At 34.3% G+C, this 64,540-nt stretch overlaps 4 protein-coding genes, 1 long non-coding RNA gene and 1 pseudogene across 8 annotated transcripts in view; 3 read left to right on the top strand and 3 right to left on the bottom strand.

Annotated features, from left to right (window-relative positions):
• The first annotated feature begins 11,824 nt into the window (after positions 1–11,824).
• Positions 11,825–12,799, top strand: LOC142643455 (uncharacterized). Its single transcript, XR_012845859.1, has 2 exons — positions 11,825–12,472; positions 12,561–12,799. It is a non-coding gene; the product is annotated as an uncharacterized LOC142643455 (long non-coding RNA).
• Positions 12,800–13,910: 1,111 nt separating this feature from the next.
• LOC142643454 (uncharacterized) lies at positions 13,911–16,448 on the top strand. Its single transcript, XM_075818091.1, has 3 exons — positions 13,911–15,003; positions 15,558–15,765; positions 16,067–16,448. Exon 1 carries the CDS (start codon positions 14,253–14,255, stop codon positions 14,784–14,786), a length of 534 nt encoding a protein of 177 aa, XP_075674206.1. The 5' UTR covers positions 13,911–14,252; the 3' UTR covers positions 14,787–15,003; positions 15,558–15,765; positions 16,067–16,448.
• Positions 16,449–27,507: 11,059 nt separating this feature from the next.
• Positions 27,508–28,472, bottom strand: LOC142643453 (antimicrobial ginkbilobin-2-like protein). The gene has a single exon (XM_075818090.1). The coding sequence runs from the start codon at positions 28,440–28,442 to the stop codon at positions 27,714–27,716; it is 729 nt and encodes a 242-aa protein (XP_075674205.1). The 5' UTR covers positions 28,443–28,472; the 3' UTR covers positions 27,508–27,713.
• Positions 28,473–36,443: 7,971 nt separating this feature from the next.
• LOC142643452 (antimicrobial ginkbilobin-2-like protein) lies at positions 36,444–37,170 on the bottom strand (annotated as a pseudogene).
• A 2,015-nt stretch (positions 37,171–39,185) lies between these two features.
• Positions 39,186–40,078, bottom strand: LOC142644684 (antimicrobial ginkbilobin-2-like protein). The gene has a single exon (XM_075819259.1). The coding sequence runs from the start codon at positions 40,061–40,063 to the stop codon at positions 39,326–39,328; it is 738 nt and encodes a 245-aa protein (XP_075675374.1). The 5' UTR covers positions 40,064–40,078; the 3' UTR covers positions 39,186–39,325.
• A 21,546-nt stretch (positions 40,079–61,624) lies between these two features.
• Positions 61,625–64,540, top strand: part of LOC142642855 (uncharacterized) — a 6,422-nt gene continuing 3,506 nt past the window's right edge. The window contains exons 1-5 of one of the 4 annotated variants that reach the window (XM_075817287.1): positions 61,625–61,828; positions 62,323–62,449; positions 62,538–63,128; positions 63,283–63,334; positions 64,012–64,540. The exon at positions 64,012–64,540 is cut by the window's right edge and continues 434 nt beyond it. In XM_075817287.1, coding sequence (XP_075673402.1) covers positions 64,224–64,540 — 317 coding nt within the window. In that variant the 5' untranslated portion in view covers positions 61,625–61,828; positions 62,323–62,449; positions 62,538–63,128; positions 63,283–63,334; positions 64,012–64,223. The other 3 variants (XM_075817289.1, XM_075817286.1, XM_075817288.1) reach the window with 3 other exon arrangements.

Raw genomic sequence — 64,540 nt, 5'->3', positions numbered from 1 at the left:
CATTAAAAAGAAATGGTAAATGAATCCACAAATTATGTAAAAAATTATTACTAGTTTTAATTTGAATCAACAAAAAAAAAAAAAAAAAAAAAAATTTTTTACTCACCAATATTTGCTAATAATAATTTACTACTTAAAATTTAGGCATAAATGCACTTTTGGTCCCTACATTTTTGGGTCATTTCTATTTTGGTCCTTACATTACTATTTTACCACTTTTAGACCCTTATTATTATATTTTTTAAAATGTTCTATTTTAGTCCTTACCGTTAGTTCATTAACAGAAATTGCTGATGTGGCTAATTGAGGGCACTGCTAGCACTTTTAACGCTGACATGGCCATTAATAGACTAACGGTAAGGACCAAAATAGCCACATTAGCAATTTCCGTTTGTAGACTAACGGTAAGGACCAAAATAAGACGCATTTTTTAGTTTAGGGACTAAAAATGGTAAAATAGAACTGTAAGGACCAAAATAAAAATGACTACAAAATATAGGGACTAAAAATGCATTTACAACTAAAATTTATTGTGAAAATATTATGGTAGCATTTCTCAATTGTGATTTCTTATTCTTTATATTAATTTTCCTTTCTTTCATCCGTACGTTTTTTTTTCTTGTTTTTTCTCCTCCACATATGTATACCTGTATACTGTTTCAAAATTACCGCTATTTTTAAATAAAAAAATTATATAATTATAATATTAATGAATCTAATAGTATATATATTATTTGAATTTTATAAATTTAATTTTTTGTAAAAATCCATATAAAATGTTATGCATTTTTATAAATGATAATAGTAACTAGTTAGTTTATATTCAGCAAAAAAGTAACTAGTTAGTTTATATCTAACCCAATGAGCTTATAAGTTATATATATAATTAAAAAAAAAGAAGTGAAAGAAAAGACCTTGAGACAAGACAAGACCACATTAAAAAAGAAATGGTACAAAATGATTAAAAATTAGAAATTTGTGGATGGAAATCTTTTATAAGTTATAAAAATAAAAAAATAAAGTAAAGAATTTATCATTGTATCCACTGGTTAGTGGGAGTGTGGGATCGGTGGTGTCTTCTAGAGTCTAGTTCTATTCTATTCTCTTTTATTGATTTCAAATTTCAAATTTTCAGACCCCATCACGTGAGTAATTTTAGAAATGACAAAGAAAGTTTAAAAAAATCCAAAAGCAAATGTCAGAGGTATTATTTTTATTTTCCTCATTGTGTACAATAGTTTATAACTTTATATTAATATTAATTTAAAAAAATTATTATTAGAAAAATGTTATATAGATAACATTTTCACAATACTTACACAATAAATTGTAAATAATAAGTTGATATAAGCTGTTATTGGTAAACTAAAAAGTAATTTTAATTCTAGATTTAAATTAAAATTAATAACAACTAAACACTTATGATTTGTTGTGAAAATATTGTGAACGTAACACTTCTTTTATTATTATAGTTTTAAGATTCATATACTAATTAAAATGTTAAGAACTTTTGTGCTTTGACTTTCACGTTTTTTTTTTCCTCTTTTTTTCTCCTCCACACCTTTCTCTTATCTCTCTTCACTTTTCTTTTTTCTTTTGTTGTCTGAACTCTCTTTTCACTTTACTTTGTTTCTTTTCTTCTCTTCGTCTACTCCACTGAAGGTCTTGTAGACGACTAAATTTCTTAGTTCGAAATAAATCAAACAAGTAAAATAGTTTCGCAAATACGAATTTGTATTGATAAATGTGTGGTACAATTCTCTGTAATTACAAAAGAGTGATCCTCTGATTCGATCTCCTTGAAAGATTTTTGATTGGAGTTGTGGTAATGTGATTTTGATTTGAACATAAGATATTCTTCAATTTGGCTGAGGAATGGATCGAAGATCTTTGAAACGGAATTACAATGAATCTCTGGCTATGAGCTTGTTAGAAATTCTTTGTTCTTCGTGTTCTTCGTGTTCTTCGTGTGTTCTTCGTGTTCTTCGTGTGTTCTTCGTGTTTGAAGGTTTGTGGTGGAAGTTCTTCGGTGCTTTTAGAGGCTTGATTCCATAGAGCTTCGTTGATTTATGGTTTGTTGAGGTTTCTGGAGGCTTTTGAGCTTGATTCCAGTGAACTTTGAGATTTAGGAATATGATTTGGATGATTCCTCTTTGATTGTTCTTCGTATTTGAAGGTTTGTGGTGGAAGTTCTTCGGGGCTTTGGAGGCTTGAATCCGTAGAGCTTCACCAATTTGTGGTTTGTTGAGGTTTCTGGAGGGCTTTTAGCTTTGATTCAGTGAACTTTGAGATCTGGACGAGTAGTTTGGATGATTTTGCTTCGAATGTTGTCTGTATTCGAGGTTGAAGTTCTTGAAGTTCTTGGAGGCTTCGGGGTTTGATTCCGGCAGAGCTTCTGGATTTTTGAACTCAAGATCTCCTCTTCCTTCTCTCTGTCTTGTCTGTCTCCGTCTGTGTGTCCTTCGTCTGTGTGTCCTCCTAAATGTCTTAGGAAGGCTTCTATTTATAGGAGTTTAGGGGTAGGTGAGCGACCCGTGGCGGAGTCTGATTGGTGACACTTGTCACAGCTTGATTGGTCCGCTTATGTCATCGCTTACACGTGCTGAGTGCTTGTGTCACTGCTTACACGTGCGAGGCTGCCTGTGTCATCGCTTACATGTGCTGAGTGCTTGTGTCACTGCTTACACGTGCGAGGCTGCCTGTGTCATCGCTTACACCTGCTGATGCAGTTTCATGCCTTTATTTCAATGACACTTGGCAAATTTCTATTGGTTTCTGAATAGTGATGGCAAAACCTAACAGCAGTACGTGGCGCCTTGTAATTGGTTGTATTTTGTGGACTTGGTAGTATGATGTGTCAGCTTGTGATAGGTCGAGAATTTTCCCTCTCTACAAATGCCCCCTCGAGACTCGTTCATGCACACAGTTTTGGAGTGTGGTGAATGAATGAGTCTTGAAAGAAAATGGATCTTTTTATACTTGACTCTTCTAGTGAAATAGTTGAAGGTGGTGGAGCTTTTAACAGGATGAAGTAATTGCAGAAGAGTAGACCCACTTATATGAAAGGCTTTGATGAGATCGAGAAGGGGTCTGCCAGTATTTGAATGTGCTCGTATGACCGAGCTTTCTGAGCAAAGGTTAAGTCAAAGTAATTTCAGAAGAGTATTTTGGATCGTTGGTGGCGATCACAGAGTGTTGAAGATGGAGAAGATGTGAGGATGTTGGCGGGGTACAGCATGCAGAGCTCTGGAGCTAGCCTCTTATTTTTAAGGGCTTCTGGTGAAGTTATATCTGAAGGGTACACTTCGGATCACAGAGAGAACATGTGGGAGTGTGGTTGAATGTGCTTGTGCTATCGCATCACTCAGGTTAAGTTGAGGTAATTTCAAAAAAGTGTTTTGGGTTTGTTGATGTTGATGGTGAAGAAGATAGTGATGAAGCAAAGTGGATGGGTGAGACATACGACACCATGGCCCTGACCCTGCATGTTAGGGACTCTCTGGCGTAGATGTCTCTGGGAAGTACACCTTCAGATGTGGGACTGGCTGCATGCTGAATGAAGTCCGACGGCAAGTCATTGAATGTGCCTGTGTGACTGGACCATACTGACGGACATTAAGTTGAAGTAATTTCAGAAGTATATTTTCTGAAATTCTTCAAGCTGATCTTAAGTTGGAGTAATTCCAGAAAGTGTGTTTTGTGGTACCGGCAATGATGACCTTTGGACCCCATGATGGCGGAAACATGGGATGAGGCTTTGGTAACCCTTCACCGACACCAAAGGCTAATTTTTGATGAGCTGGTACCTTGGAGGTCATTACAAGTGTTGGATGGGAGACAATTTGTAGGATACCCCAACACGTTTTACCACCTTCACCTAATGTAACTTTGTTGGGAAAGCACAAAAGATGAAAGATGGAGCTAACTTGTGATCCTGGTTTTAGAAACCAACCAAGTTGCTGTTTGTTCCGAACCGCTGCTTCTAATGGGAGACCAAACAGTTGGAGAGAGACTCCGGAAGCCCTGGTCTTAGGAACGGGTGTCTCTGCTGGACTTGGATTTCCTGGTGAACCAAATCCAAGAAAGCATGGAACAACGATGCCGACCTTGTTATGAGTAACTTTATGAACAAATGTGGTCGTTAAGTAGGGAAACAAAATTTGTTTGAATCCTAAAACAGTGATGATGTTGTGAGAAGGATTATTATTGAACCATGAAGGGGTTGATTTCAAACTGATCATGAAGCGATTTTGGTTGCTAGGTATTGAGCATGACGAGGCCATAATGAAAACTGGCTGTGAGAAGGAGGATTTGAAAATTTGAAAGAAGCAAATCTTCATTTCATGACTCAGTGTATGTGTTTTTTTTTTTTCTTGATGGACTTAGCGGATCCGGCCCTTCTATTTATAGCGAAAAGATGAAGAATGGTAGCTGGGTAGTTAAGAATGGCGGATGAGACTTCTCGGTGGGAACGGTGGATGAGAATGGTAGACGCCGAATGGGAACGGTGGATGAGAATGGTAGGCGCCGAATGGGAACGTTAGGTTGGAGACTGGTAGGCACCGATGAAAATAATAGGTTGAAGCAGTGACCCAATGTAATTTCAATTTTGAGACATACTTGTGAGAGTTCGTCTGTTTTTGAAAGGGGAGCCTTGATCAAGTCTGGAGGATAATTTTGAGGGAATCCAGACCAAATGGATGGATCTCAAATTATGATCTTGAGAGCTTAAATTTTGGACACCGCTAGTACTTTGGAGAAGCGGGTGTAGTTTTTAAGTCCAAAACAAATACCTGGATTTCAAAATCAAAATCTTTGCGAAAACCTGATAGGACAAGTTTTGCTTGCATATCTTGATCTTCGGTCAAAGTTTACACCAAAGCCAATAGTTGTAGACTCACACTATTTGAGCAATTTTGGATTCTCAAATGAATAAATAGACCCAAAAATTGGAAAGTACACGAAAAATTGAACAAGACAGGTCAATCTTAAAAATTTTGACTTTTGGTCAAAATTTGTGCAAAATTCAAATTTTTTTGAAATTGGACTGTTGTGCAATTTTCGAGTCTCGGTTGAAGAAACAGACCTCAAAATTGGAAAGTACACGAAAAATTGAGCAAGACAGGTCAATCTTAAAAATTTTGACTTTTGGTCAAAATTTGTGCAAAAGTCAATTTTTTAGAAATCGGACTGTCGTGCAATTTTCGAGCCTCGGTTGAAGAAACAGACCCCAAAATTGGAAAGTACGCGAAAAACCGAGTGGGATAGCCTTGTTTTGTTTTGTTTTGTTTTTTTTTTTTGTCAAAGTCAAAGTTCCAACTAGCCAATGCTTCTTTTTTTCTTTTTTCTTTTTTTTTTCCTTTTTTTTTTAGGCGGTCCGGTCCGGGTCGGTCCGGGTCAAACCGGGTCGTGGATGATGACGTCATCCATGACGTCATAGCGCTGGATTGCGCGTCAGCGCTTGGCGCGTGCACGCGCGTGACACGAGCCGGCGCGTGTAGCGTGTGGTGACTAAGGTCCGGCGCGTGGAGCTTGTTGGAGGCGCGTAGGAGCGCGTGTGGCATTGTCGGAGCTTCTGGCGGCGCGTGGAGGCGCGTGGCCCATCGTTTGGGCTTGAAATTTTCACATCTTGTAATTATTAGGCCGTAGAAGACTGCTATGTGGTCCGTTTTGTGAAATTGTGCACAGATTTGCACAGTTTTGATGGACTAAACTGGTGGTCATCGCGAGCTTGTGACGGCGCGTGGTGGCGCGTGGCTGATCGTTTGGACTTAAAAATTTCAGGTTTTGTAGATCGAAGGCCGATAGCTCTAATGGTGGTATTAGTTTTGTAAAATTGTTCTCAGATTTGCGCAGATTTGAATGAGAAACTCGCGGGTCGCTGAAAATTCTTGGCCATGTGTGGCGGCGCGTGGCCGGGTATCTGGGCCTGAAATTTTCAGGTTTGGTGGATCGAAGGTTGTAGAAGACTCCTGTGAGGTCGGTTTTGTGAAATAAGGTCTGGATTTTCACAAATTCGGCTGAGAAAGTCGTGGGTCTTTGTTGAATCTTATGGCGTTTTGGTCCAATTTTGTGGTGGCCGCCCTGACAGGATGTAAAAATTCAGACTTGCCACATGACTTGCCATGAATTCAGACTTGCATTATCTTCTGTCTCTATGGCTGAAGATGCTCTTTCATTTCAAAATTTAGCGCAGACTTCTCTGATTTTAAGTGCATCTGAGTTTGCAAAATCTGACTTTGAATTCCAATTGTTTTCACATTTCTGAAATGTGAATATAAGTTTTTTTCATTGGTCGGTTGGTAGAACCATTTTTGCTGACTTTCTTCATTTTTTTTTGTCTACTAGTTTAGCAGAAATTCTCTATATAAGAGATGAGATTAGCTTCGTTCATTTGGGCATTCTTAGCCTTCAGTCTTCTTCTCCAGCTTTTAAGATTTTTTTTTTTCTTTCTTTCTTTTTCTTTTTCTTTTTCTTTTATCCTTTGTTTAGCCATGCAATGAGATTTTCTTCTGACTTTGCTTTTTTTTGTTGTTGCTTGTTTTTGTTTTGCAGCTCAGTTTCCTTGATCTTTGGGTTTTGATATCAAACTTCACGCTGACGTTCTCATAGAAGTGTTTGCCTTCATTTGGTGACTTTGTATTTCATTGATAGCAACGTTGCAAGAACGTATGCCTTCATGTTGTTACATTCTTTTCTTGCATCAACAATCTTTTAGTGATATTCGTCTTTGCAACGACGTTTCCATAAGGATATTCAGCTAGACAATAATGCTATCGCCCATAAAGCTACGTCAACACTTCATTTGCACAGAAGCCATGCCAACATTCATCTTTGCCATGAAGCTACGTCAACACTTCATTTGCATCGAAGCTGGGCCAATAGTTCATCTATATTGAAGTCGTGCCGACATCCATTTTTGTCATGCAGTCGTGTCAACACTCCATTTGCACAGAAGCTATGCCAACATTCATTTTTGCCATGAAACTACGTCAACACTTCATTTGCACAGAAGCTATGCCAACATTCATTTTTGCCATGAAGCTACGTCAACACTTCATTTGCACAGAAGCTATGCCAACATTCATCTTTGCCATGAAGCTACGTTAACACTTCATTTGCACAGAAGCTATGCCAACATTCATCTTTGCCATGAAGTCGTGTCAACACTCCATTTGCACAGAAGCTATGCCAACATTCATCTTTGCCATGAAGCTACGTCAACACTTAATTTGTACAGAAGCTATGCCAACATTCATCTTTGCCATGAAGTCGTGTCAACACTCCATTTGCACAGAAGCTGTACTAATATTGGCCTTTATAATGAAGCTTGAAGTTTCAAGAAGCTCCCATCAAGACTTTGAGGATGCAAAGAGATGCCAATAAAACCTTGAAGATGTGAGAAGAATGCCGCCATGATTTTGACATTGCACGAACATGCCCTTAGAGGAGAGATGATGCAACATCAACTTCAGATGTTGGAGGAAGGTGACGTTGTCCAGATTTTAGAGACATGATGTGAAGCAACACCACTCAGAAGGGAGATGATGTGGTTCAAATTTCAGAGTTGTGAAGGGGCACATCCTAGAAGAGAGACAATATAGCCTAGACTTGAAAGGTACAAAAAAAGATGCCCCCAGGAGATAAGTGATGCAAAGTATACTTCAGAGATGTGGGAATATGTCCACAAAAGATGAGCAATGCCATGCAGACTCCATTCCTTGCAACAGAGGTTGAAGATTTTATTTTACTCCACAACCGAGAATCCAGTTATCATTATTTCAAGGAAAGCTACGTAACACCAATTCTTTGCAGCTATCACTTTCTACCACAATGATCTTTGAACATCATATAGTGAGCAATTGATTGATCTTAAGCGACGCCTTGTCAATCAAAGGGTTCTTGAAAGCATGTTGACGACCTTTGGACAAACTCTTCAAGCTAGACTGGCAGTCCTTCTTCTTTTTATGTGACTGAACTTAGTGAAAAGTACTAAGCTGCCTACGTACCCTGGAGAGGGATCAAGTCATTTACGTAGTTCAAAAAAATTTTTTTTTTTTGATGATTTTTTTTTTCTTTGGTTTTGATGATTTTTTTTCTTTGGTTTTGATGATTTTTTTTTCTTTGTTTTTCTTTTGTTTTTCTTTTGTTTTGTTTTTGATGATTTTTTTTTCTTTTGTTTTTGATGATTTTTTTTTCTTTGTTTTTCTTTTGTTTTGTTTTTTTTTTTGTTTTTTGTTTTTTTGTTTTTTTGTTTTTTTTTTTGTTTACAAAAAGGGAGGGCTCACGTGTGTAATCCTTGCCCTACACCCCACGGCATTTCATGGGTACCAATTGTGCAATAGTGGGTATCACCTCTAATCGAACCCGAGACCTTGGCCTCAAGGGTGACATAGGCATCCAACCACTACGCCACACTCACAAATGGTGACATAGAGTGGGATTAATTTCTCCTTATTGGTGCACTTTCAAAGGTAATGGAAAAACATCATGTACTCTTGTAGTGCTGCAGTGGGTAGTTTAAACTCTTACCGAGGAGCAATTCTTGATTTTCAAGCATAGAAGCGTTTGAGGAACTTCCCATTGATGGGGCCGATCCTTACACCCTCCTGGTCAATCAACTTGTAAGCTCCATTGGTGTTTGCCCCCTGCCAGAGAGTTGGAAGTACATCACAAGCAATGGTCACATGGTTTGACCCGACAACTTCATCAAGGTCTAGATCAATCTTGTTTTCTTTGGCAAGCTTCATGATTTGTTCTTTGAAGACGAAGCATTTTTGAATTGGGTGGCCAATGATGCGATGATATTTGCAATAGTTAGGGTCATCAACTTTCCCTATGTCTTCTGGTCGCTTGCATTCTGGCAATTCAACCAGCTGTAATTGCAATAGTTGTTCTAAGATGTTTGGCACATCTTCATTGGGGAACGGATATGATTTTTGCTCACGTTCCTTAAAGGTCAGACGACGCACTTCGTTCTTTTGCCATCCTCCAAGTTGTTTTTCATTTGTCTTTGCTCCTCTCCTTGGAACCCTAACTATGGTAGTGTTAACAGTTATTGGGTCTTTGAGATTGCCTTTTGCATTCCTGTCATTCATCTTTACTTCCTTTCTGCTTTCCTCAGGTATGGGAGGTTTCATATTTTCATGGCAAGAAATACTCAATTCCATGTCGTGCGCACGAGTTGCCAATTCTTCGAATGTTCGGGGTTTTACCCCTTGTAGGATGTATAGAAGTCCCCAATGCATGCCTTGGATGCACATTTCTACAGCAGATATTTCAGATAGTCTATCCTTACAATCTAAACTCAAAGAACGCCACCGACTGATGTAGTCAACAACGGGTTCATCTTTCCACTGCTTAGTATTGGTAAGCTCCATCATGCTTACTGTACGGCGTGTGCTGTAGAACCGGTTGAGGAACTCCCTTTCAAGTTGTTCCCAATTATCGATTGACTCGGGTTCTAAGTCTGTATACCAATCAAAGGCATTCCCTTTTAGTGAACGAACGAACTGCTTTACAAAGAGGCCCTCTTGAGTCCCTGCGTTCTCGCAAGTTTCTACAAAGTGAGCAATGTGTTGCTTAGGGTTTCCCTTTCCATCAAATTGCAAGAACTTAGGGGTTGGTACCCATTTGGCATTCTCATATTGTCAATGCGTTTTGTATAAGGTTTTGAATACATGAGAGAATGTGTGGAAGAACCTCCATATTGTGCTCGTATGGTGTTCGTTATCATGTCCTGCAGTTGTTGGACAGATATTGAGGCCATTGAGGTGGATTGTTCTTGTCGGGGAGTATTTTCAATTTCTTTCCCTTCATCATCCTTTGCAGATGCGAATTTATCACCATGGCTTGATTCACCAAGATCTTGTACTTCGAGTTTGTTCATTAAAGTTGCAATTTGGAGGTCCTTATCTTCAAGTGCTTTTGTGAGAAGGACGGCCCTTTGTTCCATTTCAGCAATCTTTTCTTCTATGGTAGAGGTGTTAGTCATCATGACTGACACAACTTCCACAGATGATGGAGAAGGAAGTGATTTGAAGTGAGCACGTGAAATCTCATCTTTTGGGTTCCCTTTGATGAGAGAGAAATCGTGCGACCAGCTTCTTGTGGAGGAAGAAGGGGATTTGCCCCCATACTTGAGGTGTTCCAAGATGGAGATGTCCTTGTTGATGACCTTGTTTCTTTTAAGAGGGTCTAAGGAGATGATTGTCTGGACCTTGGCTTCCTTGGTTGATTGAGATTGAAGCTTATTGTGAGCTTTAGGTTGGCTACAATTGATTGCTCCAATGTGACTGTTGGTGGTAGCCGTACCAAGTTTAATTGAAGTAGCTATTGTTGAAGCTTGAATGTTCTTGCTAGAGGCCATTGAAGGTGGTAGCAAGATGATGAAGATTTTTTTTTTTTTTTCTTTGAAGGAGAATGAGATGAGAGGCAGAGAGGTCCCACCGGGCGTGCCAGAATTTGTAGACGACTAAATTTCTTAGTTCGAAATAAATCAAACAAGTAAAATAGTTTCGCAAATACGAATTTGTATTGATAAATGTGTGGTACAATTCTCTGTAATTACAAAAGAGTGATCCTCTGATTCGATCTCCTTGAAAGATTTTTGATTGGAGTTGTGGTAATGTGATTTTGATTTGAACATAAGATATTCTTCAATTTGGCTGAGGAATGGATCGAAGATCTTTGAAACGGAATTACAATGAATCTCTGGCTATGAGCTTGTTAGAAATTCTTTGTTCTTCGTGTTCTTCGTGTTCTTCGTGTGTTCTTCGTGTTCTTCGTGTGTTCTTCGTGTTTGAAGGTTTGTGGTGGAAGTTCTTCGGTGCTTTTAGAGGCTTGATTCCATAGAGCTTCGTTGATTTATGGTTTGTTGAGGTTTCTGGAGGCTTTTGAGCTTGATTCCAGTGAACTTTGAGATTTAGGAATATGATTTGGATGATTCCTCTTTGATTGTTCTTCGTATTTGAAGGTTTGTGGTGGAAGTTCTTCGGGGCTTTGGAGGCTTGAATCCGTAGAGCTTCACCAATTTGTGGTTTGTTGAGGTTTCTGGAGGCTTTTAAGCTTGATTCCAGTGAACTTTGAGATCTGGACGAGTAGTTTGGATGATTTTGCTTCGAATGTTGTCTGTATTCGAGGTTGAAGTTCTTGAAGTTCTTGGAGGCTTCGGGGTTTGATTCCGGCAGAGCTTCTGGATTTTTGAACTCAAGATCTCCTCTTCCTTCTCTCTGTCTTGTCTGTCTCCGTCTGTGTGTCCTTCGTCTGTGTGTCCTCCTAAATGTCTTAGGAAGGCTTCTATTTATAGGAGTTTAGGGGTAGGTGAGCGACCCGTGGCGGAGTCTGATTGGTGACACTTGTCACAGCTTGATTGGTCCGCTTATGTCATCGCTTACACGTGCTGAGTGCTTGTGTCACTGCTTACACGTGCGAGGCTGCCTGTGTCATCGCTTACACGTGCTGAGTGCTTGTGTCACTGCTTACACGTGCGAGGCTGCCTGTGTCATCGCTTACACCTGCTGATGCAGTTTCATGCCTTTATTTCAATGACACTTGGCAAATTTCTATTGGTTTCTGAATAGTGATGGCAAAACCTAACAGCAATACGTGGCGCTTTGTAATTGGTTGTATTTTGTGGACTTGGTAGTATGATGTGTCAGCTTGTGATAGGTCGGGAATTTTCCCTCTCTACAGGTCTCTTCACTTTCCTTTTTCTTTTTTCTTTTCTTCTCTTTGTATACTCCAGAGCATTCAAGAAGCTCTCTTTTTTTCTCTCTCTCTCACACAAACAAATTCTCTCTCATACACACATACGATCACCGGCAGAGAAGTTGAGATCGGCGTTCTACATGTTTTTTTTTTTTTTTTGGTTTTGGTTTGATTAGTTTTATTTTATTGTTCAAATTTCATTAGACTTATGAGAAAGATTGTTTTTTTGTTTCAAATCTTTCGATTGGGTTTTGTGTTTTGGTTTTGATTGTGGTATGTTTCTGTTTAATCCTTTCCAATTTTTCAATCTAATTGTAAATCCTTTATTAGATCCATACCCATAATTTTTACAAAATTAGTTAACTATTTGTTATGCTTATTCGACATGTTCGATCTCCGACCATATGATTTTCAAATTATAACCTTTCAATTTTACTATTTTTTTAATAAAAAGAAAGAAATATTGATGATTGATAAAAAAAAGTGTAGGCATCAGCATGTGTAGCTGGGGATAGTGCTGCATAAGAAGGACAAATTTTTTTTTTTTTTGGTTTGTTGGTTATAGCAAAAAGTTTTTATTTTAGTAGTGTTCTATTCAAATGTAGCTTACTTTTGTGATAATTATTTGGATTATAGGCAGTGATAGAGAAAAGCAATGTGAATCCTAGTGAAGTTGGTGATATTGTGGTGGGTACCGTGTTGGCCCCAGGATCTCAAAGAGCAGCTGAATGCAGGATGGCTGCATTCTATGCTGGTTTCCTTGGTGGGTTTTTCTTTTTCAGCCCTTGATTCATTAACCTTGAAGTTATTGGTGTTTTCTTGCTCATTTATGTCACAATTGTGTTGTGCAGAAATTGTGCCTATTAGGACTGTGAATAGGCAATGTTCATCTGGGTTTCAGGCGGTTGCTGATGTTGCTGCAGCTATAAGAGCTGGATTTTATGACATTGATATAGAGCATATCTGATATCACCAAAGGGAAATTATTAGGTCCACTAGTTAGAGTTCGCCGCATGAAGGATGGGTTCTGTCTCTTTTATTATTATTTATTTTTTTCTTTTGACTGCAGTTTAGAAATATTTGAGAGAAAGGATTGTTTGTATATGGAGGGAAAATGGGTTAGGGATGGGCCAAAAATTATATTTGGAGGGAAAATGGGTATCAAAATTCTTTTTTTGTATGTGCTTTTTTTTTTTTTTTTTTTTTTTTTTGATTTCAGTTTAAAGATGTTTGAGAGAAAGGATTGTTTGTATTTGGAGGGAAAATGGGTTAGGGAAAATGGGAATAAAAAAAAACACCTTACATAATGGATTTTGAAGTCCCATGATGAGCATGATCCCCATGTCTTTCTTAGTCATTACCGCCAATTATATATATCACTTATCATCTCTCTCATTCTTTCTCATATACCCGCTAAACCTGAAGATCCACTGCCGCTGTTCAGGTATTTTCTTTTTTCTTTACTTCTGGTTTTGTTCTTAGGGTTTGTCATTAAATTAATAAATATGTCTTTAATAAATAATGGATTAGTATGTCTTTGATAACTGAGAAATTTTCATTTTGAGAGAAAAAATGGTAATCTGAAGTCTTCCTTGCAATCGGCTTTGGACCTTTGAACCCCTTCTTTGTAATCGGCATTTTAACCTTCAGGTTTGGCATTTTAACTTCAAAATCTCTGTTTCTTTATCCCTGACAATAGCTTTTTAATCGACATCACTTGATCAACAATATAATATAATATCCAAATTCTAAAAATTACTTTTTATTCTTACCAAAAATGATAATACCAAAAATGTTAATTGTTTGAACTTTTATTTAGTTGGCTCAATGATTAAAGAAAAATTTTGTCTAGTTCCTTTTCATGGGGATGGAAGAAGTTCACTGGTAAAAGTTCTTTGGTCACTAACAGTCTTCTCTCAACAGATATGGAAAGCATTTTGTTTTTTGGATTTTGTTTATATTATAACTAAAAAAAACGAGTAGAAGGAAATGATTACAGTGACTTTTTTTATCTAGACGTTGTCATAGTAGTATCCTACTAGCTTTGTGAATTTTAATCCTTACTTCACCTAAGATTTTCTTTTGGGAAATTAAAATCCAAATATAATGATTATTTTAAATTCTTTTACTTTATTTTCTTTATAATGATTATTTTTCTCTGTCAATTATATTACTAGAGATCATAAGCATGAATTGACATTGATCATAAGCATGAAGTTGAATTCAAAAATTGGTTCCAAAATTGTATATGTGGGAGTAATGCGACAAATGTGTCAAAAGAATTATATAGTCTTGCATGCGGATCTGATGCTCTAGTTGCTGTTTATCAAGGTTGCATTGTGAATGGTGTTAGGTTCCACACAAAAGACTGTGAACATACTCGTTGTACTCAAAATAGTGGAGTCTTTGTTTCGAGTGAAGATGGTGGAACAAAAAATGACTATTATGGTGAGTTAAGGAATGTTTTGGAGCTAACCTACTTGGGCAATAATCATGTATATTTATTTGAGTTTGATTGGTGGGACACTAGAGATGGAACAGGAATGCAAAGGGATGAGCATTTTACAAGTGTGAATACATCTCGTACATGGTATCATTCTGACCCATTTATCCTACCATGCCAAGCTTCACAAGTTTTTTACTTAAATGATACCAAATTGGGCAGTAGTTGGCGTGTGGTGCAACATATGACACATAGAAACATGTATGATGTTCCCATAGGCACAGAGAATGTGCATGAAGAAAATGAAGAAGATAATGGTGATGCAGTATACCAAGAAAGTGAATGTATTGCGGTTAATGCAATAGTTCAACAAGAAAATGATGAAGACTCAACTTTGTTACATAGAGATGATGTGCCAGTAATAGATTTGGGGGACTTAATACCTGTTGATGATGTATATGTGCAACTTGATGAAAGTATGTTCATCAATGATGACTTGTCTAATGAGGAATGGGATATAGATTCCAACAATGAAGAAGAAACATATAGTGATGATGATGTTTCAAGCTCAGATCAGGAAAAAGATTTATCTAGCAATGATGAATCTATTGGAGATCTTGAGGATGAAGATTAAGTTGAGTTTTGATGCAGGCTAAGTTTTGTTAAATACATAAAGCTTTCATATCTTCTCAGCTATGGTATTTTTGAAAAATAAAAATGTAAAAGTTTTACTTGGATGTTAACTATTTTGTACACATTTTTCTCATCTACTCTAGTTCACCTTTACATTGGTTTATTCTTTTTATTTTAGGTTAAAATGTCGCATGCCTTGGGCTACTGATGATGTTGAGGTGAGATACTTTTCATTGCAAACTTGGTTGAATATCTTCTTGAGGAATTTGCCATTATTATATTATTATTTGAGAGAGTAGATTTTATTTTAAATTAAGTATATGATATAGAACTTGGGTATTGTTTTTCCTTATTAGTAGTTATTGATTGAGTAGTTGTTATGCTTATACGAGTATTTGTGATTGAAAATTTGTGATGTGTGGAATTGTGGTTTATTAAAGCCGGACTATTATGGCAGCGACTTGATTGTCCTTATCATGAGTTCCTCTTTTTTGACCCAATTTAAAACTCCTATTTTATAACATGCAAATAACACCTTGTCTTCTACATCATGGCAATCCATCTGGCAAAATCTAATTCACAAATGGCTAGCATGTGATCCTTGTAGAAGATCTAGCTGCTTGACCCACTCATGCTGTGAAACTTCCTAATTCATCTGCAAAATATACTACACAGTTGTCTGGTATTAAAGCACATTGTTTATGTGTCATTGCACATTTTGACAAGTGCCTGCACTTTTGGAACTCATTATTGTGTTTGTTTGTTTGGATAGGAGATTAAGAATGAGAAACTTAAGTTGGAACATGTTTAGCTTTCAAAGGAGAATAGTGGGTTATGTGTGTAGAATCAAAAATTGGCTGAAGAGGCTTTTTAAGCAAAAGAACTAGCTTCTGCTACTGTTGTGGAGTTGAAAAATTTGGCGAGTGAAGTGTCAAAACCCTCCAACATTTCAGTTTTGGGTCTCCTGGTCTTCAAAGGCTGTGAATAGTTTCCCTTTCTTTTCCCTCCTTTTGTGTTTACTTCTATAATTCAATGTTATTGTAAATTATTCTGTATAAATCTAAAATTTTAAAGGTGTCATCAGATGCCATTTCCTTGTAAAACCATGAAGAAGTCTGACATATTATTGTTTATTAGGATGCTTACCATTTAGTTCTATGTTGCCCCTAATTTTCTTACACTTACAAATTAAACATCGCATCCAAATTTCTATTTCTCATTTTTTATTTGCCTCCAAGCCATTTGCTGAAGAGTTAATCTCTGTTGGGTCTTGTTTTGAAGGTTATGTTGAAAGTACCAGTGGTGGTTCATCTTGAAGGCACAAACGTGATCAGAAAAGAGCACGATCTCACTCTTTTGTTCAACTTGTAAGTCCAAGGCGTTTACCAAACACTGTGAAAGAAACAAAGTTTTTATTTTTATTTTTTATCGAAGAAGAAACTAAACTCAAAGTCTGACACTTCAACTTTGAGGAGTGTCAAAGTTCACATCTTTCCTAGTTGTGTTAAATTGAGGTACTTTTGGTGATCTCTCTTCATTTTACCTTCTGTGTATTCCTTAATTTTGGTAAACAAGTTGTGGGTATCTTTGAAAATCAACAACTGTTACATGGTTCAATTATGGGTCTCTGTGTCTTAGAGTTTCATGGGTTTTGAATGATTTTGGAGTTTTTGTGTGTTTTGGGTGTAACTGATTGATGAATTGTAAAAAAGGTCTTAATTTAATTTGAGTTATGGAGTACTTTTTAAAAGGAGACTAGTTTGGAAATATTGAGGAATTCGTTAATTGTAAAAAGGGTCTTAATTTAATTGGATATGGAATTTTAGCGGTTACTTTTCTTTTCTTTTTCTTTTTTGTCTTGTTCCTTGTTGGCTCTTGTTTTGTGATTTGTTCATTGCAACAAGCTTCAACTTGGTTGCATATCTTCATGAGGAATTCGTTATCATTTGATTAGTATTTGAGTGAATAGATTGGAGTTTTTATTATGTATATGATATTGAACTTGGGTGTTATTTTCCCTGATTAGTAGTTATTGATTGAGCAGTTGTTATGCTTATATGACTATTTGTGATTGAAATTTTTTTTATGTGCATAGGATTGTACTTTGTTATTTCTCAACAGGTACCCATGTAAAATTTAGAATGTAAATTTTAAAGAAAAATAAAAAAACGTAAAATATTATTAGCGACGACAATTCGCTAATATTATCATATCATTAGTGACGACAAACAATATCATCGCTAATATGAAATTTTTAGTGATGACATGTTTGTGGTCACTTATATATCATTATCTGTGACGACAACAAGCGTCCTCGCTAGTAATGACATATTAACGACAACAAAAATGCCGTCGTTAATAATAATCTAATAACAAAGACAAAAAAATTCATCACTACTAATGAGCTAGTAGCAATGACATTTCGTCTTGGGATCTCGAGTTATTTATGACGACAATTGTCACTATTAGCGACGACTTTGTTGTCGTTAATAGCATTGTATTTGCGATGACATTAATATCGTCACTAAAAAACTTTTTTGTTACCATTTTTATTTAACGAAAATTAGCGACGACATTTTTCGTCGCCAATATAATTAGTGACGATATTTAAAGCATTAGCGACAACTATATGCCGTCGCTAAAGACCAAATTTCTTGTAGTAGAAAGGATGCATTTATTGATTATTCTTTGCAAAGCCTATTAGAGTTAAGCTGTACATAACATCTACAAGCTAAAACTGATGCCACACCAACTCTTATACTTAGTTGAAACTAGAGTCAATTTGAAAAATTGCAAGGTTTAGTAGAGAAAGTGATTTATTCCAATTGTTAGCTTCTCTTGTGATTTGTTAAAATTGAATAAAATTCAGTCCTCGGAACAAATGTGAGAAATTAATATTTGGATTTACCATGCTTTTGTTCCTCCAAACTTGTTGATTTTTCTAAACACTGGGTCCATGCATGTATATTGCAGCACTTGAGAACTTGATAGATATGCTTACGAAGGGGTGATCCTAAAGTTTGGCATTTTGTACAGGATGGTGGTGTAGAGGTTGACCCTTTTGGCATGTTTGTACAAGATGGTGGTGTAGAAGTTGACCCTCTTGGTATGTTTGTACAGGAAGGTGGTCTAGAACTTGTTCTGAAGAAGCAATTTGATCTTACTTTTGGCAACTGGAAACTAGCTGATTTTGTGATGTAAAAATTTATGGCTGAACTTGTTCTATATTTTTTGTGATGTAAAAATCTTTTGGCAATTTTTTGTTGGCAATATTTTGGCTGATGAAATTATTTGTTTGCTGGCAATTGGTTGGGTTTGTATATTTTTTGTTGAGTGCTTGCAGATAATTATTGGTTGGGAACATAGTGTAAATTATTTGGGTAGGAAATACAGATTTAGCAAGGAAAAAAAATGAAAAAAAAAAACCTATAGCCGCATTTTTAAAAACGCGGCTATAGACAAAACAATGAAAGGGGCTTTAGCTGTGTTTCTAAACGCATCCCAAAGATTGTCTATAGCCGCGTTTTAGAAACGCAGCTACAAGTTTGAGCCTGTAGCCTTGTTTTAAAAAACGCAGCTACAGATCTAGGTTATAACCGTGTTTTTATAAAACATAGCTATAGGTCTTAGCCTATAGCCACGGGTGGAAAAACCCAGCTATAAGCTCAAACCTGTAGCCGTAGTTAAAAAAATGAGGCGATAGACTTGTAGGGGCTATTGTCGCGCAGTATAAGCTGTGTTTGTACATGCAGATATAACCTATAGCTGCGTTTTTAGGGGCTATAGCTGCGTTTTTGAAACGCAGCTATAGCCCTCGTTTCTTGTAGTGATAAATTTATGCAGGAAAATTCTCTTTGTCATCGAATCAATGCAATAAAAATATATAAAATTCTTGAAATTCCTAAGGTTGCTAAAATAATTGACAAGTGCATATTTTTAAAATTTATAATAACAAAAAAAAAAAATCAAATAAATAGCATATACTATCTCACAAAATGCCATTTACGTAATATTTTCTTTAAAAGAAATTTCAATGATGGAAATGGTCAAAAACAAGATCTTATACAAGAAATACCAAAAATACATACAAAACAATTTTCATATGAGGATTTATCTTTAAAGAATATGAAGATAATAGCAAAGATAAAATGCATTCAATGAGATCTTACAAAACAAGTTTGTTAATCATTTCAAATTATACTTATCATCTACATGAAAAAAAAAAATCAGATTATTTACATTAAAAAATTAATACATATTAACTTCAAAGTTCATTGGAGGATGTGAACTACCAGGGTATTGCAACAATAAGCAATGTTGATACAACTATGAGTTGGTATTACATTTTGTGCGTGCTTTGTGAAAGGAATGTCAAACCACAATTAAGATCACTTTGGTATGCAAAATGTGAAACAAAAACAAATCTACATATCCCAAGGTTAGAGGCACTCACATTAACTACATACTCTCCAAATATTTATAATATATTCATCTCACTATAACTACTGTATATACAATGGCAAACTACTTCAAATACATGATTCAAATTGAAAATTTTGATGCAACTGACAAAACTACTTTTGTGATATTTGATCAAGATGCTGAGAAAATCCTAAATAAAGCTACAAGAGATCTTGCTAAAAAACAAGCTGATGCACAACTTATTTAAATTATTAAATTATTGTTAAATTATTTATTATAATATATATTAAATTCTTCATATGCAGATTGACACTGGAGAAGGAATCCCACATGATTTGAAGAAAATTTTAGGGAAAAAAAAAGTTGCATTTTCCTACTTCATATGAATGAATTCAATCTAAATTGTGATTTTACAAATTAAATAGTTGCTAAGATTTTTTATGCACCTTCAAATGACAAAGAGGTATGAAAGAAAAAAAAAATATACACAATCCAATATGCTATATTAATTCTTTTGCTACACTATTCCTATATATATAAACACTTACAAAAAACTATCACATCACTAAAATTTAATATGAGTGCAAATACCTATGAAAACTCTTAGCAACATCAAATCCACAAGTCCAAACTTTGTAAAATCCAATCAAGAATCTTTCAGTACCAATTCATTAGTGATTAACATAAATGATGCAACAAAAAGAAAAAGTGATGAAAGCTCAAAAATTGAACAAATAGGAACAGACCAAGCTTCAAATGTTGAAGAAAAAGAAACAGATGATGATAACATAACCCTCAACAAGTTTTATAAGCGTCGCCATATTGCAATAACAAAGCATTGAAGAAACAAAAAAAATAAGATTTTGTACTGAAACTCTGCTGGCATAACAGGGGGAATACGCCTCGGCTGAGTGGACCATGGAAGAGAAAAATGGAATCACCACCTAGATTAGGTCGAGGAACCATAAATATAACGCCCTTCGTGGAAGGACTGATCTTCTACCAGAGCACGTATCTAGAGTTTAGGGATGGGGATGGAAATGTGTTAGGCTCCCAATCCCACCTGACCCATTGGTTGGCCTCCACTCATTGTGTTCTAAATTCAAATCTCATCAAAGAGTCATCTAATATGTTATTATAAACTCACACACATTAATCATGCATCTAACATCCAAACATGGCATGTCTCATACTCATCCATAGCATAAAACCCTACCATTCATCTAGCAATATATAACTAAGGGTAGCAAGGACATCACAAAACAATATCACCAATCAAGGGAATTAATCAAGCATATTCATCATGTTCATCAATCAAGGAAGTTCACCATGTTCATCAACCAAACCAAATGCATGTTCATGTAATTATGCATGACTTATCTCACTTACCTCGCTGTACCATAACACCTCAACACCCATGCATCAATGCATGTTCAAGTTCTCATGATTGTAATTTCCACAAAAAGACTATTTCGTACGACTTCCATATGTATGGTTTGAGAAGTAGAAAACCCTTTTCCAATAAGAGAGAGAATTCTAACTTCCATCTTGCGTACCCGTGAGTTTAGGAGAGATTTATTCAAGTTGTTTCTCATTAATGAGATCAAAGAACTACAGAGTCATCATCATTTGGGTGTTGCTGAGGTGTTCAAATCTTCAAGATATTTTTGGAGTCAATTAAAGGTTTCAACTGTGAACACGACTGCATCATCCTAGAAAGCTTTCATATATCGATTGAAGAGTTTAAAATTTATGGAGCTGTAGAAGGTTTATGTAGTAAGTTCATCTAGAACTAAAGGATTTAATCTAGATAGTAAAATTTTCTTGATATAGTGGATTACTTTGTTGGGGTAGGTTATTTTCGTAGTAGTTTTTCCTTTGAAAATATTTTCTATCTATTTTCCACTTTGTCACTGTACTTTTGTTTGTGTTACTTCTTTTATTGCTTATTGTTTTCCTTATGGAAAAGGCATGCTCGTGGTAATTAACTAATAATCGCATAATTGGTTAATTCTAAACAAATATTACATAATTGGTTAATTTAATAAGTTGATTAATTTCATTGTAAAATCAACGAGGGGTTTAAATATAATTTTTATTTTTATTGAAGCAGTGTGATACAGTATTATTACATTATGAACAAGAAAGTTCATGTGTGGTTAAATATGAAAAGAAGTTTATTTACGAAAATGATGAATTAAGATAAAATCGTGTATTCATGTTATAAATAAAAGGTTGGGGAGGCCAATTGATTTAAGAATTAATAAAAAAAGAAACGTAAAAATTTACCTTTTGTCAGTCAGATATTGTCTAAAGTTTAATTTGTGTTTCATAAATGTAAAAAATTTCAATTAGCACTTTTTAGTCTCCAAAAAAATGTTTAGGATTCAACTTCTCCACTATCATAACTATTGCATTAAAATAATATTTTATATTTATTTATTATATAGTATATTATATCATCAGAATATTCACAGTAAAATTATTTATTATGAGTTCATCTCTAAATAATATCATAATATATACTATATAATAAAAGTTGTATCCTATAATTTGTGGTCCTTTTAACTGGACACCCTCTCCTTTATTTTTTTTAATTAATTTTCCCAATTGTTTCTCCTATGTCATGTGACACACTACAAGTACATTAAAATAATTAACATAGTTTAAAAATACTAATTTTTTATAAAGTTTTATAACCATGATTTTTATAAATTTAAAAATATTTTCATTATTTTTATCTACTATTTAATGTCATGTGGTGCTCCTCATAATTACTTATATATATTCCAATTTGGCCTTGTAGACACCCGATGTGGGCTTCACACACACGTTCACACAAAACATACTGAGTATTTGTACTGGCTCGTATAACAATTTTTGTTTATTTTAGCATAAGAACCAATATTTTTTTTTGCGTACTTACTTTTCAAAACCATTGTTATTGATACCGTTCCGTTTCGGCCGGAACGGCCGGAATTTTTCGTACCGGTATGCAAACCGGTACCAGAATACCCCACATTCCACCTCGGGTTAGATTTCGGACCGTTTCGGGCCATTTCGGTCATTCCGGACAATTTCGGCAAATTTCAGTCAAGATGTAAATTCTGGCCGGTACAGGATTTGGCCTGTTATTAAAAAGAAAAAGAAAAAGTAAAGGTCCTCCGTTTACCTGAATGAACCCAGCGTAACTCCTAGGCCACTTATTCATCTTCTTCTTCTTCTTTATCTTCTTCTTCTCCGTTTTGTATCCACTGGTTAGTGGGACTGGTCTTTTCACTCTTTTGATCTTTTATTTTTCTATTGTCTTGACTCTTGAGTGTCTTGTGTCTTCTAGAGTCTAGTTCTATTCTATGATTCTATCCTCTTTTATTGATTTCAATTTTCAGCTTTTCTGAGCCCATCATCACGTGAGTAACTTTGGAAATGACAAAAGAAAGTTAAAAAAAAAATCCAAAAACAAATGTCAGTTAGAGCCTTAGAGGTATCATTCTTATTTTCCTCACTGTGTATAATGGTTTATAACTTTATATTAATGTTATATTGATAATATTTTCACAATACTTATACAATAAATTGTAAATAATAAGTTGATATTAGCTGTTATTGATAAACAAAGTAATTTTAATTCTAGATTTAAATTAAAATTAATAACAACTAGACACTTATAATTTGTTGTGAAAATATTGTAAATGTAACACTTCTTTTATTATTATAGCTTTAAGATTCATATACTAATTAAAATGTTAAGAACTTTTGTGCTCTGACTTTCACATTTATTGTATTTTTTAGGATTTTTCAAAATGTGAATTTTATTTGTAGACAATTATAAATAAATATATATATTTTAATTTTACTTTATTTATTTATTTTATATAATAGTAACACTTCTTTAAATTGAAACTTTTATGTTGTATACGTGTGTGTTAATATATATATATCTAGGAAACGCGGCTTTAGACCTAACCTATAGCCGCATTTTTTAAACGCGGCCATAGGCTAGGTCTAAAGCCGCGTTTGTAAATGACTTGAGCTGCGTTTTATGTCAGGCCTATAGCCGCATTTTGAAAAAACGCGGCTATAGGTCCAACCAAATAATATTTTTTAACAGGCTAGCATGTACAGTAGAACAAAATATTTTTTTATAAAGGTGTGGCTACAGCTGCGTTTTACAAAAAACGCGGCCATAAGTTAGGTTTAAGCTGAGTTTTTTAAAACGCGGCCATAGGTTAGGTCTAAGCCGCGTTTTTGAAAACGCGGCCCTAGGTTATATCTAAAGCCGCGTTTTTAGGTGTCTTGAACTGCGTTTTTAAGTCAGGCCTGTAGCCGCGTTTTTGAAAACGCGGCTATAGGTATAGCCAAATAATATATATATATATTTTAAAAAGATGGCATGTGCATCTGAATAATTTATTTTTTTATATAAGGGAGGGTCTATAGCCGCGTTTTCAAAAACGCGGCTATAGGTCCATGTATATTTTTTTAAAATGATGACCTGTGCATCCGAATAAATTATTTTTGTATATAAGGGCGGGGCTATAGCCGCGTTTTCAAAAACGCGGCTATAGGTCCAGTGAAATAATATATATATATATATATATATATATATATATATATATATATATATATATATTTTAAAAAGATGACCTGTGCATCTGAATAAATTATTTTTTTTTTATAAGGGAGGGGCTATAGCCGCGTTTTCAAAAACGCGGCTATAGATCCAGTGAAATAATATATATATATTTTTAAAAAGGATGACTTGTGCATCCGAATAAATTATTTTTTTATATAAGGGAGGGGCTATAGCCGCGTTTTCAAAAACGCGACTATAGGTAACACCAATAAAAAAACCTAGAACCCCACTTTCCCACCTACCCCCACTCTTATCTTTTCTTTCTTTGGTCATTGTTGTCTGCTTTCTTGGGTTTCTTTCTTTCTTTCTTCTCTACAAGTCACGCCCAGCGCTTAAGCTTCTTTTTTTTTTTTTTTTTTTCCTTCTTCACTCCAACACAGCTCTTTTTTTTTCTTTGTTTCTTTGCTGCTACTTCTTCTTTTCTTTTTTTCTTTCTTTCCTTCTTTTTTTCTTTCAACACAACGCACACACTCCTCTCACCGGTACACTCCACACCACCATATACTTCATTTTTCAAGCAAAGGTCACTGGAAAACTTCATAAGAAAAGCTAAAGGCTCACTCATCTCTACTATTTGAGGTAAAAATTCTCTAATTTTTTTATGGGTATTATACTTTTGCTAGAAGTTATTTTTGCTATTGTGTTGTTGATATTGTGCTTATGTTTAAATGGGTTTGTGTTCTTGAGTTTTTGTGTTCTTTGAATGGATTTAGTGTTAAATTTGGGTTGGTTTTGTTGAATGAGAGGAGATTCATGGGTTTGTATTGTTATATTTTGGAGCACATTGTATTTGTATTGTCAGTATATTGTGTTTGATTTTGAATTTTCTGGGTGTGTTTGATTTTAAACTTTATGGGTTTGTGTTTGATTTGAATTTTTTGGGTTTGTGTTTAATTTAAAATTTTTTTTTCGTTTTTAAAAAAAGCTGAATTTTTGAATTTTTTGGAGAAAAAAAACCCCAGTAATTTTTTTTTTTTTTAAAAAAGATCTATAGCTGCGATTTAAACGCAGCTCAAAGCGGGTTTGTAGCCGCGTTTTTTAAAAACGCGGCTACAGGTCTCAGACTATGGCCGCGTTTTTTTGAAACGCAGCTATAGACCCAAAGCCTATAGCCGCTGTTAAAAATGCGGTTATAGGTCTGATCTATAGCCGCGGTTATAAAAACGCGGCTACAGACCCGCAGGGGCTGTTGCGGCACTGCTTAAGCCGGGGTTGTAAACGCGGCTTTAGAAAACGCGGCTATAGCCTAAAATCGCGTTTTCGGGGTCTATAGCCGCGTTTTTGAAACGCGGCTATAGACCCCGTTTTTTGTAGTGATACCATTTGCAACAACCAAAGAAAGTGTTGATCACATGCATACTAAATGTAAGTATTATAAGTTGTATGAAATAATTTTGCTCTATGACTTATTATAAGTACATTAAAATTGTTAACATAGTTTACTTTAATTGAAATCCAATTGGAAGAGTTTTAAATATATAGACGTGAATATTGTTTCGATTGAAAGTCAATTTTTTCATTAGTTTTAAAATATAAGGAATTTTTTCTATTTTTTTAAAATTATTTTATAATCAATAAGAATCTTTGGGTTTTTGTTTACTATATATATATATATATATATATATATATATATAAATTTACATATAATTCCTAATTAATATGAGGGTTTCCTGTGAATAGTACCAGTTTATTGTTTAAAATTTTCTTCGGTTTTTAATTTGGTCTTTAGAGTTTAAGAAATAAAAATCAAATCAGTTTCCAACCAAAAAAAAAAAAATCAAATCCTTAAATGTTGTAAACTGCTCCACTTTAGTGCACATGCCAATTTTGATGTTGATGCGTCATTTGACTGGGCACATTAATAATAAAAGAATAATGATCCTAAGAATATGGTCAATTTTAGAACATAAATTTTACAAATTAATGTAACACTAATCTTAAAAAAGTAATTTTTTTTTTTTTCATTTTACCAATCTCAACAACACAGGATATTAGAGCTGCAATTAATTAGTGCTGCATACATTCTCGCAAGGTGGGTTTAACAGTTCAACTATTTTTGTTCCATTGATATAAGTTCTATCCCAGATCACATTATTTTTGCAGATTTGTTACTCTTTTTCCTATTTGTGTGTGTGTTTTTTTTTTTTTTGGTTTCCTTTCCATTTTGGCCTAGATAAAAGGGGAAAGCAACTATTACAGCGAACCATCCAACTTGCCGTGATTTTGTATGTTCGGTGCTGCGGCACAGTAATATTTTAGGCGATTTTGCATTTATAATTATATAAATATAATCATCACCTTGTCTTGTTTTGTCACATGTTGTAGAAAAAGATAATAAATTTGTTTTTTCTAATCCAGTTTCTTGGTTTTCGTCTACCAGTTATTCATGGTTTGACCATAATTAAAAAAAGAAAAAGAAAAAGAAAAGGTTATGGTTTGAGTGTTTGACCTTAAAAAAAAGATTTGTTTTTTCTGATTCTCTCTCCCTCTCTCTCTCTCTCAAATTTTTTCTTTCTACCACACTAAAAATCCAATGACACACCTGTTGTTTCTCAAATTTTTTATTTATTTTTTTATATAAAAAGAGGAGGAATGGTATGTAGTGTGCATTTGGCACAAATTAAAAAGTCAGCTTATTTTACTATTAAACTTATTTTTGGTACTATTCATGGGTCTCACTGCACTTTTTGATACTATTTATAGGTTTCACTATACTATTTCAGCTAATTTTTATTTTTATCTACAGTATTTTCAACAAAATTTTTTTAATTTCAGCAAAATAAGCGGATCTCAAATAAATACGTATTGTCTCATTGATTGCTACCTGGGATTTGGGTAGCTTTGTCAAAAAAAGAAAAGAAACATAAACAACAATGACACTACTAGCAAAAAGAGATACGTAATTATGTGAGAGTTAGTTTAACTAAAAAATTTTCTTGTTAATTATTACACGAGATGTATTAGAAGAGAAGTAGGATAAAAAATATATATATATACACAATTCATATAGAGCAGTTAGCAGCCTTCTCTCTCTTTCTCTTTTATTTTCATTATTATAATTGTTATTGTTATTTTATTTTTTGCCACAATAGAAATCAGCAACCAAGAAATGTAGTACTACATTATTGTTTTAAAATGGGAAAGAATTTTTTTTAGTGCTCTCCTATATTGGGCTGGACACGAGATTGACACATGATCATTTTATGACATATGTTATACTCGTATTATCTCCAATAATAAATAAAATTACTAAAGTTTAATTATTACAAAAGAGATGTATTAGAAGAGAAGTAGGATAAAAAAAAATATAAACAATTAATATAGAGTAGTTAGCAGCCTTCTCTTTTATTTTTATATAGAGATAAGTTAAATCTTTTAAGATTTTTATATAGTTATGGTTTAAGTTTTCAGCAATGATATATTCTCAAAAAAAATAAAATAAATAGCAATGTTACAAATACAATAAATTTTACAATTATTGAGGTAAAAAATTGTGATTAATGTATACGTCATTTTCACATAAGACCACTATTAACATTACTTTTTGTTTATACCAATGCCACCTCAATAATTGTAAAATTTGTTTAAAATTTATTGCAGTATTAGACTTTTTGTTAAGTTTTTTGAAGTCATCCACCCTACTTGTCCATTTAAGGATGTAAAATTTGTCATTTATCCGTAACAGTCATAAAAAGAAAATTTATTTAACAACATATGAGGATGGTTGAAAGTTGAAACATCCAACGAATACAAAGTAGGTTCTATTTCTGCATTCTTCCAAAATGGAGAATCATCATAAGGGTGTTTCTACAAACACTTTATTTTATGTTACGACATATGGGTAGTTCTAAACCCTAGGACATACATAATCTAAGAATTGACAAATGGGTAAATCTCATATCTTATGTTACAACTCCCACCAACAACTCTTCCTCCTTCTTTCCCATTACAACATCGGGGAAGTTCACCAATTGCACCATCAAGACACTTGAAGCAGTCACTGTTAGAAAGATCCCTAGTGCATTGGGCCAAACCATAAAGTTTCTTTGATTCTCCAAGCTCTAGCTCTCCAACTGCATACAGTTTTGGAGTAACAGATGCTTCTTTGGCTAGGAGGCTCAACAACTTTCTTGTCTTTTCGTTAAATGTTGTCGGATCGCTAACATTTCTCAAGTTCCACATGTAGAACTTGTTTTGATTATCAATTTGGCCAAAGAAATCCTTGTTCAAGTACTTCACAAGACAATTGTCGTACCATATAATGGCACCTTTATTGTATGGGCAAAGTTTGTGAATTTCATTACTAGCCTCATTGACACAAGTCTTGCAGTCTGTGGTTGCAACATCACCACGACAAAGAGCAAGTCCATTAGTTTGGTATGGATATGAACCCACTGAACCAAGACCAAAGCCCAGGAGAGGGGTTTGATAGTAAAGGTTACCCAAGAGCTTTTTTAGGTTTGATTCATATGGGTCATTGGTGGTGAAGTTCTCAGAGCTTGAACAGAAATGGAAGAGAGGGCTAGCTCCAAAAATGGTTTGGAGAAAGAGAGCAAAGGTTAGGAAGTAGATGGAGAAGGTGAAGTGTGAGGAAGACATTGTCAAAAGGAGATGAGAGGGTGATTGATGGGTTTAAACTTTGGTCCATGCAGCTGTTATTTATAGTAAATCTCGTGCTTACTATTTCTTCTACACAACTGTTCAAGTTGACAAGAAATTGTCAAAATGTGCTGCGTTAATTGTCAAAGTCAAAAGTGCGGAAGCTCAAAATGCACTCAAAATAAACTAATTATCCAGAAAGTTGAAGGTGCACTCCGTCAACTGTAATAATATATTGGATTGCTACAAAACTTAGAAGGTGAAAAATCACCTAAATATTAAAAAGGATAGCTCTAAAACATTATTACAAAAGCTGTTGTAATTATTAGATTGAAAATGGCGTAGTTAAGAAAATCACTACCGAGGATATCATGTATGATAATAATAGATACAATTTATTCAAATGAAGTTGTCAAGCCTAATTGGATTTTAAGTATTAAAGAATATAATTAAAAGGTAGAATATACTTTATCTTAGACATTTTTTTTATAAGAAATACGTTAACTTTATTAAACTAAAAACAAAGGAAATACATCTTGAGCCATAGTGGCCTCAATAATAGTAGGAGTTTTCTCAATCCAAGTTACAAACGAATCTAAATTTTTGGTAAATTGTGCCAAAATGTGTGCTGACATATTTCCTTGAGACATGCTGAGATGATGTTTGAGATAGCTAGCGAAGGAGTGAGGTACCATTGCATTGAGAGCCCGAAAAACCAGCTCTGAGTCATATTCAAAAATAACTTCCTGGAGACGAGACTTCGTCTTAGACTTTGATTTTTGTCTCATTTTTAATCTAAAATGTTTATTTTTATTCTTGAAAATTTAAGAAAATATAAATTTTATAAAAGTTTTACTAACGTATGCACTTAGGACATACATTAATAAACCATTTTAAAAAGCTTTTTATGTGAAAATTAAAAATTAACTAACTTTTTGATAACTTTTCAATTTTTCATAATAAATTTTCTAAAATAGATGATTAATATATATTCTACTAGCATACTTTAACTGAACCCATTTTATAATTCCATCTATGATTTATCCAGTGAAAATGGCCAAATTTTATGTATGAAAAGTGTATACCCATTGCAAAATAAATAAATATATAATTTTACATTAGATTTTGATTGAAGTTTAAAGTTTGTTTAAAATGAAGTTAATGTTTGGACAAGTAGTTTGTTTTTATTTATGACTTAATTTATTTATACTTTTTATAATTCAGTTACTACAACAAGCAGGAGAAGTGGGATTTAAACTCTAGTTCTCCTTGTAAAAAATATCGGTCAATGTCATTGAGCTACAAACCTATTAGACTTAATTTAGTTTTATCCATTTCGAAGAATTTAGTTCACAACTACATTGCATTATATAAATATAAGTCAAAGATAGAGACGGATCTAGATTAGGACCCTAACTAGGAGGAAAATGTCTAAATGCCATTTATTTTTAAAGAATGTAGCAACGCACCCCACTTTCCAAAATATCTTGCAAATGCCCCTATGAGTTCCAAGTGGAGCAGTTTCCAGTTCTATGCATATTTTTCCAATTATTATTATTGTTAATGTTGAGTTTTACTTAAGAGTACACATTAAGCTTAATTTTGAGGATATTAAGTTTTACGTAGAACTCAATTTTGCTAAAATTGAGTTTCAAAATAGAAACATCTTGCTACATAGTTTGGAAAGATGTGCGTTTTGTTATATATTTTAAAAATAAAGGGTATTTATCTATTTTCCCCCCCTACTAGCCTATGATAAAAATAGGCTAAACCCCTTCTTGAAAATTTATTTATTTTATAACAAATAAATTTATATAAATATTTAAAGTTTGGCCCCCAAGAATGGTCGACTAGCCTAGCCTATGACATGTGGCTCTCCTAGAAAAAGTAAAATCATTTGTAGCATTAAAACATTGAAATTTATTTTTTTATTTTTACATTTTTTTGTGTTTTATACAGTAATAATCCTTTATTATTATTATTATTATTATTATTATATATGCTTCATTTTTTAATCAAATATTTTTTCCGTCAAATTATTTATGGGCCCGGGATATTCAAATATCTGAAGTACATATATCATTTTATATTCATTATTATTATTATTATTTCTTCTGAATTTTGCCACTTGGTTAGTAATGATTATAAAGATCAACTAATTACTTATTTTAACAATTTTATTCTATAAAGTTACACTTTTTTTTTATTAACAATATCATTGATTCTTTTAGAAGTAATGCTATAACTACAAACTTTTATACAACATTTTTACAAACAATTAAAGTAGCAAATTCTTGTTGTTCGTATCCAGATCTACCATTTACATCACATTTTTACTCACTAATAACCACTTCACATACCAGTAATTTGTAAAAAAATTTGTAACTATAGCATTTTCCTCCTTTAATTTCCATTAAAAATTTATAGAGCTAAAATATAAAACAAAATATACAAGTCCAAAAAAATTAGCCTGACAACAAAAATTACCAATAGTAAGGCCAAAAAATATTAAGCTTAATCAACCTATTTTACCCAAAACAAATAACATGGTCCTCTAAAAATTTTAATTTGAACGAAATAATTTTGTCTTTATCCAATTGTAGACGCACGCAACAAAGATAAAAATAAATAAATAAAAATCCTCAATGGTTAAACTGCAGAGTTGAAGGTAAAAGTTGCTGTACTTAACCAATAAGCAAGCTGCCCTCTAATTCCAAGTACTGAGTCCGTTCTTGGATCAACAATCTTCCAACTTATTGCAACTACAAAGCCAACAGTTTTGCAGCCACGAATACTTTAAAACTAAACTTCACAACAAAATGTAATATTATTCTCTCAAAGACTCTTTGATTATTTACTTTGAAAGGAAAATAGTGTTAATCATAGTAGAAAACTTAACAAAGATAACTTTTGGGATTTAAAAGTATGCCATGTTGTACTTGATAAATGATTGATTCAATGTATTGATAAAAACTTGTTTGTGTCTTTTCTTTCGTTAACATTTAATGGACACCAATTTTAATTTTTCATTTCTTCTAATTTTTTTTATAAAAATTTTCATTAAGTTAGTGTTGAATCTTATCATATTTTCATTATTGATTTTTTTTTTTTGGGGGTTTGTAGGCCCCACAAAGCTGAAATTCTGGATCTATCATTGGTCAAACAGGTTCATGAAAATTTAAGCAAATGGTACTCTAAATACATAGAGCTGCAAAATACTATCTTCAACCATTTCGGTTCCATTGATATATATCAGCATGATTGAAGATCACATTATTTTGGAGAAATTTAGCTTCTTTTTAAATTTTTTCTTTTAATTTCTTGTCTAGAAAAAAAGAAGAAGACTATTATAACAAACCCTTCTATCAATGGCAGAATAGTTTATTGCCATGACTTAATTATATACGCTCCGTGCGCGTAAAAAGTTGAATGTTTAGTAGTGCGCAGTCATTTGTTGGGTGATTGAGCGTATATGCCTAGTATCTTTACGAATAATCATATATTCTAGATAAGACCTTGACTTGTTTGCTCACATGTTCTAGATAATACCTTAAATTTTATTTTGTGGTTTGGATATACAAATCAAGATTTGAACCAAAAAAAAAAATGCAGGATTTGCATTGACTGTAAAGCTGTTTCATGGACAGCTATTTTTGAAGATGATAAGTGCTTTGTAGTTTAGGTGACAGTTCCTAGTATTTTTAATAAAAATATCTAGGGTTCAATTCTCTCTTTTGGTCTCCATTGTAACTAGCTAATTGTAAGAAAAAAGAAGTTGGTGTCAACATGTGTGTTAGAAGACAAGGAAACAGTACTTTGCCATATTTATTAGTTTTTACTTTTGAGAAAATCAATGAACACAACTTTGCCATAATTTTGATGTGTCTGATTTTAAGTACTTGAAATAAAATAATAGATTTATATAAAAGTAATAAGTGGCTTTTCATTATCTGCTACGTCAAAATTATGATAAAAATTGTGGCACAAAATTCTGATCGAGAAGAAAATCTTAGTCAATTTATTCGCTAGACATAGCATGTACATGCTGGATGGAGAATGCCCCAGACTTTTAACAATAATGTATTGATTCAGATGCAATGATGGAATAAAATACAAAACCCTTTCATTTTTTTTATTTTTAAATCTGTTGGCCGAGTATATGTTTTTTAAAGAGAAAAACTTGGTCAGAGTATGTATGATTCTTCCCCCACCTCCACCAGAAAGTGAATTATATATATGTTTTCAAAGCCATATTAGCACAAGTGGTTAGTACTCTCACTGTTGCAATCAGCATAAGCCACTTGTTGCAGCTTGAAAAAATGACTAAGCATCCAAGCAAGCAACCTGTTAAATTAGTGAGGCGGTGTGTTAGTGCAGTTAACAATCGGTTGTAAATTATTGTAACAAAGTTGAGTTGCTTTCATTTCACCTTCTTTCTTAGACTGTAAATATATTATTAGAGATATATTAGCCCAAGTCCAATATCTTTGATTTGTGCAAGTCAAGTCTCCTACTTTTACTAGAAGTTTATTAAACATAGTTAATGTATGGCTAATCTAAGGTTTAGCTTATTATATATATCATGTTATGGTTTATTGTAATACATAATTTGTACTATATTCTCATATATTAAATGTCTAGCCCTTAAGGGTTTTCTCTGTGAACATAAGCTATTAGGTTGAACCACATAACTCTAATGTTCTTGTGTTCTATACTTTATGATTCAACTTCCTCTTCTATTCTAGCATACTCAACATGGTGTGTGTGCATATATATATATATAGCCAAAGCTTGGTGAAAAAAATCCAATTAGATTTTAATTGAATTAATTCTAAATTTTGCACCATGTGTCCCATTTAATTTTTAATTTTGTGTCAAGTGAATTATTGAGTGTAAAAATTGAAGAGTCTTAAATCTAATTCGATTCTAAATTGGATTTCAATTCGAGTCCAATTTTCCACCACGTGGCCATCTAAGTTTTTAATTTTTGTGGCAAATGAATTATTGGATGCAAAAACCAAAAAGTATAATACTAAATAAATTCTAAATTATATATATATATATATATATATATATATATATATATATATATATATATGATTCTAAAAAGTATAAACTAATACCATGTATAATTTAAACCGTATAATTATGATTATTTTTAATTGTACTCGTATATATGCACAGGGCTATACACTAGTATTAATATAAACAAAATATAAACAAAAGCAAGCTATATAATTAATAGATGATAATAGTACAACTCCCCCCCCCCCCCCTCTCCTAATTCACTTTCTCTTTGCTATTCACTTTTCCTTTGAGGTCTCTCTCTATTTTTCATGACTCCATCTTATAGATGTTAGAATATTCATGTGTGAGTGGTGGTTAGTTAAGTAGTGAAATTTCACATTAGATATTAACGAAAAGAGTGCAAAATATCCAACTTTTCTCCATCTTTTTGCTCATTTCTATTATTTATATTCGGTGATCTTTAATTTCTAAATCCATGGTATTTTCACCATCAATCTTGTCAGGTTCTAAATATTTAGGAACAAATGTTTATGATCTAATTTTATGTAAGATGGCAAACCAAAAACAAAAACATGTCTAGTTTAAGTGTTAGACATTGCTCATATAGGTTTAAGTCAATATTCAAGAAAAGTCAAGCTGCAAAAAGAAGAATTCAGGTTTTGCCAGGCTCGACCGATCGAAAGAAAGGCTCGACCAATCGAAGATCATTGTCTGTAGATATTAAATCAGGCCCAAAGCCCGTGAAAACGTCTAGGGTTTGTGTCCAATACTACTAGGTATAAAAAGAAAAACCCAAATACGTTTTAGAAGTTCTTGGAAGTCTTGTGAGTAATTTATGTGAGATTTGTGAGGTTTCCGTAGCCTTCTAACTTAACAAGCATCTATCAGAAAGAAGACCTGTATTCAAGAGCTAGTGGATTAAGTTGCTGCATACAAGATTATACATAGCTGATGATTTAAAACTTTGAGTGGAATCTTAGAGTCACAAACGAGAGTGTTTGTGTTCTGTAAATTTAGATAGAAGAGTCTGTGGATTCGAAGCTGCACGTGGTTGTGTGAATAAGTACTACAAGGGGTAGCTTTAGATTTAGAGTTTAAATCTATTGTAAAACTTTCATTCTATTATAGTGAATTTGTTACTTTGAGGAGAGATTAGGTTAAATCCTCCCCAAGTTTTTACCTTGAAACTGTTGGTTTAATTAGTTTTTCTAGGTAATCATATCGCCTGTCTCTTTTACTTTTCCGCACTATGTGATATGATTATATATGTTTAACCGAGATCTGTATAATAAGCCTTAGTGTCAACTTGGTTAATTTATTAGGTTAAACAATCTAAGTGTACATGGGTCTAAAAAAGAGAACAAATCTTGTGTCGGAATACCAAAAGCTATTTCCCATAACAAATTGGTATTAGAGCTTCCCCTATTACAATAAACAAGCTCAAATACCATATGTTAAGCATTACTATCACCAATAGAATGTTCTTTGTTTGACGATGGGTGGAGTCATGAGTCTTCCTTGTACAACTATGAGAGTTACCAATATGCACAATTACCTTGACTCACCAATCACAACTAGTAGAGAACCTTTACTCAACCAGGGGTAGAGCTAACATGATAGTTTTTCTCATTTTATATGGTTGTACCTACTAACAAACACTTGCCCATCAAGCCATTGACCTTGATACTATTTTTTTGTAATAACTAAAGCTTTGATACCAGTTGTAGTAGGAAATGGCTTTCAAATAGCACTCACACATTGGATGATTATGACAATATTATGACTTTAGAAAGATCACCAAACTAAATAATAGGAAAGAACCCAAAAGAAGAATAGACAACCATACACAAAAGAGAGAGGACTAAGGATTTATGTGGTTCGACCTTTTGCCAATGTTCACAAGCGATGATAATGAGAAAATTTCACTAACAAATACAAGATACAAAGCTGGCGTAAAGACACTCTCACAAAACCCAAACTCAATACACCGAAATAGTTTTCTCTCACAAATAACAAACTCCTAGGAAATTCCTTATTTCTTTTACCTAATTGCTACATTGACCTCCTTTGGAAAACAAATTAAGAATCAAACTGAACGCTTAGGTTGCGATCCTTGACTATGTAGAACAAATCTAAACAACTAGGTAGCGAACATTGGCTTTCAAAAAAAATCCACTAGTTGATAATCCTGGCTTTGAAGAACCTTGGTGCTTCGCTCCACTAACACCCATTCGCGAGTCACACTTTATAGTTTCATCTTGTTCATTGAGGACCTCAACAAGAAGCTATAGTTAATGTAGCGAAGGAAACAACTGTCAAAATAAATTATTAAGGGAAAGGAAAGATAAAAGCATGTGGTTAGTGCTGTTAGACATATTATGGTCCAAGTGGTTCAATCCAATTGTAGGCCAATTTTCTTGTAGAATAAGCAAATTAACATTGAGTTTTCTAGCATATAAATTCTACATGGAATTCATTTTAAACGAGAGCTTAATGTCAAATATCTAGCTGCCAAGGACTTTCATTTTGGATGTATATAGGCATCAAGCTGAACCACATAAATCTCCATGTTAGCTCTCTCTTATATGATTATGCTCATCACTCAATCACTAACAATTTTAGCAAGTGCAATTGTGTTGAAAATTGCAACCAGGTGGATTGGGATTTTTGGTGCTCCTAGATAGGATATCACATGATGTAGGATCAATGAACAATTAATACATAGGATTTTTGGTGCTCTTCGATAGTATATCACACAATGGAGGCACAACTAACAATATTACTTATACCTCTAAATCGGGTGACTTACAAATGGAATCACCACTTCATTTATCAAACGGCAAAATTAAATTCAATTTATTGAAAATGAATTTTATAATTACATTCGTCCAATGAAAAATAAAGAACTACAAAGAATTATTCCTTTATTTCTCTCTAAAAGTAAGAATCATAAACAAACTCCTGAATCCAATATTAAGAACTGAGAAACGGGTAAATCTCATATCTTATGTTCCAACTCCCACCAACAACTCTCCCTCCTTCTTTCCCATCACAACAACTTGGAAGTTGGCCAATTGCATCATCAAGACACTGAAAACAATCATTGCTAGAAAGGTCCCATGTGCATTGAGCCAAGCCATAGAGTTTGGTTGATTCTCTGAGCTCTGTGTCCAGCTGCATACTTTTTTGTAGAGACAGACGCCTTCGTAGGTAGTTGGCTCAACAACTCCCTAGTCTTTTGGTTAAATATTGTTGGATCACTCACATTTTGCACATTCAACAAGGAGAACCAATTTTCATTATCAATTTGACCTAAGAAATTCTTGTTTGAGTACTTCAAAAGACAATTGTCGTACCATATAATTGCACCTTTATCATACGGGCAAAGTTTGTGAATTTCGTTGCTGGCCTCATTTACACACGTCTTGCAATCTGTGGTTGCTACGTCTCCACGACAAAGAGCAATCCCATAAGTTTGGTACTGATACCAACCCACTGAACCAAGACCAAAACCAAGGGGAGGGGTTTGGTAGTTAAGATTACCCAAGAGCTTTCTCAGGTTTTTTTCATACTGGTCATTGGTAGTGAAGTTCTCAGAGTTTGAACAGATATGGAAGAGAGGGCTGTCTCCAAAAATGGTTTGGAGAAAGAGAGCAAAGGTTAGAAAGTAGATGGAGAAAGTGAAGTGCGAGGAAGACATTTTCAAGAGGAAATCAGAGAAGGTTGATGGGTTTAAACTATGGACAATGCAGCGGTTATAAATAGTAAATCTTAGCTTCAATATATGGCCGAAACATTAAAAGGTTTGACTTTTTCTTCTAAATAACATGTCAAATTCACAAGAAATTTTCAAAACTGCGCTGCCTTCTTTACAAAAAGTCAAAACTGGGAAAGCTAAATCTGTATTATTTAATCTAACTTATCCATGAAATAGAAAAAACCACTTGATAACCCTAATATTTTATTGAAATGAAAGGTAGAAGATGAGAAAATTGCCACAAAATTAAAATGAAATTTCTAAAGCGTTCTTATTAGTTCAAAGTCTAACCGGGACTCAATCTTATTATAATTTAATCATACAAGATTCCTGTTACTTGTACAACACTAATGTCCTTGTACCGTTTTACACAGAAGTCAATACACTGAGAATTTCTCCTCCATTCTAACATGGTATTTGAGTCACACACACACACACACACACACACACACATATATATACACACACACACTTTGATATTTCTTTATTCAAGAATAGTTTGTCTTCCTTGGCATTTTTCTACTACCTTTGCTTTCTCAGGCCTACCATCACTGTCTTTCCTTCACCACCATCATCACTACAAGATTGTTGCCACACTTAAAATTTTTTTGCCTCTAAGCCTCCATACAATTCACCACCGCCATCGGTGGAAGAATCATGGTGATCCCAGCTATCGACGCCATCTTCTCACATGCCACAGTGTCTCCAACAACCAAGCACATGTTATTGAGACTTGTAACATTCATAGAATGCCATGTCAGCCCTAAGGTCAAGTCAACATCACCTATCAACAACATCTGCGATGGCAGCACTACCATTCTAGCTCTATTGCCACATTAGCATAGCCATGTTACCTCCCACATCATTTTATGTGGCATGAAAATTGTCATGTCAACACCAAGTTCCACATCAGTTTCGGTTCATGTTACCTGATCTGACTTGACCATACTTGACTTGAGTATGATTTGCAATCGAAGCCCATGGTTTGAACCATTATTGGAAACTGTTGACTAGTAGGGTTGATTTTGAATTTATGAAAGTTGAATTTTTATTGTTTTTTTGTGTTGGTTGATTTGAGTTTTATTAACAACTATAAGAAGTCTTAATTGTACCTTTTAGATATATTCGTAAATATTATTAGTATTTTTCCTTAGGTTGTTACCATATATGCTAGACAAACACTATTTTGCTCCTCATGGTTCCAAGGAATATCAACTCATGGTTAAACTATGCCATTCATATAATTTGGGACTCCCACCTATCCAGCCAAGTACACTGTATAACAAGATCAGTCCCTCTCTACCGGTTCTTGATAGCTTTGCATAATGACTATGAGCCTCAGCCTCTCTGCAGTCAGCTGCTTAATCGCTTTCCTCCCACCCTAGCCCTTAATGAGTTAGCTTATGAGAAGACTCGTCTACAGAGCTTGCAAGTCCAAAAAAAGCTTTACCATGTTGACAGCTAACCCTTCTATTGCCTCTTCCATGCGCACTGATAAGTCTGACTATAATAAATCCAGCTCTAGTAATTGCCGCTCCTCTACTCAAGTCGTAATAAGTTCGTTCTAAAAATGCATTGTCTTCCTATACTCTCTTTGTAACCTAGCCATTATAATTCTTGCTTACGTGCTTATTAGAGGACCAACATCCGACATCCGAGATCCATGCATGCCTGTTCTTCAAATGTCATGTTTTTCATCGAGGGCCCCGTAAAAAAAAAACCTATAATAATTGTAGTAAGGATATATTCAACCATCAAAATAAATTACCGTTGGAAAAGAAAGGTAAAAGCCTGTGGTTAGTGCAAGCGCGTAGAGAACCTCACATTGAGTGAATTGTGAGTTTTTGTGCTCCTGGATAGTGAGTGTCATAATGGAGCTTCAACTAACAACACCTATCACCCTAAATCGAGAGATTCTTATTGAATTATTTGACGTAAAAAAATCAAGAAACCAAAACAAATCAATTTTATTGGCAATGAATTATATAATTACATTGGTTCAAAGAAAATTAAAGAATCATAGATCATTATTCTTGAGTATCCCTCCAAAGTGAGATCATGAAGAAGGCACCTGAAACCTAGAGCACTCCACATCGAATTAAGCACTGACAAATGGGTAAATCTCATATCTTATGTTGCAACTCCCACCAACAACTCTTCCTCCTTGTTTCCCATCACAACAACTAGGAAGTTGACCGATTGCATCATCAAGACATTGAAAACATTCAGTGGTAGAAAGGTCCCATGTGCATTGAGCCAAGCCATAGAGTTTGGTTGATTCTCCCAATCCTAGGTTTAGCTCTCCGACTCCATACTTTTTAACAGTGAAAGATGCATCCTTGGCTAGTTGGCTCAATAACTCCCTAGTCTTTTGGTTAAATATTGTTGGCTCACTCACATTTTTCACATTCAACAAAGAGAACCAATTTTCATTATCAATTTGACCCAAGAAGTCCTTGTTTGAGTACTTCAAAAGGCAATTATCGTACCATATAATTGCACCTTTGTCATATGGGCAACGTTTGTGAATTTCGTTACTAGCCTCATTAACACACGCCTTGCAATCTGCGGCTGCAATGTCTCCACGACAAAGAGCAAGCCCATAAGTTTGGTATGGGTACCAACCTACTGAACCAAGACCAAAACCAAGAGGAGGGGTTTGGTAGTTAAGATTACCTAAGAGCTTTCTTAGGTTTGATTCATATTGGTCATTGGTGGTGAAGTTCTCAGAGCCTGAACAAATATTGTAGAGAGGGGGGCTGACTCCAAAAATGGTTTGGAGAAAGAAAGCAAAGGTTAGCAGGTAGATTGAAAAGGTGAGCTGTGAGGAAGACATTTTCAGAAGGAAATGAGAGGATGATGGGTTCAAAGTATGGACCATGCATTACTTATTTATAGTAAATCTCAGCTTCATACCAATTGGAAATGTTAAAAGGGACTGACTATTTCTTCTTTATCATTGTTGAAGTTAAACAAGAAATTTTCAATGTGGGTTGCTTTATTTGCAAAAGTAAAAAATGGGAACTAGAACTGCACTTTGATCAAGTTATTAAAATAAAATAAAATGAAAGTGCACTCGATCAACCCTCATATTATTTTATTTCAACGAATAGTTGAACGTGACAAAGTCGCCATAATATTAAAAGCCAAAGTTAGAAAACGTCTTAATACACTAGAAAGTTAATGCGTCGTTAGATTTTAAAATAATTTTATTCATCAAAATCAGGAATCATGAAATCATGTATTAATTAATGTCATAAAAATAAAACTTAAAAATTTTTGGAGGCCAATTGACTCAAGAATCAGTGACAGAAGAAGGTTGAAATTTACCTTTTCTCTATAAAATGTTGTCCAAATTTGAATTTCGTTTCTTAAATGTTGAAAGTTACTCCTACAATTTTGTCTTAAAAAAATTATGAAAGTATATTTCAATTTCATTAGGCTTAAAATAATTGTGTTGGTAACAGACTAAGTGTTAACATGAAAAACCTTGAGTTGGTTTAAATTAATTTATATATGGGCAAACATCCATTAGTGAATTATTGGCATGCCCACTTGTGTCAAGTTAAATTCTTAATAATAGATATGTGGAAATCAATAATATTAAAAGATTTTAAAAAATATGAAGCATATATCGAGCAAAAACACAAACACAAATATATATATATATATATATATATATATATATATATATATATATATATATATAAAGCGTTGAAAGAAATACGAGTTGTTAAAATTAATTCACGCAGACCTTAGAGAAATTTTTAAATCATGAATAAAATAATTATTATATAATTTTTTATTGATAATCTATTAAAGTATACGATGTTTATTTAATAATAAAAATGTAAGTGATTCTTTTCAAAATTTCAAAGAGCTTTTTTTTTTTTTGATAAGTTTAAAATCATTTCGGAAGAAAAATGAAAAGATTTATGTGAAATTCAAAAAACTTGTAATAGGAAGTTATCTATAATTAAGAGTGTGAAGTTAGCTGTTAGCCACTTCTAAGAAAGTTTCACGGCTGAATTCTTTAAAGCACTTGATGAAAATTCAAGTTATTCAAGGCCAAAATGAAGACAATCATAAGAATAAATTGCATGAAACTTCATCAGTGGCCGACTTGCTAATTAAGACAATCATAAGAATAAATCGCAAGTGCCCTAGAATTTGCTTTGTAAATTAGGATTACACAAGCCATATTTGAAGGTGATTCCGAGATGATTATACATGTACTTGCAGATGAAGCTTTGTCCTTGGCTGGTTTTGGGAATATCATACAGGATGCTAGAGTTTTTTCTAATTCTTTTACGTGGTTAAGTTTTTCTCATAACAAAAGTGAATGTTCACTTAGTGTATAAAACACTAATGAATGTTTAGACCCCCAATTTTAAAATAACCAACACAAGCTTATACTCAAATAATAGATGTGCGGAATGATAAGTACAAGCAATATCCAAATATATATACAACTCTAAACCATAATTTATCACAACACAACAGCAGTTAAAAGTCAAGAGTAAAGATTAGAGAAATGCAAACACAAAGATAACACTGGCACGTGTTATCGAAGAGCAAACTGAAAAACTCAGCGAAAAACCTCTTCGACGCCCTCTAAGCAATGAAATGATCCACTAAGAATAAAGTTGAGACACACGAATAGCAATAGACCTTCCAAGCCTAGTCTACCTAATGCACCTAAGCCCTCCAAGCTTCTTGCTCCAACAAGGTTAAGCCTAACTGTGTCTTCTTTAGCTTTCCAAATCCTGCAATAAGCCCATTGTATCAATAAAATAATTTGGTCATCTCCGAACTACTTCCCAAGCATGAAATTACTTCCTCACTAATATGGGTATAGTGAAAAAATGATTTGGCTAATGAACCTCTCAAGGGTATGTCAATGGAGAGGGTGAAAGTAGAGGAATTTGGAGAATCAATTGTCTAAGATTGTGGATGAGTCAATCTTGGTTTTCTCTAGGATTTCTCTCTCAAGATTCTCTCTCTAGAAGCTCTCTACATTTCGTGAGTATAAGAGTATTTTTAATAAGGTACATGAGGAATGTGAAAAGTCACTTTTCTGCAAAACAAGGTGTTCTTCATGAGTTTGAGTCACGAAATAACTATTAGGCTAGACTGTCCATTTTTTTCCTGTAGTGCTTCAACTGTCATGACCCTTCAGCTTCCTGTATGCTTCACACGTGTGGCATTTTGGCGAGTTGCCAGTCGCGAGTCCTCGCGAGAACCACTCTGAATGCTTACACACTTGAATTCTTCACACTCTCACACACACAACTCTTATATTACTCCCACCTAAATACAGGGTATCTGATTGATAAAATACAAGCAAATTTGGCACGGAATAAAGTCAACACATGGTTGAATAAAACTTACACATGGTTGAATAAATTCAACCTTACAATCTCCCCCTTTGACTATTCCGTGACAAAACCCTAAAACAGATTCTAGACTCAACACGTGAGTTAGGAACAGTTGCCAAAACTCACTCATACCTAACTCTAGATCCTGTGAAGCTCTTGAACCATACGGACAAGTTTTCTTGAAAAAATAACACAAGAAGATCATTGTAAGCAGAAATCTTGAAATGCATATGGAGCAATCACAATGCGATCAAGCTATAATGAATATAACAATAAAGCATGGCTTGACCAAACACGAACAATTACTATAAATAGTGACCACAACGATTAGTCACATAATGAATGAACATTCGGACATACAAGCTAATAAGTTCAATGCAAAGTATCATTTGCATGTCCAACACTCAACCGATACAAAACACTAAGATAGTTGCATCAAAAATACAAGATTCAACAAGGGCACAAGAGTACTAAAGATAATGCAAACACAATCTAAAAGTACTAAAAAGCTACAAAGCAAAGGTACATAATAAAACATAGTTTAAATAGCTAGAACACTCAAGCATTCATAACACACCATATCTAAGTATTTAAAAACCAAGTACTAAAGTCATAGAGTACTTAAAAACCAAAGTACTAAAACCATAACGTACTAAAATAAGTGTTATGAAACCCCATAATAAAAACTAAAAACATAAAAGCTATAAAAACTTTTAAAAGTTCTCCCCCTCAAGATAAGGCTCCCCCTCAAGAGCTACTCCATACTACTCCCCCTTTTTGACCAAAATGGCCAAAGGGATAAGGCTGGTTTGTGAAGCTATCAAACTTGGCTGTGAGAAGTTGATTTGGTATGAATGGTGGTCAGCTTGTCGGAGTGCTCAGTTTGGACTTCTCTTAAGCCATCAATCCTCTCAAGAATGATCTGAAAAACATCTAGATACACTAATGAAGACAATGAGGCTCTGCTCCTTTCTCTAGCACCACCTCTTTGAGAAGAAGATGGTTGTCCTTCCGCTTTAGTCTCAGTGTCCATAAGATGTTCTTCTTTAGGATCAATCGTTTCCTCATCACAAAGAAGATGCACTTTGCTCTTTTTAATTGTTTGAGCACTAATAGTAGGAGGTACAGGCATGAGGCTTATGTCTTGTGGAGTCTCCACACCTTTTTCATGGAGGATCCTCATGATTAGACTAGGAAGAACAAACTATGGCCTTGAAGTTGTCCTTGTTGCATCGGCAATGATGGAGAATGCATGAGCACCCATGTTAATGTAGATATTCTCCCGAAGCTCCATGTGGAAAATGGCTCTAGCATTGTTGATGGTGGTCATCTTCCTTACCGGATAGAGGTTGAACAACATGATGTAGGTAAGGCATTGCAAATCCAGAGGGAAGGCATTTATGTTAAGACATCTTCCTTCCCTAACACCACCAATATGGGATTGAACCATCTCAATGGAGAGCATTCTGTCCTTGAAAGGAGTGAAGTCATGATCTATGTCTCCATGTCCAAGAATATCATCAATGTCCCCCACTTCAAGATTGAATTCATGGCTTCTAACCTAACAGTCTCGGTAATCCTCTTGTAGTATGGCATTGGCGTAGAATTCTCTAATCAATGGTTCACAAACCCTAGGGAGATCACTAAGAAGCTTTCACTACAAAAAATGAGGGCTATAGCTGCGTTTGAAAAACGCAGCTATAGATCCTAAAAATGCAGCTATAGGCTATAGCTGCGTTTTCCATAGCCGCGTTTTCAAATGCGACCTATCCTACATGACAATAGCCCCTTGTGGGACCTATAGATGCGTTTTTCCACCCTATAATTGCGTTTTCCCACTCCCGATAGATGCGGCAGTTATAGCTGCATTTTGTAAAAAAATGCGGCTATAGACCTGGTTTAGGCTGCGTTTAAAACGCAGGTATAGGCTATGACCTATATCTGCGTTTTGAAAAATGCGGCTATAGGTCCAACTTATAACCGCGTTTTATGCGCAACCCAAACCTGGTATATAGCCTTGTTTTTTACAAAACGTAGCTATAGCTGCCGCATCTATGGGGAGTGGGAAAACGCAGCTATAGGGTGGTCTATAGCTACGTTTCTAAAAACGCAGCATAGGGTGTCTATAGATGCGTTTATAAAAACACAGCTATAGACCTCCCTATAGTTGCATTTCTACAAACGCATCTATAGACACCCTATAGCTGCGTTTTTATAAACGCATCTAAAGACCCTGACATTTCCTGTAACTGCGTTTTTTAAAACGCGGCTATAGTTTTTTTTTTTTTTTATTCAATTTTTTCTTCCTAAACACATTCCTGCCCAGAACAAGACCTGTAATTCCTGCCAACACTCAGATGCAACCAATTTGGAACCAACAAAACAAGTTGACAACACTCAACAATGCCTAACCAATAGCAAGCAAACAAAACAAGTTCATTGCAAAAAATTAATTACATAGACATATAATTACATACACAAAACAAGTTCCCAACAACAGATTTTTACATCACAAAATGTATATCCCTCAACGATTTTTTACATCACAAAAAATTGTTAGCAAGCATCATGGTACTTGATCAGCCAGTTTCCAACAACCATCAGGGTACTTGATCAATCAGTCCAATGCCCGTAGCTACAGCCAATTACCTGTGACAATGAGAATACCGGAAATAAGCTAACGTTTTAAGCTAAAAACAAATAGACTCTAAACAAATAACCAAGTATTTTGGTCAGCCAGTCTATTAACAAGGTCAACATCCCTTAAATTTTTAGAGTCATAATCATATATGAGCTTCTTAACATAGTCTTCTTGCTTGTATCCATTTCAAAGCATGGCATCTTAAAACAAGACTGAAAGTGAGTCATAGATTCCACTCTCTTTAAATTCATATATACACATACATTTACATAATCCATATTCACTACTCAACAAATTTCAATTCTTTCAAGTTTCAACACTTGTAATGTGAACTGGAAAACATGTCGAGTATACCATATAATGTAAATAATGTATATTGCCTTGGTAGTGGCAAAGTCTGATGTTCATTCCTACAGGTTTCCTTCCAGCATTTTCTTTTGTTAGCTTTAATTAAGAGTCGAGGGGATAGGGGTTTAAGAATATTGGAAATTCCCTTTATCTAGGTTGATTCTGAACGAGGGTCAAATTTTTAATTCCTAGGCAATAAAATAACACAACAAGAATCTATATGTAGTATATATTCTCCTTTGATTTTGCAGTTTGCTATTATTATAGCAAAAATGGTTTTAACAGGTCATAAGAAGTTATTTTATTTTATGTATCATTCAAGAAGTTTTAAGTGAAATAAAGATAATTGTTCTTTAGAAATTTTTTACAACAAATGTAAAATTGAGAGAAGCAATAGATCATTTGTCCATTCTAGTTATTTCATAGCACAAACTAGCTGACACATCTGTTACGGACTCATTACCTAATGATATTCTTTGTTTCTTACAGGGAAATTGGTCCACTTAATTAAAAAAAAAAAAAAGAATAAATTTAAGCTTCCTAAAGATAAAGCAAGAAGTTTAAGCTTCCTAAACACACTTATTAGCAATCAATCTCAAAGCAAAAAGGTCAAAGCATGAAAGATTCTTGTTCCTTCAATCTTGCCCTAATTAATATATCTTAATTTTTTTATATATAAATAAATTTATAAAGGGTATACTATATAATTTGTATTTTTTACGGGATTATAGTAGTATTTTCATTCGAAAACCCTAAAACAAAAATCTTACAATCAATTTATAAAACTTACTGTTAGTCGGCCTTGTGAGAGTGTCTTGGGTGAGATTGAGAGTTCGAGAGAGAGAGGGAGAGACCCAACGCAGCGCCTATGATGGAGGACTGTGCTTTGTCAGCGCCGATTCTTCTCTATTTTCCAATATGCCTGCAAACCCATATCAAAATTAGGGAATCAAACTCATTGTAACCGACACATACAGAGGTAGTGCAAACTGTGTGTGTGTGTGTGTGAGAGAGAGAGAGAGTGTGTGTGTGTGTGTGTGTGTGTGTGTGTGTTATTAGTTCCAGATTCTGACCTTCAAAGGGTCAAATTTTTTGTAAGAACAAGACCCCAAGTTCTCGATTTTTCATGTTCGTTTTCGCTACGAAAATTGGAAGAGAATCGATTGATGAGAAGGGAATGGAGAGGAGGGAAGAGTAGAGGGAGGAAAGGGATTCAGAGATCTGAGGGATTTAGGGACCGAGAGGGATTTAGGGATTTAGGAATTGAGAGTTGAGAGTGATCTGAGGGATTTAGGGACCGAGAGGTAACTTTAGGGTTTTTTTCAATTATGTGGAGTTCCCTAATTTTTTTTATTATTATTTATACTTGCGTTTAATCAAACGCAACTCTATAAATGTTAAAGTTGCATTTATTAAATGCAGCTTCAGACAAATATAAGCTGCGTTTGATTAAACATAGCTCTATAAATGTTGAAGCTACGTTTAATAAACGCAACTCCAAATGTGTTTAAGGTGCGTTTAGTCAAACGCAGCTCTAAGCATCTTCAAAGTTACGTTTATTAAACGTAACTCCACACATATTGAAAAAATAAAATAAAAAATTCCCTGGATGGGTCTAGAGCCGCGTTTTCAAAAACGCGGCTTCAATCCTACCTAGCTAAACGCAGCCTCAATATCTGGAAAATGCAGCTCCACTGCCGAGAACCTCATTCTCATAGCCTTCTCTCAGCCATCATAGGTCAGAATCTCGTTTTAGGTTTTCAAATTGCAATATTGAATAGTCCCACCGAATCTCTCTCTCTCTCTCTCTCTCTCATTTGGTTTTGTCGCGTGTGTTTATGGCTGTTTGGCTGTGGTTTTGGGAATTGCTTTTCTTGTGGGTATGTGGCCATGTATGTATGTAGATGTGAATGAGTGCAATGTGTGCTCTGTTTGTATGTTTTTGATTTGGGATTTTGGGAATACTATTTTGTATTGCGAAGGCTGTGAAAATGGGTTTGCAAGAAGTAAGGCTTGCCATGGTCACAGTTTTTTTTTTAAATGTTTTTTCTTTTTTTAAATTTAGTGTTCTATCTCTTTTCGTCTCATAAATCTCGGGTTTGTGGACTTATTTGTGCTATTTGATGTATTTAGTTTTGGATTGTGGTTTGTGTTTTGGGTTTTGATTTCTCTGTGTGTTCTTTGGTTTGATTTCTCATGGGTATGAGTTGGTTTTGATTTCTCTATGTGTTCTTTGGGTTGATTTCTCATGGGTATGGGTTGTTCTGATTTCTCTATTCTTTGGTTGATTTCTCATGGGTCTGGGTTGGTTTTGATTTCTTTGATCTTTGGTTGATTTCTCATGGATCTGGGTTTTGATTTCTTAATTATTTGAGTATGGGTTTTGAATTTCCCTGTTCTCTATGTAGGCCATTTGTCTGCAATAATATTACATGATCAGTCATGTTTCAACATAAGCTATTTTTCTTATTTCAAAGATATGTTTTGTCAATGAGATCCCAAGTACTATTTTTATTTGTTAATGACAAATAAGGTCTCATTGGCAGCAATACCAGTAAATTGATTGAAAAATTTTGAAGGCCAACTTCGTCAATACCTTTCTTTTTTTTTATTTATTTTTTTATTTTTATGTATTTACTCCTACAAAAGGAGGTGCAGTTTTTTTCTTTGCTCTATATCTATAAATTTATTGATTGCATTTGATAGGGGTGAGCTAGCAGCCACTCACAGTGAAATCAAACCTAAGACCCTTCATTGTGTTTTGAGATAAAGACTGGTGAAAATGGCATTTTCAAATCTTATTATAACTGGCATGTTTGTTATGTTGACATTATAGGACTGCTTGTGGCCATTTTTAGCCACAACAATTTAAAGCCATATAGGACACATGACAATCTATGCACCCAGTTTGTAGTGCTATGGCTTTGGAATCTATTTTCCTTTCACCAATGGAACCCAAAAATCTGTGACATGTTATGAAATCATATTTTTTCTTATGAATAGTAATCTTCTACTCCCATATTAAATTTTTTTTTAATATACATGGGAATGTTTACTTTGAAGATGCTAGATTTTTCATTTTCTTTGTTTCCTTTTTTTTTTTTTTTTTGGTTTGGTGTCTTAAAAGTGGGTTTATTGAGATATAGCAAGTTAAGAAAAACCACGTTCATTAAGGAATGTAGTTGTTTAAAATTTAGCTTGAAAGAGGGTTTTTTTTTTTTTTTTTAAAGAAAATTCTTTAGAAAATTTTGTGCTACGTACATCAACTTTGGTAAGAGAGCAAAATTCGATTTTGTTCAACCGTCTTTGAGAGACCCAACTTAGTTGCACTTGCCACCCTAGTCCAAATTTTATCGAAAACCCAGCTGCCATACAATCCAAGAAACCCATGATTCACAGCTAACGTTTATTCTTGTATTTTAAGGGCCTCTGTTACATTTGATTTGTATGCCCCTCTAGTTCTTTTGATTTTCTATTTGTTAGATCCAACATTTTGGCAAACAATATTAAAAGTTTAATGTCAAAAGTGTTGTCCACAACGACGGGTCTAGGAAACTTGAGATGGGGGAACCAAAGCAAAGAAATTCAGTTTGTTCAATAGGACATATGAAGTATAATTTTCTGACGGTCAAAGTAAAATTTCTGTTTATCTATCATACTAAATTGAAAAGTTCTGATAAGGGGGCTTTGGGGCCCAAGGACTGCCTTGGCCTCCTTCAATTCACTCTTTGCTTGTCTGATTGTTGCTTTAGTCCATTTACAGAATATTATTGTATGGTAAATATTCAAGAGAAAATTGTATTATTAAAGGCAATCTTCTACTTTGACTTTCACAATTTTAGTAATGACTATATAGGGGTGGCAATTGCGTTGGCTTTGGTGGGTTTCTAGTGCATTTTGTTGGCCCGTTGGCTAAATGGTGAAGGGGTGGGGTAGTGGGTCTTATTTTTGAACATTAGTCCATAAAAGGAAAAGAGTGTTTTTTATTCTTTAAGTTGTTAGTTTTGTAACTTTGATTTGTGGGTGGTGGTTTGTGGTTGCAGGCATGGTTGGACAAGGCAAAGTTCGTTTTTGTGTTGATAGTTGGACAAGGTAATTTTGGATCCCATAATTACAGAAGTTTAGTATGTGCAAATTGGATGGCTGATGCAATTACTGCGAGGTTTAGTTGAAGTTCTAGACAGCCAGTTGGTACAATTTTAATTTTTTATTTCTATTTACAGCTCTTAACATTTGATTTGCATTGTTCCTCTTTTCTTGTTTGTTAAAAAAAAATTCAATTATTAATCTTTTGTTCATTAAATTGAAATGGTGTTTTCTGGATTATCAGTGAGACAACTTGGCGTCGCTACTAGATTTATTTATGATTTTTACTTATTTGAGACACCAGTTTCAGACTTTTATTACTTTTATGTATTTGAATTTTTTGAATTAGTTTAGGCTTTATTGTGATTATGGATTTTGTGGGATTTAATTGTGGCATGATTAGATCTTTCCAGATTGATGTAATCTTGGAAGCCCTATTAAACTAGTGGCTCTTCTAATAAAGAATTTTCTGATGAGAAATTATCTCTTGCTTGGTGGTGATCCCAAGCACCCTTAGGTCGTGAAGCCTAGAGTTTTTCTCTTTTGTTTTTATTTTATTGCATTCCCTAACTACGTTCTGCATCAACTTGGGGAGTTGGTGTGGACACTAGATTTGTTTTTGATTTTTTATTTGAGACATCAAATTTTAGACTTTTATTACTTTTATGTATTTGAATTTTGAATTAGTCTGGGTTTGTTGTAATTAAGGATTATGTGGGATTTAATTGTGGCATGATTAGATCTTTCATATTTGTTGAGTTTATTTAGACTCCTTAAACCACAATTGGATTAACCTAGTTAACAAGCCAAGTTATTACTTAGTCCAAATTCTAGATCTAGGTTAACACAATCATATAATCATATCAATGCAAAGTGCGGAATATAAAAACACAAAGATATGATGACCCAGGAAAACCAAACCGGTAAAAAACCTGGGGAGGATTTAACCTAGCTATCCTCAAGGTAAACCTGAATCCACTATGAAAGAATCGAAGTTGTACAATAGCGACTTAGACCACTAACATCCTATTGCTACCCACCAGTAGAAACTTACTGACACGACCACATGCAAGCTCCGAGACCACGGACTCCTTCTTTCTTGGATTCTTCAGCAAATACAAGCACTCCTACTTGTGTATCTTTAAGCTCTTATGGCAGCAACTGAATGATCATCAAGTTCTCGAAGCAATATCCTTCTTGATAATCTCAAGCTTGTGTGAAGGCAAGCACGTCTCAGATTTCATAAGAGATTCACACAAACAGCAATAGGGGCAACCTTAAAAACGTGACTAGGGTTTGCCTTTTATACCTAGGGCAAAACATAAAACCCTACACGTCATATGGGCTTAGGGCTGAGTTGGAAATTCTGCAGAAAAAACAATCTGCACGACTTTCGATCGGTCGAGTCTAATTCTCGATCGATCGAGTCAGGTAGAAATGCACAGTAACTTCTACAGTTAACTCGATTTCAACTTTACATAAATCACATACTTTAAGCAAGTCTAAAACATAACTAGACACCTGTTTTGATCATGGTTTGCCAACAATACATATTAGAGTTCTAATACATTAGTTCCTAAGTACTTAGAACCTAACCATATTGATTTGATCCTATAAGTCCTATTAAAATAGTGGCTCTTGTAATTGTGAAGGGACTGCCTTTTGAATAAGAATTTTTTGATGAGAAATTCTCTCTCGCTTGGTGGTGATTTCAAGCACCCATCGGTAGTGAAGCTAGGGTTTCTCCCTTTTGTCTTTATTTTCTTGCTTTTCTCACTACGTTCTTGCTTTCCTTTTGCAAGTTCTTTACCTCCTTAATGGATGAAAATAACTTTGGGATTTAGTGCTTGATTCGCCCAGCATGTTGTTGTCAAGGACTTACAATATGTAATCCTTGTGAATTGTTGTGCCAACAATTATATTGTAAATAAAAGTCCGACAGGTCACTTAGTATTGTAATTAGGTAAAAACATGATTACTTGGATCCATCCTAGTATTTTCAATTTTTGTGTGTGTGTGTGTGTTTTTTTTTTAATTCTGGTTTTTTTATAAGTAATAAAATTGTGTTGTGGTTATTCTATATTTTTGGTCAAAATATTCTTTTTTTTTAGTTCACTGGATTTGTTAATCAAGCCCTTGCTGTTAATATGTAGATCATGTGTGTGTGTGTTTTTTATTTTTACTTCCACTTTTTTCATAAGCAATAAAATTATTTGTTGTGGTTATTCTATATTTGTGGTAAATATATTTATATTTTTAGTTTTTTGGATTTGCTAATCGAGCCCTTGCTGTTAATATGTAGATCCTGTTTAGCAGACCTATTTGTTGGATTTTGGCCCTCCATGGAGATGTAGTCGTGCCATTCATGTTTGTTGGAGTTTTGAGGTGATCATGCTTACCTGTATTCTTCTTCTTCTTCTTCTTCTTCTTCTCTCTCTCTCTCTCTCTCTCTCTCTCTCTCTCTCTCTCTCTCTCTCTCTCTCTCTCTCTTAGAGATATATAATTGCTCAATTGTATTTCAAATCAAGTGGGTTGGCTTGTCTTGGGTTACGTTTTCCATTGTTGCAAAATGAGCTTTTTTTTAAGGGTTTTGAAGTACAGTGTTCCTTATGGGGATGGCATTACATCTCCCAGATTCAATAATTGGCAATCTTTGTTAGAAGCATGTTTATTTATCATTTTGAAGATCTACAATGATGTTAGAAATACTAAATTCAATAGTATTGTATTTCTCAACTAAAGAATATATATGTGTGCCTTTATATAGGAGGTATAGGAGTGCAGTACAAGAATGTGTGCTATACAAGTAATTTAGTTGGGCCTAAAGCCCATAACACTATACACGTTAACAGCCTCCCTCAAACTCAAGATGGATGTGAGACCAACTTGAGGTTGTCAACCAAAGTACGAAGGCGTCCCTTAGGATGTGAATTAGTGAAGATATCTGCAAGTTGATCTGTAGAGGAGACTGAGATTAGCTTGAGAGCACCATGGACAAGATGATAATGGATAAAATGACAATTGATCTCGATGTGTTTAGTCCGTTCATGGAAGACAAGTGAGCAATATGAATGACACTCTTATTGTCACAATAAAGAGGAGTAGCAAAGGATGTAGACACACCTAAGTCTTTGAGAAGCCATCATAGCCAAAGAAGCTCAGATGTGGTATCAGCAAAAGCATGATATTCTGTTTCAGTACTGGAGCGGGCCACATGAGTTTGTTTCTTGCTTCGCCAAGAAATCAGAGAAAAACCAAGAAGAAAGCAATAACCAGTGGTGGACCTGCGATCAGTGGGATCTCCTACCCAATCAGCATCAGAAAATGCACGAAGAACAAGAGGAGACTGAGCAGAGTAGAAAAGACCATGGAAGAAAGTGCCCTTTAGGTACCGAAGAATGCACAAAATAGCAGCATAGTGAGTCGATCGTGGAGTAGACAGATACTGGCTCACTTGGTGAACAGCATAGGAAATGTCTGGGCGAGTAACAATGAGATAAACTAGGCTGCCAACTAAGTGTCTGTAAAGAGAGGGATTAGACAATGATTTTTGTCCTGAGGGAGTCAGATGCGCATTAAGCTCAACTGGAGTGTCGACAGTCTTGCTATCAGTAAGTCTAGCTCAAGACAAAAGTTCAGAGGCATACTTAGCTTGAGTAATGTAAAGTCCATCTATAGATGAGTGATTTCAAGACCCAAGAAGTAGTTGAGATGTCTAAGATCTTTCATCTTAAACTGCTGACTGAGAAAATCCTTAAGTTCTTGAATGCCATTGAGGTCATCACCAGTTATGATCATATCATCCACATACAGGAGAAGTAAAATAGTGCATTTGTTATTGCGACGAAGAAATAATGCAGAATCATAATGACTGGTCATGTAACCCAAGCGAGATATGGTAGAGCTAAATTTGGCAAACCAAGCTCGTGGAGCTTGTTTAATTCCATAAAGTGCACGCCGAAGGTGACAAACTTTGTTTGATTCAATAGAGAGACCAGGAGGAGGTAGCATATAAACTTCTTCACTTAAATTCCCATTAAGGAATGCATTTTTAACATTCATCTGGAAAAGGTCTCATTTACTAGTAGCAGCAATAGCTAAGAGGGCACGAACAACAAAGGTCTCTTCATAATCAATCCCATACTCCTGTGTAAAACCTTTTACAACAAGACGAGCTTTGTAGCACTCAATGGACCCATCAGAGCGAGTCTTAATCTTGTAGATCCACTTACAACCAACCACAGATTTTCTAGGGGGGAGAGTGACCAAGTCTCAAGTATGCTTTTTAGATAATGCATCAAGTTCCTCTTTCATTGCAATCTGCCATAAAGGGTTAGTGGAAGCCTCATGATAGGTGTGAGGCTCGTGTAATGTAGCAAGGGTAATGTAACAATGATAGTCAAGTAAATGTGCAGGAATGTATCTTGCCCGAGTTGAGTGACGAGGTGGAATGTCTTATGCAAGATCTTCAGGCGGAGCAAGAGCAAGGGACCCAAGCTCAGGGTTGGGTAGCTCGTCTTCAACCGGTTCATCTTCCACCTATTCATTAAAGGGGGAACTAGGAAAGGGATCAAGGTTATCTGGTGGTTGGACAGAGAAGTCTACAAGAGAATTAGAAGCAGTTACAGGAGGATCGGGAGCAGCTACAAGAGGGTCAAGAGAAGCTACAGAAGAAATACGTGCCTCATCTAGAAATAGATCTAAAACAGATGAGGATGATAGAGAAGTATGGAAGTGAGAGAGCTCGACAAAGAGGCGATGTTCCTAAAAGACAACATTTCGAGAGATACGAAGACAATGAGAAACAGGATCATAACACCAATACCTCTTTTGAGTTTCACGATAGCCAAAAAAATAACAAAGCCTTGACCTAGGCTCAAGTTTGTTATGCTCATGTGGCTGAAGAAGAACGAAACAAGTAGAACCGAAGGAGCGAAGGTCGTGATAGTTTGGAGGTGACCCAAAAAGGCGCTCATATGGAGTTTGATTTTGGATGACAGGACTGGGAATACAATTAATAGCATAAAGAGCAGCTTCACCCCAAAAAGGAGCAGGAACTTTGGTAGAGAGAAGGAGAGCACGAACAGTGTCAAGAATATGACGAAGTTTTCGTTCGGCTCTACCATTTGCTGAGAAGTACCTGGAAAAGTTAGTTGATGAATAGTGTCATAGGAATGCAAAACAGCTTGGAAAGCATATTGAGTGTACTCAAGCGCATTATCAGATCGAAAATTTTTGATACGTTTGGAAAATTGGATTTCAACCATTTTTGCAAAATTAAAATATACTTGCAAAATTAGAATATACTTGCAATAATTTAGAACGATTCATATTAAAAATCCAGCTATAGCGAGAGTAATCATCAACAAAGATAACAAAATATCGAGATCCACCAATACGAGAGACAGAGAAGGTCCCCAAACATTAGAATGAATAAGGTCAAAGATATCAGTGGATATTGATTCACTAGTATTGAAAGGCAAAGCTGATTGTTTTCCTAACTGACATGAAACACAATCAAAATTTTCTGTAGACACTGAACCTAATAAACCTCTAGAAGCCAATTGTTGTACCCGAGAAGAAGATATGTGACCAAGTCGAGCATGCCAAAGTGCAAGGAAAGGAATAGAAGAAACTGCAGTAGCTGCAGCAACAAAAACAGGAGCAACAAGTGGAAGACAAAGGTTGTCAACGGGAAACATATGCCCAACTTTGGGACCGGTCCCAAGCTCTTGTCCCGTCCTTGGATCCTACACAATACACCCAGAATAATCAAATATAATGTGATAGCCTAACTTAGCTAATTGTCCCACATAAAACAAATTGTAAGAAAGGTCAGAAACATTAAAGACCCTAGGAACTGAGAGGTTGGAGTTCGAAACGGAACCTATATTATGATCAGACATTGTGTAGATTTAAGTTCAAAAAATAAGGACGAGTGAGGTGTCATGTGATTGTAACAAGCAAAATCCATAAGCCAAAAGGAATGAAACATACCTGATAAAGCTAGGAGAGAAGAGGAATAAGATGCATTACCAACCATACAAATGACATTGGCGGTGATGTTTTAAGGTCATCTGTGGACATGGTGAAAGTGTGACTTAAAGACTTAGACTATGCAGAGACGGGAGCCATTGGTTGGACACTCTTAGTGTTAGCAGCAGTGGCAGCAAAAATTGAAATAACTGATTTATTGCACTGATAGCAAGTCTCAATATTATGGCAAAACGTTTGCAAAAATTGCAAAAACGTTTGCTGGATTGTCGGCGACAATTGTTGCGTAAGGAAGAAGACATGTCCTTATTCTTCATTTAGAAGCAAAATATGCAAAAATGGACTACAAAAATGAAATCTACGCAAAAAATTGGGTAAGGAGCACCTGGGTTGCAAAAAAGTCAACTCTGAAAAAAAAGTCCACAGTCAACCCTACTGAAGGTCAACAGTCAAGCCGATTGAAGGTCAACGGTCAAACCAGCAAAACTCAAACGATGATGTTAGCGGATGACGCGAGCAAGTGATGTTAGCAATGACACAACTCCGGCTGACGTGGCAAGATGACGTCAGCAACGACGTTAGCAGGAAAGTTTAGGCGCGTGAGGGTGAGTGTGAGTGTGTGGAGGTGCGTGACCAGTAGACGTGGCACTTGGGAGCGCGTGGAAATGTAGCCCACTTGTGCAGTGGTGTGTGGAGGCACGTGGAAATACAGCCCACTTGTGCAGTGGTGTGTGGAGGCGCGTGGGGTGCGTGAGCTGCGAAGTAGAATATTTTGGCGGCGTGTGGGGGTGCGTGTGGTCTCCGATAGCTTCGAGGCTTCCACGAGGTTGTAGATCGGTGCAAGGCGAACTCAGTGGTACCTGCAGAAAGTTGATCGGAGCAAGATGTGCGGCGGTGCTGATTGGATAGTGGTCTTTGCAATATGGAACTCCTCAACGATGGCTGCTATAGGTCCGGAACCAAAGAATGATGTCTGGAAGACGTCGGAGGTTCAACGGCAGTAGCTGCTGTGACGGCAGAAGCGATGGAGTAACACTAATAAAGATAAGACTACTAAGAAAAGGTCAGAGCAGTGGCTCTGATACCATGTTAGAAATACTGAATTCAATAGTATTGTATTTCTCAACTAAAGAATATACATGTGTGCCTTTATAAATACAAGTTACAATAGACTAATAAATAAAACCTATATATGCATAAATACAAATTTATCTCAGCATGTCAAGGTAAAAAAAAAAAAAAATCGTCTAAATTAGTTTGTGGTTTACTAAGTTGTTTATTTTGGTTATTGTTGTTGCATAGTTTTCTCAGTATGGCCATTTATATTCGTTTTCTTCTTTAATTTACATGCATCAAATATTGAATATTCAAATGCAAAGCATGGAATGAATGATCATCTCAAGTCTAACTGTCTTAGAGCTTAGCATTCTATTATCTATACACGTGCGACGCATGAATTACTTCCCGGATAAGCTGCAGGATGCATATTCTCCCATTCTTGTAAGAATAGGATGGATAGAGTGAAAACCTATTAGAACATTTTTTGCTTATGTCTTTCTAATCTACTGTTGATGGGCTACATCTTGCAAATTGTACTCTCTAGGCATTTGAATCTTGTATGGCCAACTGGAGCATTCATACTTCCAACATCACTTTACTTTGGACTCAAGGTTATTGCATATTGCAAAATCTTTACTGTTTTCCTTTTTATTCATGACAAAATGTTATGTGAAAGAATTTTGGTCTTTTGTGACCAATGTTTTAGCGATGACCAAAAAGTCATCACTATTAGGCATACATTAGCAACAATAATAAATGTTCATTGCAAATAAGTGTATTGTAGCGACAACACTAAGGTAGTCGCTAATAAGTCGTTGCTAACGCCATGGAGGGAATTTTATTTACTTTTGGAAAATGGAGGGAAACTTTTAGCAACGACAATAAATTTTGTTGCAACGACATTTACGTCGCTAAAATAAGGTTTATTTTAACGACGATATCTATCGTCGCTAATAATCATCTTTAGTGATGACCTTATATTTCATCACAGATATGTGGCCAAAAATATATAATAAGTAAATTATATATATGCTTTATTTATTGGTGATGACACATTAGTGGTCGCTATTAGAAGGCTATTTGCGAGGACACAACATGTCATCGCAAATATATCTACCTAAATATTATGGAGGATAAAATTTTCACTCTCAAAAAGTGGTGGGAATTATTGGAGGGAAGCAGAATATATATTAGCAACGAATTAGGTGGTCGCTATAAGGGATCTTTTAATGAAGACAAATATTGTCGTCACTAATATGTGTCTAAAACAATATTGATACAATATGATTTTTTTTTTTTTTTATATCAAATCCTCCAAATGCCTCTTAAAATATTTAAAAGGACATAAATTCCTTTAAATTTTTGAAATGAATAAAATACCATTAACCTCGTCAAAATGACCAAAATAACCCCAAACTTATATAATGACCATAATAAACTTAAAACCTCCAAAGTAACTTAAAACTTTCAAAACCGTTAAAAAAAGAAAAAAAGAAGAAAAAATGAGACAACAGAGGGCTTGTTGCTTCAAAATACTCTCAAATCATAATGTTACCCATTTGAAACTTGAAATCTATAAAATAATAAAAATTGAGAAAGTTCTAATTCCACTCAAAATAATGACTAATTCTCAGACTTATCAAAATGTGAATCGTATCGTGAATTGATTTTTGATTTTTCTATATCATGTGTCATAAGAAAGGTATTTGTCAATTTTTACCAAACTAATAAGTTCATTATAAATATATGAAAGGTATATTCATTATAAATTCATAAAATATTCAACCAATAACCAATTCAATCATCAATTATGTAATAATATTTACCAAAAGTAAGTAAATAAATCAAATTAAAATATATTTATAACTTACTTATTCAAATTAATTAAAATCAAAAGTTGTAATACATGATATATGAGCAAAAATAATAAAAACTTTCATCATTTTGCCTAATCAACTTTATCTAAGTTAATGTTAACATGATGTTCATCATCTTTCAAAATTATTTCTTTATTAACATTTTATAACAACTACTCCAATACCCAATAATCCAATGAAAACCTTCCCACTGAACCTAATTTCACAAAGTCTAGTGGTCTCGAGACCATCTATTAAGTTTGACTGGGTTTGACTAACTTTGACTTTGCCTTTCTCTAAATTCAGCCGTTTGATTGTGACCATAATTTGCTAGAATTATCCTTTCATTACACTTTTCAAATCCAACGGTTAGATTTCAAATCTAAGGATGGCGCGTGACTGACATATGTTATGTACCTTTATGGCTATGTTCTCTCAATCTAATCATTCAATTGTTTTCAAATTTGACCAACACCAATATGTCACCATACTCTTCAATCCCAAAGATCAAGATTCGAATATGAATTGCACAAAGTCTAGTGGTCTCGGGACCATTTATTAAGTTTGACCGTGTTTGACCAATTTTAACTAAACTTTAACCGCGTCTTTCTCTAAATCTAGCTGTTTGGTTGTGACCATAATTTACTAGTATTATCCTTTCATTACACTCTTCAAATCCAATGGTTAGATTTCAAATCTAAGGATGGCGCGTGATGGTCATATGTTATGTACCTTTATGGTTATGTTCTCTTAATCTGATCATTCAATTGTTCTCAAATTTCACCAACACCAATATGTCACCATACTCTTTAATCCCAATAATCAAGATTCGAATATGAATTTCACAAAGTCTAGTGGTCTTGGGACCATCTATTAAGTTTGAGCGAGTTTGACCAACTTTAACTAAACTTTGACCGCGCCTTTCTCTAAATCCAATCATTTGATTGTGACCATAGTTTGCTAGAATTATCCTTTCATTTCACTCTTCAAATCCAACGGTTAGATTTCAAATCTAAAGATGGTGCATGATGGTCATATTTTATGTACCTTTATGGCTATGTTCTCTCAATCTGACCATCCAATTGTTCTCAAATTTCACCAACACCAATATATCACCATACTCTTTAATCCCAATAATCAAGATTTGAATATGAATTTCACAAAGTCTAGTGGTCTCAGGACCATCTATTAAGTTTGACCAGGTTTGACCAATTTTAACTAAACTTTGACCTCGCCTTTCTCTAAATCCAACCATTTGATTGTGACCATGATTTACTAGAATTAACCTTTCATTACGCTCTTTGAATCCAACCGTTAGATTTCAAATCTAAGGATGGCGCGTGATGGACGTGTTGTGTACCTTTATGATTATGTTCTCTCAATCTGATTATTCAATTGTTCTACAACTGAATAGTGACAAGACAAGACAACATTAAAAAGAAATGGTAAATGAATCCACAAATTATGTAAAAAATTATTACTAGCTTTAATTTGAATCCACAAAAAAAAAAAAAAATTAATTTTTTACTCACCAATATTTGCTAATAATAATTTACTACTTAAAATTTAGGCATAAATGCACTTTTGGTCCCTACATTTTTGGGTCATTTCTATTTTGGTCCCTACATTTCTATTTTACCACTTCTAGACCCTTATTTTTTTAAAAAAAACGTTCTATTTTAGTCCTTGCCGTTAGTCCATTAACAGAAATTGCTGATGTGGCTAATTGAGGGCACTGCTAGCACTTTTGATGCTAACATGGCCATTAATAGACTAACGGTAAGAACCAAAATAGCCACATTAGCAATTTCCGTTAGTAAACTAATTGTAAGGACCAAAATAAGATGCATTTTTTAGTTTAGGGACTAAAAATGGTAAAATAGAACTGTAAGGACCAAAATAAAAATGACTACAAAATATAGGGACTAAAAGTGCATTTACGCCTAAAATTTATTGTGAAAATATTATGGTAGCATTTCTCAATTGTGATTTCTTATTCTTTATATTAATTTTCCTTTCTTTCATCTTTACGTTTTTTTTCTTGTTTTTTCTCCTCCACATATGTATACCGGTATACTATTTCAAAATTACCGCTATTTTTAAATAAAAAATTATATAATTATAATATTAATGAATCTAATAGTATATATATTATTTGAATTTTATAAATTTAATCTTTTGTAAAAATCCATATAAAATGTTATGCATCTCTGTAAATGATAATAGTAACTAGTTAGTTTATATTCAGCAAAAAAGTAACTAGTTAGTTTATATCTAACCTAATGAGCTTATAAGTAATATATATATAATTAAAAAAAAAGAAGTGAAAGAAAAGACCTTAAGACAAGACAATACCACATTAAAAAAGAAATGGTACAAAATGATTAAAAAATTAGAAATTTGTGGATGGAAATCTTTTATAAGTTATAAAAATAAAAAATAAAATATAGTAAAGAATTTATCATTGTATCCACTGGTTAGTGGGAGTGTGGGATTGGTGGTGTCTTCTAGAGTCCAGTTCTATTCTATTCTCTTTTATTGATTTCAAATTTCAACTTTTCAGACCCCATCACGTGAGTAACTTTAGAAATGACAAAGAAAGTTTAAAAAAATCCAAAAGCAAATGTCAGAGGTATTATTTTTATTTTCCTCATTGTATACAATAGTTTATAACTTTATATTAATATTAATTTAAAAAAAATTATTATTAGAAAAATGTTATATAGATAACATTTTCACAATACTTACACAATAAATTGTAAATAATAAGTTGATATAAGTTGTTATTGGTAAACCAAAAAGTAATTTTAATTCTAGATTTAAATTAAAACTAATAGCAACTAAACACTTATGATTTGTTGTGAAAATATTGTGAACGTAACACTTCTTTTATTATTATAGTTTTAAGATTCATATACTAATTAAAATGTTAAGAACTTTTGTGCTTTGACTTTCACGTTTTTTTTTTCCTCTTTTTTTCTCCTCCACATCTTTCCCTTATCTCTATCTTCACTTTTCTTTTTTCTTTTGTTGTCTGAACTCTCTTTTCACTTTACTTTGTTTCTTTTCTTCTCTTCGTCTACTCCGCTGAAGCTCTCTTCACTTTCCTTTTTCTTTTTTCTTTTCTTCTCTTTGTCTACTCCAGAGCATTCAAGAAGCTCTCTCTTTTTTTCTCTCTCTCACACAAACAAATTCTCTCTCATACACACATAAGATCACCGGTAGAGAAGTTGAGATCGGTATTCTACATTTTTTTTTTTTTTTTGGTTCTGGTTTGATTAGTTTTATTTTATTGTTCAGATTTCATTAGACTTATGAGAAAGATTGTTTTTTTGTTTCAAATATTTCGATTGGGTTTTGTGTTTTGGTTCTGATTGTGGTATGTCCTTTCCAATTTTTCAATCTAGTTGTAAATCCTTTATTAGATCCATACCCATAATTTTTACAAAATTAGTTAACTATTTGTTATGCTTATTCGACATGTTCGATCTCCGACCATACGATTTTCAAATTATAACCTTTCAATTTTACTATTTTTTTAATAAAAAGAAAGAAATATTGATGATTGATAAAAAAAAGTGTAGGCATCAGCATGTGCAGCTGGGGATAGTGCTGTGTAAGGAGGACAATTTTTTTTTTTTTTTTTGGTTTGTTGGTTATAGCAAAAAGTTTTTATTTTAGTAGTTTTCTATTCAAATGTAGCTTACTTTTATGATAATTATTTGGATTATAGGCAGTGATAGAGAAAAGCAATGTGAATCCTAGTGAAGTTGGTGATATTGTGGTGGGTACCGTGTTGACCCCAGGATCTCAAAGGGCAACTGAATGCAGGATGGCTGCATTCTATGCTGGTTTCCCTAGTGGGTTTTTCTTTTTCAGCCCTTGATTCATTAACCTTGAAGTTATTGGTGTTTTCTTGCTCACTTATGTCACAATTGTGTTGTGCAGAAACTGTGCCTATCAAGACTGTGAATAGGCAATGTTCATTTGGGTTTCAGGCGGTTGCTGATGTTGCTGCAGCTATAAGAGTTGGATTTTATGACATTGATAAAGAGCATATCTGATATCCCCAAAGGGAAATTATTAGGTCCACTAGTTAGAGTCCGCCGCATGAAGGATGGTTTCTGTCTCTTTTATTATTATTATTTTTTTCTTTTGACTGCAGTTTAGAAATATTTGAGAGAAAAGATTGTTTGTATATGGAGGGAAAATGGGTTAGGCATGGGCCAAAAATTATATTTGGAGGGAAAATGGGTATCAAAATTCTTTTTTTGTATGTGCTCCTCTTTTATTTTTTTATTTTTTATTTTTTTGCTTTTGATTGTAGTTTAGAGATGTTTGAGAGAAAGGATTGTTTGTATTTGGAGGGAAAATGGGAATAAAAAAAAAACACCTTACATAATGGATTTTGAAGTCCCATGATGAGCATGATCCCCATGTCTTTCTTAGTCATTACTGCCAATTATATATATCACTCATCATCTCTCTCATTCTTTCTCACATACCCGCTAAACCTGAAGATCCACCGCTGCTGTTCAGGTATTTTCTTTTTTCTTTACTTCTGGCTTTGTTCTTAGGGTTTGTCATTAAATTAATAAATATGTCTTTAATAAATAATAGATTAGTATGTCTTTGATAATTGAGAAATTTTCATTTTGAGAGAAAAAATGGTAATCTAAAGTCTTCCTTACAGTCGGCTTTGGACCTTTGAACCCCTTCTTTGCAGTCGGCATTTTAACCTTCAGGTTTGGCATTTTAACTTCAAAATCTCTGTTTCTTTATCCCTGACAATAGCTTTTTAATCGACATCACTTGATCAACAATATAATATAATATCCAAATTCTAAAAATTACTTTTTATTCTTACCAAAAATGATAATACCAAAAATGTTAATTGTTTGAACTTTTATTTAGTTGGCTCAATGATTAAAGAAATTTTTTTTCTAATTCCTTTTCATGGGGATGGAAGAAGTTCACTGGTAAAAGTTCTTTGGTCACTAACAGTCTTCTCTCAACAGATATGGAAAGCATTTTGTTTTTTGGTTTTTGTTTATATTATAACTAAAAAAAACGAGTAGAAGGAAATGATTACAGTGACTTTTTTATCTAGACGTTGTCATAGTAGTATCCTACTAGCTTTGTGAATTTTAATCCTTACTTCACCTAAGATTTTCTATTGGGAAATTAATTCCAAATATAATGATTATTTTAAATTCTTTTACTTTATTTTCTTTACAATGATTATTTTTCTCTGTCAATTATATTACTGGAGATCATAAGCATGAATTGACATTGATCATAAGCATGAAGTTGAATTCAAAAATTGGTTCCAAAATCGTATATGTGGGAGTAATGCGACAAATGTGTCAAAGAATTATATAGTCTTGCATGCGGATTTGATGCTCTAGTTGCGTTTATCAAGGTTGCATTGTGAATGGTGTTAGGTTCCACACAAAAGACCGTGAACATACTCGTCGTACTCAAAATAGCGGAGTCTTTGTTTCGAGTGAAGATGGTCGAACAAAAACTGACTATTATGGTGAGTTGAGGAATGTTTTGGAGCTAACCTACTTGGGCAATAATCGTGTATATTTATTTGAGTTTGATTGATGGGACACTAGAGATGGAACAGGAATGCAAAGGGATGAACATTTTATAAGTGTGAATACATCTCGTACATGGTATCATTCTGACCCATTTATCCTAGCATGCCAAGCCTCACAAGTTTTTTACTTAAATGATACCAAATTAGGCAGTAGTTGGCGCGTGGTGCAACATATAACGCATAGAAACATGTATGATATTCCCATAGGCACAGAGAATGTGCATGAAGAAAATGAAGAAGATAATGGTGATGCAGTATACCAAGAAAGTGAATGTATTGGGGTTAATGCAACAGTTCAACAAGAAAATGATGAAGACTCAACTTTGTTACATCGAGATGATGTGCC

Source organism: Castanea sativa, chromosome 7 (genome assembly GCF_040712315.1).
Source record: "Castanea sativa cultivar Marrone di Chiusa Pesio chromosome 7, ASM4071231v1".
Classification (NCBI taxonomy): Eukaryota; Viridiplantae; Streptophyta; class Magnoliopsida; order Fagales; family Fagaceae; genus Castanea; species Castanea sativa.
The sequence above is the reverse complement of the archived record's forward strand: the minus strand, read 5'-3'. Positions and strand labels throughout refer to the sequence as shown.

Bases quoted from the DNA above. Each gene is read 5' to 3' on its own strand.
- LOC142643454 (XM_075818091.1), top strand. From the start codon at position 14,253: ATGCAAAGGGATGAGCATTTTACAAGTGTGAATACATCTCGTACATGG.
- LOC142643453 (XM_075818090.1), bottom strand. From the start codon at position 28,442: ATGTCTTCCTCACACTTCACCTTCTCCATCTACTTCCTAACCTTTGCT.
- LOC142644684 (XM_075819259.1), bottom strand. From the start codon at position 40,063: ATGTCTTCCTCACAGCTCACCTTTTCAATCTACCTGCTAACCTTTGCT.